At 40.7% G+C, this 60,948-nt stretch overlaps 1 protein-coding gene across 1 annotated transcript; it reads right to left on the bottom strand.

Annotated features, from left to right (window-relative positions):
• Positions 1–10,253: 10,253 nt before the first annotated feature.
• On the bottom strand, positions 10,254–41,263 carry LOC118678866 (potassium channel subfamily K member 16-like). Its single transcript, XM_036355018.1, has 6 exons — positions 41,215–41,263; positions 39,068–39,264; positions 29,370–29,484; positions 22,680–22,846; positions 13,979–14,147; positions 10,254–10,462 (listed from the first exon to the last, which is right to left on the bottom strand). Exons 1-6 carry the CDS (start codon positions 41,261–41,263, stop codon positions 10,254–10,256), a joined length of 906 nt encoding a protein of 301 aa, XP_036210911.1.
• Between the last annotated feature and the right edge of the window lie 19,685 nt (positions 41,264–60,948).

Below are 60,948 nucleotides of genomic sequence, written 5' to 3'. Positions count from 1 at the left end.
AAGTATAAGAACCACACTGGCCAAAATGCTCTGATTAGAGTTCATTACTTAACCAGCCACCTTCCAAAAGCAAAGTACCTTCTTCTAACTTCTTACATATTTTTTCAACCCTGCCTTTAGCTTTTGAGGTATTTTGACTTATTGGGAAAGGCTTGCTGATACCTTAGAGAAACTACCAGAAGGAAAGGCTGAGTTTGGGAAGAGGGTCCTTAAAGAAAGATGAGCACTTTCTTGGCCAAATATTTTAAGTGTAATTGTGGGCTTGGGACCTAGAGCGTTGAAAAGGGCCATGAAGATATGGGTTCCTTCTATCTCGGGAAGATATTAGGTTAAAGAAAAGTTAGTGACAAAATAGAGTTAGACTTCTTGAAGTATAGCATGTCTACCCTTCATAAAGGAATACCGTTAATGCAGAAAATAGTGCAACATCTGCTATTTAGAAAATAATTACAATATTGACAACAGTGATGCATTCATAATACATGACGGGGTTGGAAATTCGTTTAATGAGACACACAAAACTGCAAGATGAAAGTCATCATCCATCAGTGTGTCCAGTATGTCCTATTTGGAGGTCCACATCTGAGGCCCTGCACAACTGTGGCCTCAAACCATTGGTATCTCAGCTCCCCATTAGGACAGGGCTGGGCCTGACTCACTTTACCCAAGAAGCCAATAAGCCTCAAACTTACGTTTGCAAATGATGACACTGCTTTTGAGACCTTCCTGCCTCCTCCCACCAATTCTCCTTCTTAGACATAAATTTTGATGGCATGTTTTGATCGTTTATGACTCAGGAAGTTATGTAACTCAGCTCCCGTGGGAATGACCCAGAGCACTTTATTCTTCAGTTTCTCTTGATCCCAGGACATGATCCTTGCTGCAAAAACGACAACAGTACCAGCGACGTTCTGAAAGCACGCCAGTGTGGTGGGTTCAAGTTTTGCTCTGCCATGACTAGTGAGGTGACCTTGAAAAATTACCAGCCACTCTGAGCCTGCATCTCAACTGAGAAATGGGGGTGATAACCGTCCCTGCTTTATAGGGGGGTCTGATGAGTAGAATGAGTTACTGCGCCCTGGCTGGTGGCTCAGTGGTTAGAGCGTCGGCCTGCACACGGAAGGATCATGGGTTCGATTCCTAGTCAAAGGCACGTACCTGTATCTAGGTTGTGGGTTCGCTCTCCGACCCCGTCAGGGCGCGTGGGGGAGGCAACCAATCCATGTATATCTGTCATCTCTCTCTCTCTCTCTCTCTCTCTCTCTCTCTCTCTCTCGGAAAGCAATGGAAAAAAATATCCTCGGGTGAAGATTAAGGGGAAAAAAGAAAAATTACTGCAAGTAAAGCACTTGTATGTTGCCTGACGTCTGGCTCTACTCAAGAAATGTTAGCGACAGTTGCTGTTATTCTTTCCCCAGAGTTATACACTCAATTTCCCAAGAAACAGAGTCTTATGTAAAAGATGCAAAATCACTCAAAACAAATTTTTACTACTTTTTGATATTTTTAATATTTTCTTAATTTGATTGAAGGCACTAAGTGCTCTAATGAAATGTGTAATAGACCTGATGTAGTACCAAACTGAGCCTCCAGGTGTCAGTATGAACTCAATTGATGGAAGCAGTTACTATTTCTTATGCAATAAATAGCATTGCAAATGTGCAATAACCACTCTTTGATTTTAGAAAGGTAATAAACAGACTCGCTTCTTTGACTTCAGAAGACATTGCACCATAAAACCGGTAATTAAAAATATGCAACAAGTATATGAATCTGGAAATACCAATACAGAAAAGTTGAACACCGTTAGCCACAAATAAAAATATGGAAGGAGGCTTATATCTACCACATTCTCTTGGGAAACACATTGTTATTTACATGATTGTGATATGTAGCCTAGTGGGCCTTAAGAAATTATTCAGGAGGATCAGTGGCCACATCTAACATTTTCTGCATCCTACAGCTGTGCAGTACACATTGCGGACCATTTTCGCTAGAAAGGTAAATTGGATAAAACAATTGTTCCATATCTATGAAAACCATGTACAGTCACTCTATACAGTGGCCCAGGTTTATTACGGCTTTTGCTACAGAAACCCCAAGAAGAAGCTTGCTCTTCGAAGGCACTGCTACCCATTTTATTAATTCAACCAATATTTATTGGGCACCTACTATGCTTCAAGCAAGTTTTACATGTTGGGCATTCAGCTGTGAACAGAGCAAACAAAATCTCTTCCCTAACTGGGTTTGCAGTTTAGGAAAGAAAGACAATAAGTACAATAAATAAAACAAATTAAAATCGCCTATTAGAAAATAATTTCTACATATACGAAAAAAGAGAAGAGAAACATTTAAAATATAGGGATCAATATGGGCCACCAAAGAAGTGACACATAAGCAAGAACTTGAAGGGAGTGAGGGAGCTGGCCAGCAGTGTGTCTGGAGGAAGAACACCCCAGGCAGAGCCACCAGAAAGGCGCCAGGGGCAGCAAGAAGTTAGTATGGTGGGAACAGAGTGGGATGGGACTCCTGAGGATTCTGGTAGAATCGTGATGTGATCTGACTTACGTTTTAACTAGAGGCCTGATGCATGAAATTCGTGCAAGAGCACGCCTTCCTTCCCCTGGCTGCCAGAACCAGCTTCTCTCTGGCACCCAGGACCTGAGCTTTCCTCCAGCCGCTGGCAGGCACCAGGGATCTGGGCTTCCCTCGCAGAGGGAGGCCCCACGCACCCGCTGCAGCCCACCGGGTTGGTGGCCTGGGCCTCCCTCTTTGGGCGATCATGGAGCCCCCCCAGATGATTGCTCCACCAGCCAGTAGCCTGGGCTCCCCTCTGCAGGTCAACCATGGGGTGATGGCCAGGCCCCTGACCAATCACATTGCACTGGCCTTGGCTGGCCTGGTGCCAGTGGGTGTCATAGTGTGGTCGCCCAGAAGGTTGTCCAGTCTAATTAGCATATTACGCTTTTATTATTATAGATAGAACCTCTCTGGTTGCCCTGCTAAGAATAGACCGAAAGTGTGGAAAGGGCCGAGAGCAGTTAGGGCGCTTCTGTATCGCTCTAAGCGAGAGACCGTGGCGGTTTGGGGGAAGGCTTCGGGTGCAGAGTCTAACGGTTGATGTTCAGCAGATATCTCTGGTGCCTGGAAAGGTCTAGGAGGATGAACCTGTTTTAAAATAAAGCCCACTCTAAAACATCAACTAACCAACCAATAAACGAGCCCCGTAACACTCTTATGCTAATGGATTTCTCCTTGGGAACAAATTATAGTTGACGTTCATAGACAATAAACCTTATTTCATAATAGTACAAAAAGTAGGGCCAGAAAAAAAAATGTCAGCATGAAATATACATAGAGCACAGTGATTTAAAAAAATGGTTTTTATTAATTTCAGAGAGATAGGGAGAGAGAGAGAGAATCAGTAATGAGAGAGAATCTTTGGCTCTACTGAGGATCGAGCCCACAACCCAGGCATGTGCCCTTGACTGGAATTGAACCGTGATCTTCTGGTTCATAGGTTGATGCTTAACCACCGAGATCCACCAGCCGGGTAAGCACAGTGAGTTTTTTAAAAATACTTTTTTTATTGATTTCAGAGAGAGGAAGGGAGAGGGAGAGAAAGTGATGGAAACATCAATGATGAGAGAGAATCTTTGATTGGCTGCCTCCTGTCCACCCACTACTGGGGATCGAGCCCGCAACCCAGGGATGTGCCCTTGACTGGAATTGAACCTGGGACTCTTCCGTTCGCAGGCCAACACTCTATCTACTGAGCCAAACCAGCTAGGGCCACAGTGATTTTTTATGGCAGACAAAATGCAAGGTTTCTTTGGACCCTGGCAAAAATATTGGGATCAGATTTCACGTAATTTTCTGTTTTTCTCTAAAAATCCTAGTTTTTAAAAAAATGCCATATTTATCTCAGAAATACCAATTCAGTGGTTCCTTTTTAAATTAATAGACTTTTAAAAAATTAAATTATTGGGGTGACATTGATCAACAAAATCATACAGGTCTCAAGTGCACAATTCTATGACACACCATCTGTATATTGCATTGTGTGTTACCACCTGAAGTCAAATCTCCTTCTGCCAACATGTATTTGACCCTTTTACCCTTTACAACCCCACACCTCCTCTTTCCCTCTGGTAGCCAACATACTGTTGTCTGTGTCTATGAGTTTTTGTTTATTTGTCTTACTTGATCATTTGCTGCTTTCAGTTCTACATCCCACATATGAATGGTTCTTAACTTTTTCTGTCTCATTTCACTTAGCTTATTCTCAAGATCCATCCACGTTGTTGCAAGTGGCAGTATTTCCTCTTTTCTTATAACTGAGAAGTATTCCATTATATATATGTACCACATCTTTATCCAATCATCTATCGAGGGACACCTAAAGAGCAGTTTTAGGTTTGCAGAAAAATGGAGCAGAAAATACAGAGCTATCCCATAGACCTCCTCCTTCCATCCTCCCCAAAGCAGCTGCCTCTCCTATTAACATCTTGCATTATCATGGTACATTTGTTACAATTGATTAATTATTGATACATTATTATTAACCAGAGTCCAGAGTTTACATTAAGATTCACTCTTCGGGTTGTACAGTTTTATGAGTTTTGACAATGTATAATATAATGTATCCACCATCATTGCATCATAGAAAAGTTTCACCCTCTAAAAATGCCCTGTGCTCTAACCACTCACCCCTCCTCTCCTTCCCCTGAACCCTCCTTATCACTGATCTTTTCTGTTTCTATAGTTTTGCCTTTCCCAAAATGTCATATATTTGGAATCATACAATACGTGTAATTGTTTCATACTGGCTTCTTTCACTTACTAATATGCATTTAAGTTTTCCCTCTATTTTTTTTTTCATGGCTTGATAGCTCATTTAATTTTATTGCTGAATAACATTCCATGTGTGGATATATAGTTACTTTATCCATTCATCTATTTTGGCAGTTATGAAAAAGCTGATAACATTCGTGTGCAGGTTTTTGGGTGAAACATACATTTTTAACTCATTTGGGTAAATGCCAAATAGCACTAATGCTGGACTGTATGGTAGGACTGTGTTTACCTTTGAAAGAAACTGCCAGACTGTCTTCCAAAGTGACTGTATCACTTTGCTTTCCCACTATCAATGAGTGAGGTTTCTTTTGTTGCTCCACATCCTCACCAGCATTTGATGATGTCAGTGTTTTGAATTTAAGCCACCCTAATAGGTGTGTTATTTTATTTAATTATTAGAGGCCCGATGCACGAAATTCATGCAAGGGGCTTAGCGCCCCCGCTGCCGCTGTGGCTGCGGGCCTCTGCCTGGGTCCTCGCCTGTCACGGCTTCGTACAGAAGGAAGGACGTCCGGAAGGATGTCCGGTCTAATTAACATATTACACTTTTATTATTATAGATTGTTTTAACTTGTAATTCTCTGATGACATTTAATTTTGAGCATCTTTTCCCATACTTATTAGCCATCTGTATATCTTCTTTGATGAAGTGTGTGTTCAGATCTTTTGCCTTTTTTTAAATGTTGATTTTAAGAGGGTTTTTTTTAAAATATATATTTTACATCTAATTCTTTATTGAATGTGTGTTTTGCAAATATTTTTTTCCCAGAATGTGGCTTGTCTTTTCATTCTCTTAACATTGTCTTTGCCAGAGCAAAAGTTTTAGATTTAATGACAGTCCAACTTATCAAATATTTTCTTTCATGGGTTGTGCTTCTGGTGTTGTGTATGTAAAAATTCATCCCCAAGCCCAAGGTCACTTAGATTTTCTCCTATGTTATTGCCTGGACATTTTCTTCCAGAAATCTGTTGAAATCTCTTGTCTGCTCATGGTCTCCCCCCTTTCCTTTATCAGTATGTTTTACCTGAATAGAGTATTGAAAAAGACAGGAGATGAACATTTATGTCTGCCATCATATTGTAAAATAATTTTTAGTATGTAAGGAATGTATTCGGTTTTGAATGTTTATTTTTATCCCAGCACAGCACTCTTATGGTTGACTCCCATTTGATTTAATTTTCTAGTTATTCTTGGTTGATATAGTTTCTTAGTTGTTTTCTTAAATATTCTAGGGAAACCATAATGTTTGACATCCTTTCTAGAATTTATTACTCCTTTATCTTTATTGCATCAAATGCCTTCAAAATAATGTTTAAGTTGTCATTAAAGATAACTTAATTTTTTTTCTGGTATATCTCTGGTTATTTCTGAAAGATGCCCTCTGTCAAGAAAAGGGATTTTTCCATCTCTTTCTAGCTTAGCTTGTAAAATGTTTTCTCAAAAATAGATGCTGAGTTGTAGCAGATGGCATTTGCTAGAAGATAACTTTTCAAAATGATGTAGAGGTTTTTAATTCTTTCATGTATCTTTTGTGAAATCTGCATCTGCCTTTTTAATTCTGTATTTCCCCGTTTGTCTGAGGATGCTTCTATGAAGACATTCAGTGCCCCAGAAGTAAGGACTTCTACAGCCTGGCAATGATCCCCTTCCGGTCATCTAAATCATTACAGCTTTGTCCACGTGCATTCTCAGATATTAATGAACATCTTAAGGCCACAGCATTACTGAGACTAGTCTCTAAAACAGCCGTGGGCAAACTACGGCCCACGGGCCGAATCCGGCCCGTTTGAAATGAATAAAACTAAAAAAAAAAAAAAGACCGTACCCTTTTATGTAATGATGTTTACTTTGAATTTATATTAGTTCACACAAACACTCCATCCATGCTTTTGTTCCGGCCCTCCGGTCCAGTTTAAGAACCCATTGTGGCCCTCGAGTCAAAAAGTTTGCCCACCCCTGTTCTAAAATGAGAGACCAAACTAAACAATCAGAAGCAAATGGGTCTGAAGGAAATACAGATGGTTCACGGAAAAAGGGAGAACCCAATTAGTCTCCCGAGAATCTTCATGAAAACATTTTGTCTTAAAAACAAGAACTGGATGACAGGAAAAACAAATAATCAGCACATTTTTTAAATAGCCCTTGGACATAAAAACTATTATCTCCAGCCTGGCTGGTGTAGCTCAGTGGTTGAGCAACAACACATGAACCAGGAGGTCAACAGTTCGATTCCTGGTCAGGGCACATGCCCAGGTTGTAGGCTTGATCCCCAGTAGGGGGCGTGCAGAAGGCAGTCGATCGATATTTCTCTCTCATTGATGTTTCTATCTATAACTCTCCCTTCCTCTCTCTGAAATCGATAAAAAAACATATTTAAAAAAACTATTATCTCCAAACAAAAAATTAATAGGCTAGAAGATAAAGCCAAGAAAATATTCCATGAAGTAGAGCAAACAAAACAAAAAACCTACCAAGACTCCCATTTAAAAATATGTATTTATTTTTATTGACTTTGAGAGGATGACCAACAAACAGTGTCAAATCCATAATTCGAAGGTGGGTGAGTTTGCAGGGCACTATTCCTTTCTACATTAAAAGGGGGGGTGGGGCGCCAAGGGAAAGACACTTGACAGCAACATTAGCAACCATTTTATAAGTGTTTCTTCTTAAGGCCAGTCCTCTAGAGACACTTCTTTGTTTTTAGATGTTATGTCTACATATAAGTAGCTGTTGGTAGAAAAATGGTGCTAGTCTAAGTGTTGGCTTTGGGAACTAATCAGCTAGGGTTTCACCAGGCATGGGAAAAGGAAAACCCTGATTTACACATGATCAAGTTAATTGGAAATTGTTTAATAAAATGAAGTAACAGAATTTAAAAAACTAAAATAGCAAGCACAGCCCTTATGTCTACCCTGCTTGAGAAGGAACTGGGCATTGGTTTTCTATACCTGCTGGGGCCGGAAAGGAAAGGTGGCTAGGACAGTGTCTGGAGGTACACTTTCTGTCTGAAGGTTTATAATATGCCGAGAGCAGTGGTTCTCAACCTTCCTAATGCCATGACCCTTTAATACAGTTCCTCATGTTGTGGTGACCCCCAACCATAAAATGATTTTCGTTGCTACTTCATAACTGTAATTTTGCTACTGTTATGAATCATAATGTAAATATCTGATATGCAGGATGTATTTTCATTATTACAAATTGAACATAATTAAAGCATAGTGGTTAATCACAAACACAATAGTAATTATATATGTGTTTTCCGATGGTCTTAGGCAACCCCTGTGAAAGGGTCGTTCGACCCCCAAGAGGGTCGGAACCCACAGGTTGAGAACCGCTGGCCTAGAGGCCCCACCCTCGTCACGGGCCCTGCCCTTGCAATGAAACCTGCCTTGAGCAAACGATGAAACAGTGCGTTTGTGAAGCCTTGGTAATGGGCACACTCTAGGAAGTGGCTGTGGTGTGGGTGGTGGTGAGGTGGGGAAGGGTGGGTAAGGCTAAGTCTCAACATTGGTACTTGGGCTTTTATTATTATTATTATTGCTTACTAACATAGCCTTGACCTCTTATGACCTTTATCCTTTCTATTTCTCTTCTGGTTTGTATTCTTTTATGGCTCCTATCCTACATACTTATTCTTTTGTAATGAATTAAAAATTTAATTCTGAACCCTTGTTATAATTGCATTTTCTCTTGAAACATTGCATCACAGCAGGTTATAGCAACTCTGGGATAAAAAGCAACCAGTAAACTATCCAAAACAAGGTTCCAAATAAGACCTCTTAATGATTTACCCTAGCCATACATATCCCAAATAAAATTTTTGATCAAAAACGTGAAATAGATCCACTTGCTTATTTTAAGCATATTGAAAAGGAAACTAATTGGACCATTTCTATTTGTTCATTTTATACAAAAAGTCTACACTCACTCATAATCACGCTGATACTCTGGTTTCTCTTCAGATCGCATAAATCTTTCGCCTTTTCATAATCACTCTGATTGTAATATAAATAGTATAACATGTTTGCCCTGGCTGGTGTTGCTCAGTGGTTAGAGTGCCCACATACCAAAACCTTGCAGGTTCCATTCCCAGTCAAGGGCAAATACCTGGGTTGCAGGTTTCATCTCTGGCCCCGTTGGGGTACATGCAGGAGGAAACCAATCGATGTGTCTCTCTCACATCGATGTTTCTCTCTCTCTCTCTCTCTCTCTCTCTCTCTCTCTCTCTCTCTCTCTCTTTCTCTCTCTTACCCTTCTCCCCTCCTTCCTCCCCTCCCTCCCTCCCTCCCTTCCACTCTCTAAAAATAAACCAATGGAAAAATATCCTCTGGTGAGGATTAACAACAAGAAAAAAAAGTGTCATATGTTTATTTATTCTTAATTTTATTATACACTTTATATGACTTATATTACATTTACCTGAACAAAGATTTTAAGTTGAAGCATGTTCTCTTAGCTATTTTCGTCTGCAGCGTATAACCTGTAAGTCCCATTTACCCCTTGAAAGTACAAAGTAACTTCTCTTCGGCCAAATGTTCTGACCAAACTGCTGGAGGCCTGTGTCAGTCGTGGTTAAAAAGCCTTCCTTTCCTCTCTGGGCCGCCCTTCTGGAGTTAATCCCTTGAAGTCTTTGAGAAGCATTTCCTGTCCAAAGGACTAATCCTGGTTCTTCCTGCTTCGTCCCTGTAACTGAACTAGACGCGTCCTCCAGGGCTGCGGGGTGACCTAGGGTAAGTCTGGCCGGGGCCCTCAGGTTGCAGCGTTTCACGTTCACGGACCCAGATTATTGCTCTCAGGAGGACGGCATCTGGACAAGACCCTCTGCTGTGCGTCGCAGCCACAGAGAAAGGGGGGAGCAGTGTGGGTGATCTTCGGGCATGCTCGCCATGAACCGCTTTGCAAATACACAGGAAAGAGCCCTGGACTTGAATGAAAATTAGAATGGCTTCGCTTATTTAACTGGGAGAAAAAGAATGCATATTTAGAGAAACCTTGATTGATAAATTAGAAATAATGTGTACAAGAAACAGGACCCAATGAAAATAGCTCCTTTGTTTTGTATATGCATATTTCTATCTTTATTGAAATACATGGTAGAAAAACATGGGAACACAGTTTTCAGAATAAGCTTCTATTTACACAAATGCCAGTGTGGACCCAACAAGGAGTAAGCCTGATGTGGGGAAAGTGGACAAGGAAAGGGGGAGATATGCATTATATTTTAAAACTATTTTCCTTAATGACAATCGAAGCTAAATTTTGACGTGGAAAGGCGACTCACATGAGGAGTTTATGGAGAAATAGGAGGTTGTTTGCTTGGCCCTCCTTCCTGGTCTGACCCCAGTCGGAAGGGCTCTGTGGCAACCTCTGCAGCCTGCATGGAGGAAACCTACTAAATAAATTGATTTTCAGCATCTGTCTTCTTTTCTTCTCTTTCAAGTTCTACTTCAGATGAGTCCTCAGTCAGCTTCAATTCCATTACGTGAAAGAATTTGGTTATCAAATTAAATACAATAGCAAGCCAGACCAGACCATGGCCATTCCAAATTAATAATAAGATTGAGTAGGTGACGCTCTCATTCTCTTTCATCGGATTTGAAGCTAAAGACAGGAAGCAAATAACATGAAATTCATCAGATGGTGACTTTCCCCCATAACATTTCTTGCCACTTATTTCTACCTAGAAAAATGCCTCCTTTAATCCAATACACAAATTAGAAAATAAAGTATATCTACAAAATGTCACTGCTTTCACGGAAAAAAAATAGAATTCAAATTGCAAATATTATGATTCTTTTCTTAGAGCACATCTGGAGGTTGAAAAATTCTTTTCCCCTTTGAAAATCATCCTTTTAAATACTGCAATGAGTATAATATTTTGCTATGAGGTAATTTATTTGTCATTGCTACTGCCGGGAAACTATTAAAACAAGATAAGAAAAAGATAAACACATAACACAAAATTATTTAAAATGGAATTCAGATCTTGTTGAAAAAACAACAACAACAGTACATTTCACTGGGCCACTTACTTATATTTCTATAAATTCATTGCTTTTATCATTAAATTCATTGCTTTTATCATTAAAACTCTTGGGATAACACTTAAAGAAGGAAAAAAATCACTTATAATTCAACCATCTTAATACCACAAATACTACAACTTTTATAATCTGTTCATGTGGTGTCATTTATTTTTTATGATGAGCCATTTATATGTATGAGGAGGGGGAGCTGAGAGAGCATGAACTGTGAAGTCAAAGAGAAGTGACCAGAAACAAATAACACATAGTGCTTTATCACAAAAATACAATTTGACTGTGCTTATTAGAGCATAAAGAACAAGAAATAGTTTAAATTATCAGACATTAAATTACTCAATATTTCTTTATAATTTTATAAGTTAACCAGAAAAGATTTATGGAGCATAATGATCAGAGAATAAATATAATTGAAAGGCTACACTCACTTTCAGTTTCAAATAATATTTGGTTAACTGTCTCTGATCCAGCTTCTTCAAAACACTGACTCCCAAAACACACACACGTGCACACGTGTGCATGTGCGCACACACACACACACACACTAATAAAAGAAAAATATACCTAAGATTGGAGTCCAATCTATTGCCATCATCTGAGTATATATTTTACTAATTAAAAAGAAATGTAAGGAACTTCTGATTTAATATGTAGAAAGACACAGGATATTGTCATCCCACACTAACAAAACGATAAAAATGAGATAAGCTACAATATTATAGTTTTATTTTTTTTTAAATTCTGAGAGCTGAGGACATGAAAAAGAACCCGAAATAAACTAAATTTTAGAATATGACAATCCCTCCCTAGGAGAGAAGATGTTCATGGCTGCTTTCTTTTCTATAGAATGATACCCACTATGGGCAAGAAAGATTGTCTACTGAGGCCTAGAGGAGAACTAAGGGAATATGCCTGAAGCACATCAGGCTTTCACAGAATAAAGGCAGCAGTTGACAAAGGGGGGAAACTGGGGCCCGAAGAGCAAAGAGAACACCCCAGAAACCCAAATAGCTATAGGTAGAGCATAACTAGCCGAAGAGTTTGTTTTGAATCAGCCTCAAAATACCCAACCCAGTGATGAACTGAATCTAAGTAAAGCTGCAACAAAGCCCAGAACCAGATCATCTGAAGATTCACTAGTTTTGCCTCACCCCCACACCGCCATCTCATACTAGTGATTGAGAAGGACTGCGTCTTTTTCTGAAGGGGCACATTATTCCTGCAGTCTCCATGGCGCTTTTACACACAGGCTGGCATAAAATGAAAACTTAGAAAAAGAAGAAAAACATGTGACACATTATCAAAAGAAAATACAGTTAGTAGTCTTCAAGATGGACAACATATTAGAATTATCAGGAAGATTTAAAATAACCATGACCAACGTGATAAAGGATAGAGTAGAAACAGTAGGTAACGTAGAAAAATTTAGGGGGAAATTTCAGCAGAAAGATGGAAACTAATGGCAAGGAAATGAGAATGCTAGAAATGAAAATACAGAATTTGAAGTAAGAAAATTGTTTTATAATTATGTTTTTTTAAAAAGAATAATTTATTGATTTTTAGAGAGAGAGGAAGGGAAAAGGAGAGAGAAACAATGATGTGAGATTGACTGCCTCCTGCATGCCCTCCACTGGAGATCCAGCCCCCACCTCGGGCATGTGCCTTTGACTGGGAATTGAACCAGCAACCTTTTGCTTCATGGGATGATGCCCAATCAACTGAGCCACACCAGCCAGGGTATTATTGTGGTTTTTCAAAAATATAAAATAATATGGAAAACTGGATGAAAAGGTGGAGGATTTCACCAAAGAACAGGAACCTACCAAAAGGGAGTGATTAATGGATACTTTATAACTAACAAAAACATTATATTAAGAACTCACTATATAAATTTAAAAGCACATTACATATAGCAGAAGATAGAATTAGTAAACTAAAAGTTGGTAAATAGAAGATGTCCTAACTGAACTCATAGAGGAATATGGACAATACAGGAAGCTTATTAGAACACATGAAATGCAGTGAGGAGGTCTCACATTCATGTGGAGTCCCAGAAGTAGAAGAGAGAATAAGGAATCATCAGCATTCAAATACATGGTAGTTGAAATTTTTCAAAACAGATAAAAGATTTCAATTCCTCTATTCAATAATCTCTGTCATCCCCAAGTAGAATCAATACAATGCAAACTACACCAAAATAAATTATAGTTAAACTGATGAAAGCCGAAGACAAAAGTAAAAGATTAAAAGTGAGGGATGAGGAAGGGAAAGGCTCCTTATTTCAAAGGACCAACAATAAGACATAGCTGACTTACCATCAGAAATGATGAAAGCCACAGACAATGGAATGGCAGCTTTAAAATATCTCAAGAAAATAACTACCAATTTAGAATTCTATACCCCAAATAATTGATGAGCTATTTTAATTGTGAGTCACAGATATTTATGGACACACTTAATGTCTGTATGGCTCTACTCCTTTCCTTTTTCTCATCTTTATTTTAGGGAGAAATTTGAAATAAAGTTTGGAAAAGCTATGTAAGGTACATGATCTAGGATTAATCTCTTAAGCCTAGTGTTTTTATTACATGTGTGATTAACAGAAATACTTAGTTTAAAAGTAATTAAATGGTTTGGCTCAATGGATAGAGCATTGGCCTACAGACTGAGGGGTCCCAGGTTCAATTCCTGTCTAGGGCATGTACCTTGGTTGCAGGCACATCCCCAGTGGGTGGTGTGCAGGAGGCAGCTGATTGATGCTTCTCTCTCATCAATGTTTCTAACTCTCTATCCCTCTCTTTTCCTCTCTGTAAAAACTCAATAAAATATATTAAAAAAATAAAAATAAAAGGAATTATTTTGTATCGTATTCTGATAGTGATAATTGTGTGTGAAGAGAGAGGAAGGAGAATGGGCAGGTTTATTCATACACTGGAGATTTATTTTGAAAGGCTTGACCTTTATCTACCATTCAAAGAAATCTGTTAACATTTTTAGTTGAGCCTTTTTTTTTTAAATTTCTGTTTCAATCTGTTGCTATGATAGTGAGTCTTATTTCAAGATTATTAAGACTCACCTATTGCATAGTCTCCTAAACCAATAGTGCTTATGGTGGTGAATGAATAATAAACTCCTTCAATATAAGTCCAATTCTCTAATGACGTAAAAACAAATGGTGGTAATGCCAGAAACAAAAGAGTTCCAGTTATAATAAAAAGTGCCATCTTCCAAAGAGTAACATAGCTCTAAAATATATTAGAAAAAGAGATACAGTGTTAGCAGTTATATCATAAACCAGCAGCATTCAAAAACTATTGTTTGCTCTCTTAGTTTAGTGTTCTTATCTACTCCTTCATTGCTAAAAGGCTTAGAGCCTGAGGGATTCTTCCTTTGAATAATCTTGCCCCTAGGAATATGTCCAGGCCCTATTGCTCTACCTCCTCTATAGCCTCCTTTGTTTTTCCATCTCTTTTCTTCTCTTCTGTTCTTTCTTTACGATTCTCTGTATCTAGACTTTGATTTAAGGTTAATTTTCATGTACACTTTAACACCCCCACTTCCTTCTAAGATTGTCCTTGCCTAGATATCAGGGTACAGCTCCTCACTTCTCTGGGCTCTGCCCACATCCCCACAGCCTATCTGGACAGGACATCCAATCTGGACAGAGCACTACACCTTCCTACTTGTTTGCATAATAAGGTAAATTAGACAACTGTCAGCTGAAAGATCAGGGTACTATTTGGCATCAATAAATATATTATTTATTGTTTAGAGAGTCCCACAGAACAAATACACTTATATTTTCAAACAAAATCAAGACACAAATCTTAAAATTTTTATCAATTTATTTTTATCATATGAATCAAGTCTCTAGTCCTTTATTATAGTCATCAGTTATCATTCCTTCAGTATATTTTGCCCTTATTGCTGGCCAGTACTATATGAGATACAAGGCAAACAAAAGAAATAAAATCCCATATTTTATGCCTTCACTAAGCTCTGATAAGTAAATAAACATTTAGAAAATTTGTTTATCATTTATATATGTACATATCATTTACTTAAATTTAAATATAATTTCAATATAACTATAACGTTCTAAGTACCACAAATAACAGTGCTAGGTTTTTAAAATACAGTTGCATAGGAGATTTGTTTTGATATTAATTTGTTATAGTGATCACATTAGGCCCCAAGGTGTACTGGTTTTTTTTTTTTTGTGGCAATGCCAATCTATTAACAAAGCAAATCCTACAGTAACCATAGACCTCCAAAAAGGACACAAAGAAAGAACAAAGAAAGTGCTGCTTCCATTGTGAAGTGCTCTGACCAAGAGTAAGGACTTGATCACATCAATGATTAAGGGGAATCTCGCCTGCTTCCTTGGGCTCTCTGAAGGGGACAACCTCTCTATATTCCTTTATAGAAAACAAAATACCTTAAAGAATGTCAACAACTTGATTTAATAATAAATTCTCAATTATTTTAATAAATAATTGCATTGTAACTATTTTAATAAATAATTGCATTGTAATTATTTTAAAAAGGGTAAAACCTGTGTTAATTATTGAGTTGACCACACATGATTTAACATGATATGTATGTAGTCAAAGCCTTCATCCAAACATCTCTGGGGTTAGTGCCGGCACTGCTGCTGGTTCTTCCATGGTTGGCAAACTGCGGCTCGTGAGCCACATGCGGCTCTTTGGACCCTTGAGTGTGGCTCTTCCTAAGCCTTAGGAGTACCCTAATTAAGTTAATAACAATGTACCTACCTATATAGTTTAAGTTTAAAAAATTTGGCTCTCAAAAGAAATTTCAATCGTTGTACTGTTGATACTTGGCTCTGTTGACTAATGAGCTTGCCGATCACTGCCCTAGGTGATCTTGAACAAGCCACCTAGCCTTTATGAAATGTTTTCCTGTTCTGTAAAAGGAAGGAGTTGACTAAATGACTTCTGAGATCACTTAATTCATACACAATTCACCACTACTCATCTTATTGTAAGTTCAGTGATTAGAGGTTAATTACCTAAGAGGAAATAGATGGTCTCTTGAACACTGGATTTTCTCACATCTGTTTTATAACACAGAATGACTTGCTCATTCTACTTCTACAAATTGCATTCAACATGAGTTCAGTAAGAATTTATACATGTCGCAAAAATGGTGACCAGCAGGAAGGTAGGGAGGGAGAGAGTGTGAGAGCGCAAGGAAGTGATAGAGGAGTGTGTGGACGCGTGTGGTGTGTGTGTAAGAGCTAGGGACAGTTAGATTCTGCAGGTCTTCTAAGGGGCTGCTAAACCAGGCAGTCTTAGGCAGCGGAGTCCCGCTCCCTGCGCGGACACTCCTGGGCGGCCAGCACAGGCACGGCGACCATGCCATCTTGGGAAACAGAGCTGCTTGAGACTACGATCCTGGCCTCAGCACCGCCCAGTCTGATCTCAGACGCAGGACCCTGCAGCCACTGGGGACAGAGACCTGTGACCACAGCTACAGACCTGCGGACACCAAAAGTTCAGAAATCCCCGCAGCAGATCCGTGAGTAACAGAGCCCATCCCCCCTTCCCACAGGCTTTCGGGCAGCACCAGAGTAACTAACTGATAGACCCACCCCTTGCCGGGGCCTCAGCGCTCCAGGAACTTTAGCCTGGAAGTGCGCAAGTACCTTGGAACTGATCCTACATGCACTGCCAGCTTCTGAGCCCTGGGCTGGGAGCAATCGTGCGAACACCAGGAATTGGTCCCACGCATCACAGGCCCAGGGACCCCGATTCTCTGGGCAGGTGGCAGCACCAAGCACCAGTGACTTGACTGTGTTTGTTTTCACCTGCGCCTGAGATCCTGATTTCCTGTGCATTCATACTAAGAGCCAGTGACTCCAATTCCTGGTGCAAGGGCACACAGGAACCCTGATTCTCAAGGCAAGGTTGCGCGAAGCAATAGAGACTCTGATACTGGATTCTGGGGAACTCTGACTCCTGGCTCACGCTAGGGGGCTCTGGTTTTCAACACGCTTCAGGGGGGTCTCTGTTTCAGCACGGTGCAGGCAGGGTACCTGATTCTAAGGGCGCGAACGAGGCCACATTGAGCGCTGACAACACTGACTCTGAGTGAGCCTGGTTCCCACCAACTCACAACAACCACACATCTTAGTGTCAGAGCTCTTCAGTGACACTAGAGTGGTGGGAGGCGCCCACTGTACACGGCCCAGGCCCACGCAACTCGACGTTTGAACCATCGGGAGATAATCAGAATGAAGAGACAAAACAACACCCAGGGGAAAGACAATGAGGAGTCACCAAGAAAGGACATTAATGAAGTTGAAGCATGCAACATGACAGAAAAAGAATTCAGAATAATGGTTGTACAATTCATTCACCGGATGGATGAGAAAATCAACAACCTATGCAAGAATCAGGAAGAAATGAAAAGTGATATAGCTACAATCAAAAACACCATGGAAAGTTTCAACAGCAGACTAGAAGAAGCAGAGGACCGAATTAGTGAATTAGAAGATAAGGCAGAGAAACAAGCTCAATCTGAACAGCAACTGGAGAAAAGAATTAAAAAGCAGGAGGAGAGCCTAAGGGAGCTTCGGGACAACATGAAATGAAGTAACATACGCATAATAGGGCTGCAAGAAGGACAAGAAGATTAGCAAGGATTAGAAAATCTATTTGAAGAAATAATGTCAGAAAACTTCCCAGATATGGGGAAGAAAAAAGTTACACAAGTACAGAGAGTCCCAGGCAAGATGAACCCCAAAAGACCCACACCAAGACATGTCATAATAACGATGGCAAATGTACAAGACAAAGACAGAATCTTAAAGGCTGCAAGAGAGAAACAGAGAGTTACCTACAAAGGATCCCCCATCAGATTATCAAATGATTTCTCAACAGAAACACATCAGGCCAGAAAAGAATGGATGGAAATTTACAAAGTGATGCAAAGCAAAGGACTGAATCCAAGAATACTCTATCCAGCAAGGCTATCACTCAAAATTGAAGGGGAAATAAGAAGCTTCACAGACAAAAAAAAAGGCTAAGGGAGTTTATCACCACCAAGCCAGCAATGCAAGAAATGCTAAAGGGACTGGTGTAAAAAGAAGATATAAAAAGCTCAGAAAGAAAAAAGCCACACAAAAAAAGAAATGGCTACAAACAAGTACCTTTTAATAATAACTTTAAACGTAAACGGACTAAATGCTCCAACCAAAAGACATCGAGTGGCTGAATGGATAAAAAAACATGACCCATACATCTGCTGTCTACAAGAGACCCACCTCATTAGAAGGGACTCACACAGATTGAAAGTGAAGGGATGGAAAAATATCTTTCAGGCAAATGGAAAGGAAAAGAAAGCTGGGGTAGCAATACTTATATCAGACAAAATAGACCTCAAAGTGAAGGCCATAACAAGAGATAAGGAAGGCCACTTCATAATACTAAAGGGATCAATACAACAAGAAGATATAACTCTGGTAAACATATATGCACCCAATGCAGGAGCACCCAAGTTCATAAAAAAACTCCTGGAAGATATCAAAGGAGAGATCAACAACAATACAATCATAGTAGGGGACTTTAATACACCACTGACAGCACTGGATAAGTCCTCTAGAAAAACAATCAGCAAAGAAACAGCAATCCTAAATGACTCACTAGATCAGATGGACTTAATAAACATCTTCAGAACACTTCACCCCAAAGCCACGGAATATACATTCCACTCTGATGCTCATGGGACATATTCAAAAATAGACCACATATTGGGTCACAAGCAAAATCTCCCCAAATTCAAGAAGATTGAAATCATAAAAAGCATCTTCTCAGATCATGATGGCATAATATTAGAAATAAACTACATTAAAAACAACCCCAAATACTCAAACACTTGGAAGCTGAATAGCATGTTATTAAATATTGATTGGGTTAACAATGAGATCAAAGAAGAAATCAAAAACATCCTGGAAACTAATGACAATGAAAACACAACAATCCAAAACCTATGGGACACAATGAAAGCAGTCCTGAGAGGGAAGTTTATAGCTCTACAGGCCTATCTCAAAAACCAAGAAAAAATGGTGGTAAATCATCTAACTCTACAACTCAAAGAATTAGAAAGAGAGCAACAAGAAAAGCCCAGAGTGAGCAGAAGGAAGGAGATAATAAAGATTAGAGCAGAAATAAATGACATAGAGACCAAAAAAAACAATACAGAAAATCAATGAAACCAAGAGCTGGTTCATTGAAAGGATAAACAAAATTGACAAACCTCTAGCCAGACTCACCAAGAAGCAAAAAGAGAGGACCCAAATAAACAAAATCAGAAATGATAGAGGCGAAATAACAACAGACCCCTCAGAAATACAAATGATTGTTAAAAAATACTATGGACAACTCTACTCCAACAAACTAGACAACCTGGAGGAAATGGACATATTCCTGGAAAAATACAACATTCCAAAACTCAATCAGGAAGAATCTAAAAATCTCAACAGGCCAATAACTATGGAAGAAATTGAAGCAGTCATCAAAAAGCTTCCAGCAAACAAAAGCCCAGGACCAGACGGCTTCACAGGGGAGTTTTACCAAACATTCAAGGAAGAACTAAAACCTATCCTCCTCAGACTACTACAAAAAATTCAAGAGGGCCAAAACCGGATTAGCTCAGTGGGTAGAGCGTTGGCCTGCAGACTGAAAGGCCCCAGGTTCGATTCCGGTCAAGGGCATGTACCTGGGTTGCGGGCACATCCCCAGTGGGGGATGTGCAGGAGGCGGCTGATCAATGTTTCACTCTCATCAATGTTTCTGACTATCTCTCTCCCTTCCTCTCTGTAAAAAATCAATAAAATATATTAAAAAAAAAATTCAAGAGGAAGGAACACTTCCAAGCTCATTCTACAAAGCCAGCATCACCCTAATACCAAAACCAGATAAAGACAACACAATGAAAGAGAATTACAGGCCAATATCCCTCATGAACATAGATGCCAAAATCCTCAACAAAATCTTAGCAAATCGGATCCAGCAGTACATCAGAAAGATCATACACCATGACCAAGTAGGATTTATCCGAGGGATGAAAGGATGGTACAATATCCGCAAATCAATAAACGTGATACATCACATAAACAAATTGAAAGAAAAAAACCACATGGTCATATCAATTGATGCAGAAAAAGCATTTGACAAAATTCAACACCCATTTTTGATAAAAGCTCTCAGCAAGGTGGGAGTAGAAGGATCATACCTCAACATAATAAAAGCCATATATGACAGGCCCACAGCCAACATCATACTCAATGGACAAAAACTAACACCATTTCCCCTAAGAACAGGAACAAGACAGGGATGCCCACTCTCACCACTCCTGTTCAACATAGTCCTGGAAGTATTAGCCATCGCAATTAGGCAAGAAGGAGAAATAAAAGGCATCCAAATTGGAAAAGAGGAAGTAAAACTGTCTTTATTTGCAGGTGACATGATATTATACATACAAAACCCTAGAGACTCCATCAAAAAGCTACTAGACTTAATAAATGAATTTGGCAATGTAGCAAAATTAACCCCAGGAAATCTGAGGCATTTCTATACACCAATAGTGAGCTTTCAGAAAGAGAGATTATAAAAACAATCCCATTCACCATCGCACCAAAAAAATTAAGCTACCTAGGAATAAACTTAACTAAAGAGGTAAAAGACCTCTACTCAGAAAACTACAGGACGTTGAAAAAAGATATGGAGGAAGACATAAACAGATGGAAGAACATACCGTGTTCATGGATTGGTAGAATCAACATCATTAAAATGTCCATACTACCCAAAGCAATCTATAAATTCAACGCACTTCCCATTAAAATACCAATGGCATACTTCAGAGATCTAGAACGAACTCTCCAAAAATTCATCTGGAATAAAAAAAAGACCCCGAATAGCTGCAGCAATCCTGAGAAAGAAGAATAAAGTAGGTGGGATCTCAATACCAGATATCAAGCTGTATTACAAAGCCACTGTTCTCAAAACTGCCTGGTACTGGCACAAGAACAGACATATAGATCAATGGAATAGAATAGAGAGCCCAGAAATCGGCCTGAACCAATATGCTCAATTAATATTTGACAAAGGAGGCAAGAACATACAATGGAGCCAAGATAGTCTCTTCAATAAATATGTTGGGAAAATTGGACAGATATATGCAAGAAAATGAAACTAGATCACCAACTTACACCATACACAAAAATAAACTCAAAATGGAAAAAGGACTTAAATATACGACAGGAAACCATAAAAATTCTAGAAGAATCCAAAGGCAACAAAATCTCAGACATATGCCAAAGCAATTTCTTCACTGATACAGCTCCTAGGGCACTTGAAACTAAAGAGAAAATGAACAAATGGGACTACATCAAAATAAAAAGCTTCTGTACAGCAAAAGAAACCATCAACAAAACAACGAGAAAACCCACTGCGTGGGAAAACATATTTGCCAATGTCATATCTGATAAGGGCCTAATCTCCAAAATTTATAGGGAACTCATACAACTTAACAAAAGGAAAATAAACAATCCAATCAAAAAATGGGCAAAGGACTTAAATAGACACCTTTCAAAAGAGGACATTCAGAAAGCCAACAGACATATGAAAACATGCTCAAAGTCACTAATCATCTGAGAGATGCAAATCAAAACAACAATGAGGTACCATCTCACACCTGTCAGACTGGCTATCATCAACAAATCAACAAAAGACAAGTGCTGGAGAGGATGTGGAGAAAAAGGAACACTCGTGCACTGCTGGTGGGAATGCAGACTGGTGCAGCCACTATGGAAGACAGTATGGAGTTTCCTCAAAAAACTAAAAATGGAACTCCCATTTGACCCTGTGATCCCACTTCTAGGAATATATCCCAAGAAACCAGAAACACCAATCTGAAAGGGTATATGCACCCCTATGCTCATAGCAGCACAATTCACCATAGCTAGAATCTGGAAACAGCCTAAGTGCCCATCAGTAGATGAATGGATTAGAAAACTGTGGTACATCTACATGATGGAATACTATGCTGCTCTAAAAAGGAAGGAACTCTTACCATTTGCAATGGCATGGATGGAACTGGAGAGCATTATGCTAAGTGAAATAAGCCAGTCAATGAAGGAGAAATACCACATGATCTCACTCATTCATGGATAATAGAGACCATTATAAACTTTTGAACAATAATAGATACAGAGGCAGAGCTGCCTCAAACAGATTGTTAAACTGCAGTGGGAAGGCCGGGGAGGGATGGGGGGCAGGAGGGAGGGGGGTAAGAGATCAACCAAAGGATTTGTATGCATGCATATAAGCATAACCAATGGACATAAGACACTGGGGGGTAGGGGAGGCCAGGGGATTGTCAAGGGCGGGGGAAAAAAAGGGACACATATGTAATACCCTTTGTAATATTGTAAGCAATAAAAAATTAAAAAAAAACAAAAACAAAATACTTGAGGAAAAAAATGATGCAACTGCAAGAAGAAATAGGTGAATCCACTCTTAGAGTTGGCAACTTTATCATCACTCTATCAGAAATGGACATATCAAGCAGGCAGAAAAAAAAAAAAAGAATTTATACATGTCATGTGCTTAGTTAATCTAAGGTTGTGAATCCATATATATGTTTAAAGAAACAAAACTTCTCTACCAGGTGTGTATGTGTGTGTGTAAAGAGAGAGAAAGAAAGAGAGAGAGAGAGAGAGAGAGAGAGAGAGAGAGAGAGAGAGGCCTTACCTCATTTACACCCTTATGTTGAAGGTAGTTTCCAAGTTTTTCAAATGGCAGAAAAATAAATTTACTAATACAATTTAAGACTATGATAGTTAGAGGGATTCCAATTGCAGCAAAGACAATACAGAACAGTTGTCCACCAGTAGTCCTAGGAAAAACTGTCCCATAACCTGATAAGAGAAAAAAAGATAAATTCAATGCCCCACAAATGGAAACTGGTATAATATGCACATTTATCATTGGGCTTTGAGAGCAAATTTTTAGTCATTGGTATTCTAAGAGCCCCAGTGCACACTGCTCACCTGCAGTATGTACTGCACATTTTTAACAAAAACAAACAAAAAACCACAATGACTTAGCTAGAACTTATCCTAAGCAAATAATTAAGAAATGTGGGCTAAAATTAAGAAAAGTTTTTCAAGCTATTGCTTTCCAAAAACTGAATCAACATAAATGTTCAATAATAGAGGCTGATTATGTACATTATAATATATTGATATAATTAAATAGTGTGATTAGAATTATAATACGTCTATATGACATAGAAAGATACTAATGACATTGCTTGGAGACAGCAGTCTAAAACTACATACTGTCATTATATGAAAAACTTTCTATGGCAAAGAACTTTCTATTGCTTGTGGAGCAGTGAGATTATGGACAGTTATTTAAAAACTAGAGGCCCAGTGCATGAAATTCATGCATTTGGGGGGGAGTGTGTCCCCTCAGCCTAGCCTGCATCTTCTCCAATCTGGGACCCCTCAGGGGATGTCTGACTGCCGGTTTAGGCCCGATCCCCAGGAATCAGACATCCCTCTCACAATCCTGGACCGCTGGCTCCTAATTGCTCATCTGCCTGCCTGCCTGGTTGCCCCTAACTGCCCCCCATGCTGGCCTGGTCACTCCTAACTGCCCCTGTTGCCAGCCAAGTTGCCCCCAACTACCCCCTCCCTGCCAACCTGGTTGCTCTTAACTGCCCCTTCCCCCACCAGCCTGGTCACCCCTTACTGCCTCCCCCCCGCCAGTGAGTCACTCCCAACTGACCCCTCCCTGCTGGCCTGGTCACCCTTAACTGCCCCTCCCTGCCAGCCTAATCACCCCCAACTGCCTCTCCCCTGCTGGCCTGGTCGCCTTTTACTGCCCCCCTCTGCTGGCCTGGTCACCCCCAAATGCCCCCCCCCCCACTGGCCTGGTTGCCCCCAACTGCCCCCTGATGCCAGCCTGGTTGCCCCTTATGGCCCCCTGCCGGCCTGGTTGCCCCACACAGCCTGCTTGTTCAGTCATTTGGTCATCCTCACTAACTCTCTTGCTGGCCTGGTCACAGGCAGCCATCTTTGTGAGGGTGTGAGGGTCAATTTGCATATTATCTCTTTATTATATAGCATTGTATCGTTCTGTGTTTTCCAAGTTTTCTACATTTAGCACATTTTACTGCAATTAAATAAGAAAGTTAGTAGCATCAACATAAGATTCAACTAATTTTAGAATGCATGCTGGATTTTATGTTCTTGAGCCTCACTCAGATTCTTTTGACCCTTCTGGTACACCTACCCCCAACTGCCTTTAGTATATTTCTTGCTAAGGCAGTTGTCTCCTCTTTTTAAATTATTTTTTTTAAAGATTTTTTATTTGTTTTTAGAGAAAGAGAAAGGGAGAGGGAGAGAGAGAGAAACATCAATGTAAGAGCAAAACATTGATCGGCTGCCTACTGCACACCCCTACTGGGGATTGAACCCACAACCCAGACATGTGCCCTGATTGGGATTCGAACCAGCAACCTTTTGGTGCCCAACCAACTGAGCCACATTGGCCAGAGATATTTTTTAAAAATATTTTTTTTTTATTGATTTCTGAGAGGAAGGGAGAGGGAGAGAGAGATAGAAACATCAATGATGAGAGAGAATCATTAATTGGCTGCCTCCTGCATGGCCCCTACTGGGGATTGAGCCTGAAACCCAGGCATGTGCCCTTGACAGGAATCGAACCTGGACCCTTTAGTCCACAGGCCAATACTCTATCCTGTGAGCCAAACCAGCTGAGGGCTATTTTTTTTAAAAAATTCTTTATTGTTTCAAATATTACATGTTTCCTTTTCCCCCCATTGACTTCTCCCAAGCCACTCCCATCCCCAGCACCTGCCCTCACCCACCTACTGCCTGTATCCATTGGTTATGATTATATGCATGCATAAAGGTCCTTTAGTTGATCTCTTACCCCACCCTTAATTTTATTTTTTAATTACAGTTTACACTCAATATTACTTTGTATTAGTTTTTGTGTATAGCATAGCAGTTAGATAATCATATACTTTACAAAGTGTATCCCCAGATATTTCCAGTACCCACTAACACCATATATAGTTATCACAACACTAGAGACCCAGTGCATGAAAATCGTGCATTGATAGTGTCCCCAGTGGCTGCCGGTTGCTGACCAGGGCTTCCCTTCCCTGGCTGCTGGCCGCCAGCCAGGGCCTCCCTTCATTCCGCACCATCTCCTAGTGGTCAGTACACATCATAGCGAGTGGTCAAACTCCTGCCTGAGTGGACAATTTGCATATTAGGCTTTTATATAGAGACTAGAGGCCTGGTGCACAAATATTTGTGCACTTGGGGGGTTCCTCAGCCCGGCCTGTGCCTTCTTGCAGTCTGGGGCCCCTCGGAGGCAGTCAGATATCCCTCTGGCAGCCCAGGAGCCCTTGGGGGATGTCCACTTGCCAGCGGGGAGCAGGTCTAAGCTGAAGTTGGACATCCTTAGCGCTGCTGAGGAGGTGGGAGAGGCTCCCGCCACCACTGCTGTGCTGGCAGCCTTCAGCCGGGCTTGTGGTTGAGCAGAGCTCCCCATATGGGAGAGCACTGACCACCAGGGGCAGCTCCTGCATTGAGCGTCTGTCCCCTGGTGGTCAGTGTGTGTCATAGTGACCAGTCATTCCCAGTCGTTTTGCTGTTAGGGTCAATTTGCATATTACCCTTTTATTATATAGGATAGAGGCTTGGTGCACAGGTGGGGAATGGCTGGTTTGCCCTGAATGGTGTCCTGGATCAGGGTCAGGGTCCTGCTATGGTGCCTGGCCAGCCTGGGTGAGGGGCTGATGGATGTTTGCAGGCTGGCCATAGCCCCTTCAGGATGGGGTTCCCTACTTGGGTGCCTGGTCAGCCTGGGTGAGGGGCTGATGGCTGTTTGCAGTCTGGTCACACCCCCTTCAGGTTTGGGGTCCCTATTGTGATGCCTGGCCAGCCTGGGTGAGGGGCTGATGGCTATTTACAGGCTGTCCACGGCCATGGGCTGGAAGCAGGTATCTGGGATTTATTTAACTTCTCTAATTAAAACTTTGTAGCCTTGGTCCTGCTCAAAGCCTGGGTTGCCTCTGGTAACCCATGTTCCCAGCCCCTCCTTGAGCAGAGGCCATGGTGGCTGGAAACAGATATCTGGGATTTATTATCTTCTATAATTGAAATTTTGTAGCCTTGAGCGGAACTCAGGGCCGGCCAGGGCAGGCAGGAAGCTTGGCTTCCTCCATCGCCAGGGCAACCTAAGCCTCCTGCTCACTCCAGCTCCGTGGCCGCCGCCATCTTTGTGATGGAATGATGGAGTGAGGGAGTGAGGGTGTGACGGTTAATTTGCATATTACTCTTTTATTAGATAGGATTATTGACTATATTATCTATGCTGTTCTCTACATCCCTGTGACTATTTTGTAACGATCAATTTGTACTTCTTAATCCCTTTACCTTCTTCACCTGATCTACTAACCCACTCCCCTCTGGCAACCATCAATTTTGTTCTCTGTGTCTATGAGTCTGTTCCAATTTTATTTTCCTCCTTCTTTTGAAAATTGCCTTTATCCCAGTGGAACAGACTCACCTGTGAGGTTTGCCCACACCTATACCAATAGCGGTCTGACATCTATAATAATAAGAGTGTAATATGCAAATCAACCAAATGACTGAACAGAAGAACAACCATCTGATCTTCCGGACAACCATGCTATGACATGCACTGGCACCAGGCCAGCCAAGGCAGGTGCAATGCAGTTGGTTGGGGGGCCCCACCATTGCCCCATGACTGCCCTGCAGATGGAGACCCAGTTCACCAGCCAACCGGGCAATTGATTGGGGAGGAAGCGGGGGGGCTCCACGATTGCAGAGCCCTGTGATCTGATTGCCCCAAAAAGGGAGGCTCAAGCTACCTGGCTGGCAGTGCTGCAGCCGGTGGGCAGGGCCTCTCTCTGTGCAGTGATTGATTGTAGAGCCCTGGATGGGTGGGCAGGGCCACCAGCCAGTGACACTGTGGTGGGTGTGCGGGGCCAGCCAGCAATTGCATCCCACACCTGTAGCTCACAGAGGGAGTAGACCAGTGGCAGGGGAGGAGGGGCACCACTGCACAGATGGCAAGCAGTGGCATGGGTGGGGGTGGGGCCAGCTGCTGGCAGCCGGGGGGGAGTTGGGGGGGTAGAGAAGGAAAGCCCTAATAGACCCCGATCACTGGCCAGGTCTAGGGACCCTACCCAAGGGGTCCTGGATTGCAAGAGGGCATAGGCCGGGCTGAGGGACACACACACATAAACACACACACACACACACACACACACACACACACATACATACCTTGTGCACTAATTTCATGCACTGGGCCTCTAGTAGAAATATAAAAGGACAGACCCTATCTGCAGGGTGAGACCAATTTTGTGGTGCAAGTTTTGCTTAAAAACTATCCTGTTGAATTAGACTTATGTATATGGTTATATATCCATGTGCTGATTTATCAATTTTAAATTTTAGATAATATTTTTATTGATATTTTTATATAAAATATAGGGATTCAATTCTTATTGAATTGAATCCACCTTCTTAATGCTCCTCTCCAGGTTTGATATTTATATTGCTATTTTTCATTCTTTTGTATTTGCCTTTGTACTTTTATTTTATTATTTATTTATTTATTTATTTTTAAATATATTTTACTAGTGGCCTGGTGCACAAAATTCATGCACATTAAAGGGGAATTAATTAGAGGAAATACTTTAATATTGCTATTTTCCCTTTCTTTATAATAGAAGTATCAGAAATGAAAGAAAATTAGTAAAATGTATATGAAAATCTCCCTCCTGTCAGGGTCTGGGGTGCGCCGCAGGACCTAGAGTCAAGTCCCCACCCACCCACGTGCACCTCAAAATTATATGAGACCCAGACACAGCTGGCCCCACCCTCATTGGGTGAGACCCAGATCGGGCTGGTTCCACCCTTGTCAAGCCCCTCTGGGTGGGAGGCACAGCCTCAGGACCCCTGGTCCGGCGCCAAGGCAGAGGGTGTGGCCTGAGGTCCCGTTAAACCCCATTGGGCAGGGGGCACGGCCAGAGGTCTCCTGGCTCGGCACTAGGGTGGGGGGGCATGGCCTGAGGTCCCCCGTCAAGTCCTGTGGGGCAGGAGGCACAGCCTGATGTCTCCAGGCCTGTTGTTGGGGTGGGGGGCATGGCCTGATGTCCCTTGCAGGGCCAGGTGCTGTGCAGCCTCAGGTCCCTGCTGTTCAGTCGTGACGTTACGATGTCCCAGCTAATTTGCATATTCCTCTATTATATAGATAGATTGATTTTTTTACAGAGAGGAAGGGAGAGAAATAGTTAGAAACATTGATGAGAGAGAAACATCCATCAGTTGCCTCCTGCACACTCCCTACTGGGGATGTGCCCGCAACCAAGGTACATGCCCTTGACTGGAATCAAATCTGGGGCCCCTCAGTCCGCAGGCCAATGCTCCATCCACTGAGCCAAACTGGTTAGGGCTACCTTTGTACTTTTAAACAATATTCTTAAACCTCTATTTAAATTTTCTTTATAAATTCCTGATTCCTGGTATTGTACATTGAAAGTACTTAACCCCCTCTCCCCCTATTATTTTCTCCCTCTTTCCTCCCTTCTCCATCATTCCACATTCTGGTTTCTTTTTTTATATCATCCTACGTGATCACATTTACACTCTGCTCTGCAACTATAACCTACCCCTTTTAGGAGCACCTTATAATAATAGTTTTTTTTTTGCCTCTCTCATAGCCCCCTTTTTTTGCCAAAGACTTGGTGATGTTGCTTTTGGGGGAGTGGGAGATGAGAATTAAGTCCCATTTTACTTATTTAGGAACATTTTTTTTTAGATTTGAAACATTTTTTTGTTGAAGTGTGTGGACGGAAACCTTTCTTATTCCAGATAATTCCTGGTTCAGAGACCACAGTCTCAGCCAAGATTTTAAGGGACCCAAATGTACGGGAAAAGAAAAATGGCCTTTTTAGTAAAAATATTGCTAGCTGTCCTCTTTTATCTTAGTAGACTCAGTGCCCCTTAAACCAGTGGTTCTCAACCTTCCTAATGCCACAACCCTTTAATACAGTTCCTCATGTTGTGGTGACCCCCAATTTCATTGTTACAAATTGAACATAATTAAAGCATAGTGATTAATCACAAAAACAATATGTAATTATACATGTGTTTTCCGATGGTCTTAGGCAACCCCTGTGAAAGGGTCATTTGACCCCCAAAGGGGTCGCGACCCACAGGTTGAGAACCGCTGCCTTAAACGCACTACTCTATTTCATTAAATCTAAGATACTGGGTACGGGAAATATGTAGACGTAGTGCTTCATGCAAAACAATTATAAAATATTTAACATCCTAAGTGGAAAAAGAAAAGTACAATACCTACCTATTGTAGTTACGATAATTACGGAAGTTACAAATGAGTTGAAAAAAGTCCAAGAGACAACAGCAGTTCTATTTCCTGTGGCAGGTATTCCCAATAATACAAAATAACCCATCGTCTACAAATTAAAATAAGAGAAAAAACAAAAATAAAATTTGGGGTTGTGTAATTTATATTTCTTTAAGTAGAACACTAAAGAAAGTTAGTTCCATTTAGTTGGATTCAAATCAAAATCCATATTTAATTGGGTCAAATAGGACATTTTCTCTAGGATCAAGCAAAACAGAAATGTTTGTGATGATGACTGTTTATGATGATAAATGTTTATGATGATAGCAATTTTTTTTGAGGAAATTTGTGAGAGTATGTATATACATATATATATGTATATAGACTTAGGACAATTATTTAAAATGTTAATAAAGTTCAATTATTTTTAGATAATTAGCAAAGCTGAGTCAAAGATAGCTGCAGAGAGACTTCCAGTGTAAGCAAACCAATCATGAGATGGGAACAAAAGAAATAAGGACATAGTAATTGTATCACAGCATTGGAAAATAAGGAATTCATGAGAGGGCTAGCAATTTTTGGAAAGTCTAAACACATAGGATTCTGTTCATGAAGGAACCTCAGCCAAATAACTTTACAATATAAACAGTTAGAGATGTTGATATCTTTATTCTCTAAATACCCCCAAGAAGGAGAACCAAGATGGCGGCATAGGTTAACGCCGGGGTTTGCTGCTTTGAACAACTACTTCAAAAGTGAAACCAAAAAACGGAAGGGACATCACCCAGAACCACAGGAACGCTGGCTGAGTGGAAGTCCTACAACTAGGAGGAAAGAGAAACGCATACGGACACTCAGAGGAGGCGCAGTGCTGAAGTCAAGTTCTGAGGTGCGGAGTGCGCGCAGCGGGCTGGCGGCGGAGGGCGCGGTTGGCGTTTTCAATCGGGAGGGAGTCGCAGACTCTGAGCTCCAGATCCGGGCGAGTCTTTAGGGACCCAGACTCAAACGGGAGAAGCGGGACTGTCTGGCTTCGGTCGGAGGGAGTGCAGCTTTCTCTCTGAGCTTTGCAGCGGGTGCTGGGACTCAGAGAGGCAGAGCCCCTGGGGACAGGACTGAGAGCCGCCATAACTGCTCTGTCCAGCCCACCCTGTTGATCCTGTGCGACCCGCCCCGCCCAAGCCCTGCACAGAGGCTTTTGCCGGATAGCCTCAGGCAAAGGCTAGATTAGCACCTCCCTAGAGGACAGAAGTTCTCTCACTGCTGACACAGCTGATTCTCATAGCCACTTGGCCTGGAGGTCAAACCCTCCCTGGAATTAGCTACAACAATCAAGATTTAACTATAAGACTGCGAACAAAGACCACTAGGGGGTGTACCAAGGAAGCATAACAAAATGCGGAGACAAAGAAACAGGACAAAATTGTCAATGGAAGATATAGAGTTCAGAACCACACTTTTTTTTTTTTTTTAAATATATTTTATTGATTTTTAACAGAGAGGAAGGGAGAGAGATAGAGAGAGTTAGAAACATCGATCAGCCGCCTCCTGCACATCTCCTACTGGGGGTGTGCCCGCAACCCAGGTACATGCCCTTGACCGGAATCGAACCTGGGACCTTTCAGTCCGCAGGCCGACGCTCTATCCACTAAGCCAAACCGGTTTTGGCCAGAACCACACTTTTAAGGTCTCTCAAGAACTGTTTAGAAGCCGCCGATAAACTTAATGAGATCTACAAGAAAACTAATAAGACCCTCGATCTTATATTGGGGAACCAACTAGAAATTAAGCATACACGGACTGAAATAACGAATATTATACAGACTCCCGACAGCAGACCAGAGGAGCACAAGAATCAAGTCAATGATTTGAAATGCGAGGAAGCAAAAAACACCCAACCGGAAAAGCAAAATGAAAAAAGAATCCAAAAATGCGAGCATAGTGTAAGGAGCCTCTGGGACAGCTTCAAGCGTACCAACATCAGAATTATAGGGGTGCCAGAAGATGAGAGAGAGCAAGATATTGAAAACCTATTTGAAGAAATAATGACAGAAAACTTCCCCCACCTGGTGAAAGAAATGGACTTACAGGTCCAAGAAGCGCAGAGAACCCCAAACAAAAGGAATCCAAAGAGGACCACACCAAGACACATCATAATTAAAATGCCAAGAGCAAAAGATAAAGAGAGAATCTTAAAAACAGCAAGAGAAAGAAACTCAGTTACCTACAAGGGAATACCCATACGACTGTCAGCTGATTTCTCAACAGAAACTTTGCAGGCCAGAAGAAAGTGGCAAGAAATATTCAAAGTGATGAATACCAAGAACCTACAACCAAGATTACTTTATCCAGCAAAGCTATCATTCAGAATTGAAGGTCAGATAAAGAGCTTCACAGATAAGGAAAAGCTAAAGGAGTTCATCACCACCAAACCTGGATTATATGAAATGCTGAAAGGTATCCTTTAAGAAGAGGAAGAGGAAGAAAAAGGTAAAGATACAAATTATGAACAACAAATATGCATCTATCAACAAGTGAATCTAAGAATCAAGTGAATAAATAATCTGATGAACAGAATGAACTGTTGATTATAATAGAATCAGGGACATAGAAAGGGAATGGACTGACTATTCCTGGGGGGGATAGGGGTGTGGGAGATGCGGGAAGAGACTGGACAAAAATCGTGTACCTATGGATGAGGACAGTGGGTGGGGAGTGAGGGTGGAGGGTGGGGCGGGAACTGGGAGGAGGGGAGTTATGGGGGGAAAAAAAAGAGGAACAAATGTAATAATCTGAACAATAAAGATTTAATTTAAAAAATAAATAAATAAATAAATAAATACCCCCAAGAAACCTCAAATACAGAGAAGAAAAGAAAGATGGGAGTGGAAAGTGGTACAACGAACAGGATAATTGAAAGATATTTTCATACGCTTCTTTATTCTTTATAGAATGCTAGAATGAATTTAACACTAATCAAGATCAGACATGAGCTCTATGCAGTTTGGCTTAGTGGATAGAGCGTAGGCCTGCGGACTCAAGGTTCTGGGTTCAATTCTGGTGAAAGGCTAGCCGATCAATGATTCTCTTTCATCACTGATGTTTCTATCTCTCTCTATCCTTCTCCCTTCCTCTCTAAAATCAATAATATGTAAGACCAGATATGAATAGTACAGGGAAGGAAAGAAGGAATAACAGACATGAATAGCACAGGGAAGGAAGGAAGGAAGGAAGGAAGGAAGGAAGGAAGGAAGGAAGGAAGGAAGGAAGGAAGGAAGGAAGGAAGGGAAGGAGGAATTATAGAGTATCTAGAAGTATAGAATCCCAAGTTCTAGATAAAATATTATTAAATCAAATCTAGTAGTGTTATAAAGGATACATTATGATTAAGGGAATGTAATAAATGTTAAACTCTAGGAATCACTAAACATATAATAAAGATGATAACCATATATTAATCACTTCAATAAATACAAATGTAGATGAAATAAAATAATACTTATTTGCAAGTTGTAAATAGGAACAAAGTTTTAATTTGACACAGAGAAACTGTAACAAACTCCAGTGGCTTCATGCTTAACAAGGAAACATTAGAGGTATTCTAATTAAAGTCAAAAGTAAGATAAAAATGCCATGCCACTATGAGAGTCATTAGAAAATCTAATAGCAGAATTACAATTCTAAAGACTTTAAATGTTGAGTAATTGAACAAAGAACATAAAATATGTTTAAAATGTTTAACAAAATCATAAGAATTTGAGACATATAAGAATAAAATATTAATAAGAAAGGCCACACAGATTTAAAGAGGATAAAGCAGAGCTTTTAGAAAAGAAAAACATAATCAATGAAATTAAAAATTCAACATATCCAATAAGATGGAACCAATGAGAAAATAAGTAAATGAAAGATATAGCATGATGAATTTCTCAAAACAAACCAACAAAGGCAAAATAGTGGAGAATATAAAAGATAGGTTAAGAGTATATAGAAGATAGAAATAGATCAACCATATCAATCATTTAAAAAAAAATTAATGGCTCAGCATTTCCAAGAGCTGATAAGAGAAATAAATATAACAATTCATGAAGCAAACCCCTAGCAAAATAAAAAACCAAAGTTATATCTAGACCAGTGATGGCAAACCTTTTGAGCTTGGCATGTCAGCATTTTGAAAAACCCTAACTTAACTCTGGTGCCATGTCACATATAGAAATTTTTTGATATTTGCAACCATAATAAAACAAAGATTTATTTTTTTGTTATTTACTTTATATATTTAAATGCCATTTAACAAAGAAAAATCAACCAAAAAAATGAGTTTGTGTGTCACCTCTGACAAGCATGTCATAGGTTCGCCATCACTGATCTAGACTTAAATTAAACCAGTAAAACAACAGAGATCAAGAGAAGTTCATAAAAATCAGAGAAGGTCTCTGATGTCAGAGAGAAAAGATAAATAATCTACAAATGATGGGAAATCAGAATAACAGAAAACTTGAAAGCAACAGAAGAAAGCAACAAAGCAGTGGGATAATGTCTCCCAAGTTCCAAAAGAAAACAATTGTCAACCTAGTATTGCACAGTCTGCTGAAATATCTTTCAAGAAATAAGTTGAGATGAATATATTTTTAGACCAAAACAAAACACACACACAAAAAAGAGTTAATTATCACTAACAGACTCTCATGAGTAAAATTAACCAAAGACATTTCACAGGAAGGAAAATTATCTCTGAAACTAAGAATGAATAAAGAAATAAATAAAATGTGGATAAATAAAAACAAAAATTAAGCATATATTATATAATAACATAATAAAAATTAGGTTGAACAAAAACACTATTGGATGACATGTGAAATGGGCACTAGGGAGATGGTAATCAGTGGAAAAATACTCCAAGATAGGATGCTGCACACACATAGGAAACAACTATTTTTAAATATTGGACAAGAGGAAATGCAGAACTGTAGTCACTAAGAGAAGGAAAACAAGGTGAGTAGTACCATTGCCCAGGCTGTTTGGAGATAATTTCTAGACTTTGGTATGGGGGGAGGGGCACCCCAAAAATAGCATGGTGATTTTGCTGAGCTGAGAGGACAGAGATTGGAGTTCAGTAAAGCTGAGGTGGCTACAACTTGTGGGCAGAGTTGCATAGAGGAGGAAGCTACACAGAGAATGAATCACAGAAATCTGCAGAGAATTCTCTTTGAACTAGAGGCCCAGTGCACGAAATTTATGCACAGGAGAGGGTGTGTGTGTGTGTCCCTCAGCCCAGCCTGCACCCTCTCCAATCTGGGACATCCCTCTCACAATCCAGGACTGCTGGCTCCCAACCGCTCGCCTGCCTGCCTGCCTGATTGCCCCTAACTGCTTCTGCCTGCCAGCCTGATCACCCCCTAACTACTCCCCTGCCAGCCTGATTGATGCCTAACTACTTCCCTGCCAGCCTGATTGCCCCTAAGTGCCATCCCCTGCTGGCCTGGTCACCCCTAACTGCACTCCCTGCAGGTCTGTCCCCCCCCAAGTACCCTCCCCTGCAGGCCTTTGATTGTCCACAACTGCCCCCCCCCCCTCTGGTCATCTTGTGTCCACATGGGGGCGGCCATCTTGTGTGTTGGAGTGTTGGTCAATTACCTCTTTATTATATAGGATCGTTCTTTGACTGAATGACATTCCACACATGAAAAGGGTGAAACATTGTGAGGCTGGTCAGAAACAATTTCTTGAGACAGACTCTCAAACTGGCCCCCAGGGTCTGGTGTTCATGCCCTTGTGTGACCCCCTCTCTTTGAGGATGGGTGGGACCTTTGATTGATTTCTAGCGACACGGAATGTATCAAAGGTGACAGGATGCACATGATTCCATGTAAGTGAAAAGATTATATGAGACTGTAGTGCTGATCTTGCTAGAGACTCTCTCTGCCTTGCTGGCTTTGAAGAAGGAAGCTGCCATGCTGTGAAGTGCTGACTAGAATGATATAACCAATGTAAATGTCCTTCTAAAAAAGGCAAAACAAACCCTTTTCAGACAAACAAAGCCTGAGAGGCTTCGTCACCAGATTTTTGTGGTTCTTCATATGCTGAGCACTTTAGAGTGTATTTTGAATGCTATGTTATGAGACTCTGAGTCTTATTGAAATCCTATGGAGACGGTTGGCATTTTCACTTCAGCAGGTCATTTAGTTTAGATTCAGACTGCAAGTTCCAACTCATATTCCGTGGGATGTGCTCCCAGTGTCAGTTCAGCTCTCACAGCCTCTGCAGTATCATCTGGACCAGTCCCACATGCCCATCACCCAGAGGTCAGTCTGGGACCTAGATTCAGGTGTACCCACTCATTCAGTTCTCAGAGTCTTTGGTGTGAAAACTAAACCCATGTACGTGCAGGTCAGACCTAAGCAATTGTATAGGGTCACTTCTGCAACAGCCCCCTCTCTGCTATCTCCCTGCCACTGTCTTGTTCCTGATGATTCCCTGTTGAGGTCTGCCAGCCAGAAACCAACTTTTTCCTTGATTGTGCCATGTCTGGGGCCAAGTGGTAGGAGGACAGAGAAAGAAGGGAAAAAAGGGAAAAGGTTTGGCCCTAGCTTTGAAAGGACAGCTTCAGGGAGCAGAATTTTGTGAGTTCCCACTGCTTCCACTGTTGCTGCTGTCATGACTGTGGGAACGACAGCATTACTGGGGAACTGGGGTATAAGTCAATGAAGAAAAGAAGTAAAAGGGAGGATGTGCACTCTCTCTGAGCGTTAGGAGTTCCCTTTCCTGCTCCATGAGTCAGAACTAGAGGCTGTCTCCTAGAACTCTCGGTTCACTTCAGAGTTTGCAACTGTATTAAGATCAGACTCAGGAGATAAACCCAGATGGCAGCATAGGTAAACACTGGAGATTACTGCCTCGCACAACTACTTCAAAAATACAACTAAAAGTTGGAACGGACATCACCCAGAACCACAGGAAGGCTGGCTGAGGTGAAATTCTACAACTAGAAGGAAAGAGAAAAGCATACCGAGACTCAGAGGAGGCGCAGTGCGTAAAATACAAAGGTGCGGAGGTGCGTGCGGAGCGGGCTGGCGGCTGAGGGCGCGGTTGTCTGTTTCAATCTGGAGGGAGTCTCAGGTTCTGAGCTCCAGTTCCGGGCGAGTCTCTGAGGACCCAGACTCAAACGGGAGAAGTGGGACTGTCTGGCATCAGTCGGAACTCGAGGGCAGCTTTCTCTCCGAGGTTTGCAGCGGTTGCTGGGACTCTGGGAGGCAGTGCCTCTGGGGACGGGACTGAGAGTAGCCATAACTGCTCACTCGGCCCACCCTGTTGATCCCCTGGGACCCGTCCTGCCCAAGCCTTGCACAGAGGCATTTGCGGGATAGCCTTAGGCAAAGGCTAGATTAGCACCTCCCTAGAGGACAGAAGTTCTCTCACTGCAGACACAGCTGATTCTCACAGCCAGTTGGCCTGGAGGTCAAATCCCCCCCAGTATTACCTACAACAATCAAGGCTTAACTACAACAAGACTGCGCACAAAGACCACAAGGGTGTGCACCAAGAAAGCATAAAAAATGCGGAGACAAAGAAACAGGACAAAAATGACAGAAATGGAGGATATAGAGTTCAAAACCACACTTTTAAGGTCTCTCAAGAACTGTCTAGAAGCTGCCGATAAACTTAGTAAGGCCTTCGAAAAGACTAGTGAGACTGCCGATAAATATAGTGAGATCCTTAAGAAATCTAATGAGACCCTCGATGTTATGATAAAGAACCAACTAGAAATTAAGCATACACTGACTGAAATAAAGAATATTATACAGACTCCCAACAGCAGACCAGAGGAGCGCAAGAATCAAGCCAAAGATTTGAAATGCAAAGAAGCAAAAACCACCCAACCGGAAAAGCAAAATGAAAAAAGAATCCGAAAATATGAAGATAGTGTAAGGAGCCTCTGGGACAGCTTCAAGCGTACCAACATCAGAATTATAGGGGTGCCAGAAGAAGAGAGAGAGCAAGATACTGAAAACCTCTTTGAAGAAATAATGACAGAAAACTTCCCCTACCTGCTGAAAGAAATAGACTTACAAGTCCAGGAAGCACAGAGAACCCCAAACCAAAGGAATCCAAAGAGGACCACACCAAGACACATCATAATTAAAATGCCAAGAGCAAAAGACAAAGAGAGACACTTAAGAGCAGCAAGAGAAAGAAACTCAGTTACCTACAAGGGAGTACCCATATGACTGTCAGCTGATTTCTCAACAGAAACTTTGCAAGCCAGAAGGGAGTGGCAAGAAATATTCAAAATGATGAATACCAAGAACCTACAACCAAGATTACTTTATCCAGCAAAGCTATCATTCAGAATTGAAGATCAGATAAAGAGCTTCACAGATAAGGAAAAGCTAAAGGAGTTCATCACCACCAAACCAGTATTATGTGAAATGCTGAAAGGTATCCTTTAAGAAGAGGAAGAAGAAGAAAAAGGTAAAGATACAAATTATGAACAACAAATATGCATCTATCAACAAGTGAATCTAAGAATCAAGTGAATAAATAATCTGATGAACAGAATGAACTGGTGATTATAATAGAATCAGGGACATAGAAAGGGAATGGACTGACTATTCTTGGTGGGGAAGGGGGTATGGGAGATGCGGGAAGAGACTGGACAAAAATCGTGCACCTATGGATGAGGACAGTGGGTGGGGAGTGAGGGCGGAGGGTGGGGTGGGAACTGGGAGGAGGGGAGTTATGGGGGGAAAAAAGATGAACAACTGTAATAATCTGAACAATAAAGATTTAATTAAAAAAAAAGATCAGACTCGGGGTGCAGGGCTGGGTTGGGGTGCTTAACTCACTCAGTACTTCAAATTCTATTGCTGCTACTATTTTCTATCCAGATGCCTCAATACCTGATTTATATATTCTTCCCAGTGTTACAAGTACATTCAGTGGGGGAGAAAGAGTGGAGTGTACTCTCTCCACCTTTCCCATAACTACAGCCTGATCAATTGACTTTGGACAAACTTGGCATAGTAATTTCATGGAAAAAAAAAAAAAGGTAGTCTTTTCAGCAAATGATTCTGCAACAACAGAATATGTGTATTAAAACTAACAAACCTTGATGCTTACTTCAAATAACTGACCAAAATTAACTAGAAATATATTATATGAACAAACAAATAGAAAAGCTAAACTATATCACATCTCACAATCTTTCTGACTTTGATTTAGCTGAAGATTTCTTAGAACACAAAAAGCACAAACCATAAAAGAAAAGAATTATGAACTGGGGTTTCTAAAAAACAAAATTCTCTTCAAAAGAAATCAGGAGCACCCAGCTGTCATGGCTCAGTGATTGAGTCACGGTTCGATTCCTGGTCAAGGCACATGCCCATGTTGTGGGCTGGATCCCTAGTAGGGGGTATGCAGGAGGCAGCCAATTAATGATTCTCTCTCATCACTGATGTGTCTATCTCTCTCTCGCTCTCCCTTAGTCTCTGAAATCAATAAAAATTTATTTAAAAAAAAAAACCCATGAGCAAAATTAAGATCAAGCCACAGTCTAGGAGAAAATATAAGCACTACATATGCCTGACAAAGTACTCAGTGAAGGAAGTTATTTCCTAGCATGCTCACATTAAATGGCTTCTCTGCACAGACAGAAGTCTTCTGACTATGAAATGAACTGGATCTTCATCTCTTACCTGCACAAACATTTCGACCTCATGAAGAGTATAATTAGCATGATGTTTCAGAAAATCACTTTTCAGGTTAACTGCCAACTTTCGCTGCTCCACCTCAAAGTCTTCCTCCAAAGCTTGAAATATAATTGCCCCAAGCACGAGGAATGATAAATAGGAAAACAAGAGGATGCTTATATGGAGTTTGGTGCTTGGTGTCTCTTTATATAGTGGAATGAGGGTCAGAGAATTCAAATCACATTAATGTCCTCTCAAAAGAAACCCAATACAACAAAGCAAGACAAAATTCCCAGATACACAACATGAACTTGTTCTTAATTATTAACCTGCTATTACACAACTATACAAAATAGACAAATCTTAAATAGTCATGGAATCAGAAAATGACCCCCCTGTGTCCCTGACTATGTTCCCTTATTTAAAAAAAGAAAAAAAAAAAAGAATTGTGCTGTTTTGGGAGATCTGTAAATACTACAGGGTCAAAGTTAGCCAAGTGACTAACTCTGTTATTCACTCCGTTTCCTTAGAGGAAATTTTATTATGGAGTTATACTTTGGAGTATGCCCAGTGAATATTTTTTTAAGAATGCACAGTTAATGCTTTAAGTGTCTGGTAAAATGTATTAAGCTAGACGTTTTAACTACTAGATACTAGTGCTGTGAACTTATGCCAGTTACATAACTGCTGTGTTTCAGATTCCTCATCTGTAAAGTAGAGATAATAATAGTTACTTGATGTGTTGTTATAAAGATTAAATTGGTTGTATATTTAAATATATTTAAATCCATAAAACAAGGTCTAGCAAATAGGAAATGCCCAAATCTTAGCTAGTAGTCAAGAAGTGGTGGTGGTGGTAGTAGCAGAAGTAATAACAGTAGGAGTATTAGGAAGAAGGGGAGGAGTATTAACTCTGCTTCCCACTTCCTCTACCTTCTGTCCTGCAAACGCTAGGCGTTATTGCTGGCAGAACGAAGAAGACTCTTATCTTGATGGGGCCAGATTCCAATACTTAGAAAGCTGAAGCCCTGTGCGTTTCTCAAGGCTCTGGGACAGAGCTCTGAGGCAGGCATGTGACTTGGAAGTAGCAGTGCCCTCCATTTGAATCTGCCTCCTCATGCTTCTTGCATTAGAGCATAGGGCAAGTCTCAGTAGCCCTGACCTTCATCACCTCGGTGAGCCTTCCCAGTGGGACTTCAAAAACGAAAGCATATGGTTATGTTTTCTAGGTGATATCAAAACTCTAAGAAATAGGCTATTGTATGCCAATGATATATCAGTAAAAAAAAAAAATCCTAGTTCAGTAAAGGCAGGAAAAAAATAGGTATGAGAGCAAGCACACTTTAAAGCCAGTATTCTTAAAATATCCAAAATGCAACCTGATTAAATATTATGCAATTAAATCTATCATAGCCACAGTTATTAATATACATTTCCAGTGTCAAATAATGAATTCTATCATACTATATGTAAATAATTCAGAACAATAATAAAAACAAAATAGTCTTGCCTAAGCAGCTGTTCTACTTTTCATTTCCACCGGAATAATAATGGGCTCTTATTGTCTCCTATTTCCATGTTTAAACTAACAATAAACAATGTGACTAAAAGACATCTGAGTTCTACCTCCACAGAGTCTTTCTGAGGACTCCCTGCCTTCGGTAAAATACTGGGAATAGGGAGCAATCGAGCAATTACGTAACCTAAGTTAGTACCATGTTATATGTTCATTAGGTCTCAAAAACTGCTTTCAGGAACTATTAGTAGAGCATTAAAAACAAGCGCATATGATCTGGCCACATTTCGCTAGAAGGCCTTCACTTTTCCCTGTTGGGGAAAGATGCTATACTGGGAAGACTAAATTTCTCATTAACACTCCACCATTCGGAAGCGTCTTCTCCAGTAGTCCTACCACCAAGCCAACACTGCTTCTCAATATCCCTGTCACCAAAGACCAGGCCCCCACTCTAGTGAAGCTGTTTCAAGTAATCCTACCTCTAGTTTGAATGAATTGCCCTTTAAAACTATACGTTAATTCACTGGTAAAGGACATTTTGAGCCGGTCTAGATGCTTTTTGTCACCATTCCAGCGTTCCGTCTGGAACCTTGGGGGTGGCTAGTTCTACATAGTCACCTCCCCATTATTACCACACCCTCCAGTCCGCTGTGGCCCAGCTCCTTTACCTGGTGATTCACATTCATTCTGCACTCAAGCCCCTGCCCCCTGTGACATTTTGGCTGTGATCTCCTTCAGCGCAACTTTCCTGTCCTATCAGTCCCCTGCTGACCCCTTTCCTGGTAATGGTGTGACTCCTGTGGTCAGAGAACCTCTCTATATTTGCCCCATCAGACTTACTGCTTCAGGTCTAGTCCCTTCAGACTCATAGTCAATGCTGTCAGGCCTCTGGGCCTTCCCTGTGTTCTTCCCACCCTTCTCCACTGGCTAAAATGCTCCTCAGCCCCCCAGACGTGGACATCTGACATCATCCATGATCCCCTCTCTCTTCCTCTCTAATTAGACATAAGGTTCTCTGCTGTTAACTCAGTTATGCATTTTTTTGTACTATATTCATGCACAATCCCCTGGAGAAGGTATAGACTTTACCTTATTCGAGTTGTTATACCTCCTTTGAACATCTATCAAGGCTCTACATCCTCAATAAATGCTTCTTGGATGCAATTGAAAAATTTCCATATAACTTATATGATTGACAAGCTTTATATTTCCCCCTCCTAATGACACTATCCAAAGACAAAATTCACTGTTGCAAAAATCCTGGGCTTCAGAGTTTTGTGACACTGGCTTTGAGTCCTGGCCCAGTCACTATCGAGTTTGTGATTTTGATAGGTAACTTCTCTGAATCTCTGTTTTCTTATTGTTAGTATAGATTTCATCGTATCCTCACACATTATTTTGAATTTGAGTTTCTGTGTAGACTGCCTGACACAACAGAAATTCTCAATAAGTAACTTTTCTGACTAGTTGTAACGTCTTTAGGCAGAAAGACTCCTCATGGCACATTTTTATGGTGACTTCCCTCTAGTGTTTGTTTTCCTTGTAATTCCTCTCTCTCACAGATAAAGTAAAAGTTTGTTGAGTGAATGAAAAATGTGGTAATGAAATGAACTTGGAGCCAGACGGAGACTTGGCCAGAAGTTCCTGGGAATTAGTCTGTGAGAAACGAGAAGGGGTTATTTCCTCTTCTCTTGAATCCCAAGGAACCACGTGGGATTCTTCCTCTGCTAATTTATCTATGGCTGCTGCTATGAACTAGGAATGAGGTGGCGATTTTGAGTGCATGAACCAAGAGGACACTCAGACACTCAGGGAAACATTGGCACTATCCCAGGTTTCAGGTGCTTGTGATCACGAGTGACTCTGACCTTGGCCCTACCCCTAAGCTGGGCCATGCGGTGTGGAAGGAGACTACAGCGTCCCTGTGTTCAAACAACTGCCCCAGTAGTGCCAGAGCAGGCTGGAGCAGCAAAGCAGCAGAGCGCTTCTGGACCTGGCAGTGTTGCCCACATTGGATGGGAGGACACCCTGAAGGGCAAGAGAGTCAGCCTCAAGCTCCCAGGTGCGTTGTGTGCTAAGCAACAATTGGAACTCGAGGGACAAAGAATAACAAGGGTATGCTGTTTACTTCATCAGAGTAACAAGAAGAAGAAAAAGAAGAGTAAGAGGAGCAGGGAAGGGGGCAAGACGAAGAGGAAGAAGGAGAAAAGGAAGATTTGTTGATGCTTGTTATGTGCCAGGTACTGTTTAAAAACATCATAACAGGATTTTTCTGAATCATCATAGCACCCTATAAAGTAAATTGAATTCCTCTCTTTCATGAAACTAAAGCTCACACAAACTACAAAAGTTGTCCAAGATCACACAGCTATTGTGACCTTAATAAGCTGAGATTCAAACTAATGTCTAGCCAGCCCCAAACGTATGTGTTCCCTTCACTGCCATTCATTCATTTATCAAATATCGAGTGCCTACTTATTGGATGTTAATAACCGTTTTAGCACTGAGCCTGTAACAGTGGACAAAACAGACAAAACCCCCGGCCCTTCTGGAGCTTACATCTAGTGGGGGATTCAAATACTAAACAGGTTTATAGAACGTCAGGTGATGGAGAGTGCCCCAGAGGAGAGAGCCAGGAAGGCCGATGGAGGGGCGGGGCTGGGACTGCCATTTTAAACGGAGCAATGAGGGAATACCTCACTGACAAGATAGAAGATGGACAGAGACCTAAAGGATGAAGGAGGGACCTATGGGAATCTGGGGATAAGCTTCCCAGGCTGTAGCACTGCAGGTGCCAAGGCCCTGAAGCTGGAATGTTTTTAATTCGTTTTGAGGGACAAGGAAGCCGGAGCAGCAGGAGCAGGTGTGGTAGAGAAAGAGTGGATGCTTCTAAAAATCAGGATATGGTTGCAAAAGAGAGAGAGCACGGATGCTGCGTGGTCAAACACATCATGTAGTGCATACAGCATGTAGGGAGGAAATTCATAAGAGAAATACATGTCTGTGGTTTACCTCCAAGGAGTCGACCTGGGGGTAGGGAGAAAGGACAGGATTAAATGCTTTCATTTAATGTAGTTCTCTACTTATCATTTTCATACCAGACACGTATTTCAATTTTGAAATCTAATTAAATAAAGGAATGACTAATCATATAATTGTGCCTGAGTACATGCACAAGAATGTAATTGCTTCACTGTTTAGAATAACAATTTGTAGGGAAATGCTTTTAAATACTGGGCTATCCTACGAGAAAATATATAAATAATGATAAAGCAGACCTACATATCAACTGGGAAAAAGGTCTAGGATCTAGGACTCAAAACACTGGACAATGAGGTTCATTTTATGGATGTAATTGAATAAATGTGCCAATGTACAAAATTCCTCCAAAATGTTGTTTATACAGTGATAGCAAAAAACAAACAAACAAACAAAAACATCAAAAAACAAAACACAATGGAAACTATTTTTAATTATGAAATTGGGTAAAATAATTAGGGAGCATTCAAATGCTAGACTATTACTCATTTAAAATTACTGCATAGATCTATATTTAGCATGCAAGTACATGCAATGTATATTTTAAATTCATAGAAAGCAAGTTTTAAGATTTTAAGTATGGAATGATTCCAGTTTTTATAAAAGATATTCAGATGTAAGCTCCATGAAAGGAGGGATTTTTTTTAAAAAAAATGCTATATTCCCTACACCTGATTCCCAGGGCACAGCCCCCACACAAAAGTGTACATCTACACACACACACAAAACACAAAACCCAAAGGACCTATTACAATATGTCAACGAATTTATCTTTAGGTAATAAGATTAAATGGTTTTTCTTCATACTCATGTGTATTTCCTAACTTTTAAAATGAACATATAGCCTATATAATAAAAGGCTAATATGCAAATCAACCAAACGATGGAACAACCAGTTGCTATGACATGCACTGACCACCAGGGGCCAGGACGCTCAATGCAGGAGCTACCGTTGTCCCCTGATGGTCAGTGCACTCCCAGAGGGGGAGTGTTGCCCAGCCAGAAGCTGGGCTTATGGCTGGTGAGCACAGCGGCAGTGGTGGGAGCCTCTCCTGCCTCCTTGGCAGTTGGACATCCCCCAAGGGCTCCCAGACTGCGAGAGGGTACAGGCGGGCTGAGGGAAGCCCCCCCCTCCACTGCCCCCCAGTGCAGGAATTTCATGCACTGGGCCTCTAGTTACTTAATATTTATATGAAGATTGCTTTCACTTAACATTTATATGAAGGTTTATAAGTTTTAATATATGTCAAGGCTAAGAGTTTAGAAAATGTACATAATTCATCACCACCAGCTCAGGTCTCAAACTGAGGGTCAGAGTGCACTTAGCAGGACCATGGGCTTTGACCAGGTAGGAATGGCAGTTCTTGCAAGTGGCTGATAAGGGGAGACTGAACAAACGGAGGTTAAAAACAAAGCAGAGTTTCTACGCCTAAAGAGTCTACAGGGTGCTGTTGGATCCTCGAAGGCCCACAGGGAGCAGGTAGTCCAAATCACCTGGGAATTTGACTTGTATCTCCTCTAGATTACTTTAATTTATTTTTAATGAAATATTCTTTTTAAAAATTGATTTTGGAGAGGAAGGAAAAGAGAAAAAGAGATAGAAATATTGATGATGAGAATCATTGGTCAGCTGCCTCTTGCACACCCCCTACTGGGATAGAGCCCAAAACATGTGCCCTGACTGGGAATCGAACTGTGACCTCCTGGTTCATGGGTCAACATTCAACCAATGAGCCATGCTGGCTGGGCTCCTCTGGATTATTTTTAGATGCTGCAACAGAAAACTGGGTAGCTCCCTTTGTGGGCTACCCAGTGAGAATTCCCGAGACATGAGTGTGATTTAAACACGATTCAGTCAAATTATGCATTTCCTCTTGAAAAATGATGCCTTCACTAACATAGCAAGAGCAAAATGTGGACTTGGTGTCTCCCTGGGCAGGAATAAAGCACAGGCTTTGCATTTCCACTGGGGCTGAAAAGGAAGAACAGTGAAGTTGGGCCAAGTTGTTGGCAATTCATTTCATAGAAAGTTAAAAAAAAAATACCTGGAAATACCTGCCTTCAGCATGAGGCTACAGAGACATTCTTGCATTTCAAAATCATGTAAAAAATTTAAGAAGAGTTTGCTGGCCTTCTGTAATCACTACAACCAAGAGCTGTAAACTAAAGTCACATATAACAAAAAACACACACTAAGCTCTCTGGAGCTGTTGGTTTTATTTTTCCCATCTTGTTTTAAGAATATGCATTTAATTGGATTTGTTATATTACTATATTTGATCTTTTTGTTCTATTACTTCCTTTATTCATTACTCATGTACCTATTGGTATTATTTTACCTTGTTTATTTTTTTCCTCTGTCTTCTAGCTTTTATTGGCCTATTTACTTACTAGAGGCCCAGTGCACAAAATTCATGCACTGGGAGGGGGGGGGTCCCTCAGCCTGGCCTGTGCCCTCTCACAGTCCGGGAGCACTTGGGGGATGTCCGATTGAAAGCTTAAGCTGGCATTCAGACATCCTTAGTGCTGCTGTGGAGGTGGGAGAGGCTCCCTCCACTGCCACTGTGCTCGCCAGCCATAAGCCCGACTTTTGGCTAATTGGCACGCCCCCCTGTGGGAGCACACTGACCTCCAGGGGGCAGCTCCTGCATTGAGCATCTGCCCCATGGTGGTCAGTGAGCATCATAGCAAATGGTTGTTCTGCCGTTTGGTTTATTTGCATATTAGCCTTTTATTATATAGGAAAATGTTTATTCTTTAGTTTATGTTACCTTACTTTTAAAAATATTTTATCTTACCAGGTGTTGATCTTAATATATCCTCTTAGATAATTTTATCCCTCTGCTTTATAATAATGTAATCACCACATCCCATTTACCAGCATGATAAATGGTCACATTTCTTTTAAATATTTCCATTGAACGACTTGAATCCTACCTGGGCCTTCTCTCCTATGTTACCCAATAGTGTTGGGAATGCTTTATCTCACCCAGAAGGTCAGTCTCTCACCTTCACCCTGACTCCAGGGTGCTCCATGCCAAATGTGGCTGGGACTCCCAATGTACAATGTTACAGTTCTTTAAAAGCACAACTGTGTCACGTGAAGGACCAGGTCAACTTCTAGTATTTACTACATCACCCAGAAGAACCTGTGCAGACAATACTTTTTGCTTACTCAACGGCCACTCCCTTTTCCCTCTTCCCTTCCTGATATGCATTCCTGACCAATGGGGATGAATGGGAAGTAGACCTACAGTAAGAAGAAATGCCTGGAGGAAAAACAACTTTTCATATATGTTGAATGTGGTTTTGTCTACATGTGGAGCCTGCAACTACTTTACTGTCATGAGACAACGAGGGGAGATATTGTCAACACACTGAGGATGGTGAGGGGAAAGCTCCTGGGTTCATCACTGCATTTTGGGTTGCTGAACCACACCTGGACCCACTTTGCCTCTGGGCATCTTGTGGGAGGTAATAAATGTCCTTATTTTTTTTTAGATGAACTTAAAAAAATCAATTTATTTTCCAATTACAACTGACATGCAATATTATATTAGTCCCAGGTGTGCAATGTAGTGATTAGACATGTATATACCCTGTGAAGAGACCACCCTGAAAATATAAATATCCTTCCTACATAAGCCAGTTTCAGGTGGATATTGTGCCACTTACAGTCCACAGCATCCCAGCTGGGACACGCTATCCTATGGGAAGGCCCAGAACTGGAGGAGTGACCCCACTGACCTCGTCTCTTTCCTACCCTCAGGGAGATTTTCTCTTCCAGACCTCAGCTGTATTTCACTGCTGCTTAATTAAAGCCATGATAATTCTCCCTGACAAGTTTCAGTAACTCTGAACCATTCATAGATAAAGTCAGATTCTTGTTCCTCACCTCCCACCAAATGTTTGGGCTGTGTATGCAAATGTGCCTAAAAATTTCTAAGCAACTTTCAAGTTCATCGTACCCAATTTTCTTACAGAATAAAAACGTAAAGTTCCTTCCCACTACACACTTGTTACAGAATAACTTTCTTTGTAATTAGAGAAGCAAAGTATATTCCTACCATAAACTGGAAAATGCCAGAAGACAAAAGGAAGAAAATGTCACACTACCATTCGAAAATACGTTCAGTTAACCTCTCAGGGTATTTCTTTTGAACCTTATACAAATGAAATCATACTGCATGTATACTTTTGTAGTCTGGCTTATTCACTTAGCATGTTGTTTTTACTCTTGTATTGATATTCTTCAAAAGCATGATGTTTAAAGTTGAAAAATATCCTATTATGAAGATGTACCAAAACATATTGAATCATTACATTTATAGAAAGCTATCTAATATAATGTTAAAACTCTGTTCTGAAGTAAAAATCTCAACTCTATCTTTGATTAGATGTGTGAGTTTAGACAGGTATATAAGCTCTTGGAGCCTTGGTTTCCTCATAAAATGGGTACAACAATAACACTTACCTTCTAGGCTTGTGAGAAACAAATAATAGGAGGCCTTAAAACAGGATCTGGCACAAAATTAGTACTCAAATTATTATAAAATTTTAGGGTTATTCTTTATCTTCTCAAAAACATTCATGTCTTAAAACATTGGATATAAGTCACATTGGATATAAGTCACATATAAGTCACAATAGCTTACATTGGATTTTGCATCCCTGGTTATTTTTTTTGGAATCATTTTTTAGGAAGGGAATTCCTGGTTAATGTCTTTTGTTTTTGATACTTAATAAGAGTTTTATAAAAACAAAAATAGCAGGAAATTCAGGCCCCAAGAGGCAATAGTGAGAAGAATACATTCCTTGAACAAAATAAGTACTTTCCATTTTAGTCTTCCAGTTCCCCTCCCAACATTATAGAGTAGATTCACCCATTTCCTCCAAAGTTTGGCTTCCTGGCTGAAATCCAAGTAATCCAGTCCATCTACAGATCAAAATAAACTCCTAATACAACCACCGGGCTCTTCTGGGGCCACTCAGATGACCTACTAGAAAAGTATTTTCTTTTACAGTTATGTGTTCTCACTTTACTTTTTGAAGAAAAATTGACTTAAGCAAAACTTTAGAATCTTTCCTCCACACAATTTTTTGAAAATTCATGGAGCACAAGAAGTGGGAAAAGGAGTCCTTTCTGAAGGAAGCCTCATTGTAGCCCCCAGGTATAATTTTAATTAAGTAGTTTAATAAACTACTTAATTAACCAATTAAGCATTTTCATCAAACAATTGTCAATTTCCTCACATACACTTTCATTTATCCTGTTCTGATTAAAGACATTAATATATCTTTAGCAGCCTGCTTGCCACTACTTCAAAGAAAGGCTACAACATCTGTCCCTAATTCTTAATTACTAGTCCTAGACTTCTCTATTCATCATGGCAAAGAGAAAATAATAAAAGGAATAATTCATCTTGTGTTTTTAACCCAGTCAGAAAATCCTTTCACCCAATCCACTTCTCTGACTTGGTTTTTTGAATATTTAAATTGAATATAAAAGTCATTTCGGAATAACTTACATAAGAGCCATTAAGAAAGACTGACTCCCAGCAGGTTTTTACATTTGAATCCTGTGACAGATTTATATCTTTAAGAACTTATGCTTCATTCAAGGATGCTGGAGAATTTACATCCGTGGTGCGTTTGCTGCCCTCCTGTGGCTATCCTGGATCCTAACAGCTTATACAGCCTTTGTCCAGCTGCCTGGTCTCTCCCTTTGTTATGGGCTTTCTCTTCCTTACTCTCATCTGTGTTATCTGAAGGACTTCAGCCCGTCAATGACGCATCCACAGCCCTGGCTCTATATTGACCCCCAGACGGCAATGTTATCCTCTGTGAGTCTCTATCTCTCTTCCGGCCTTGGTTCTCCCATGTGTGACCATAGTCTCTCTTCCTCTTTGATGGAGAGTGTACATTTGTAGGAATGAATGGTGCACTTGGTAAAGTGATTGTTTGTTTAAAAAGGATATTCTCAATCCTTTCTTATAATATGACCCTTCATCCGACAAATGATCAGGCTGGACACAGCTGTTAGCAGAGTGTTGCTTGCTCATTGAGGGGGGAGGCGGGGAAGGGGGCGGGGTACTTTTCCTAGGAGCCTTTTTCCTATGCATTGTCCCTCTTCACCACCCAGTCAAATGTGCGTTTTCCTGGTTCAGAGACCTCACAAATATCTTATCTCCAATCTAAGGAAGATTTCTAACTCAGAATGAAATGCCTGCTGAACTTTATGAAAAATCAATTATTTAACTTTTCCTGGCACTTTCTCAAGTTTTGGGGAATGATTTCCTCTCTTCTCCTGCTGGAAACAGACTTTTATAATTAAATTTTAAAACTATTTACAAGTGAATAGAACATAAAACCAACATTAAAGATGGGCTTGTAAATGGGGACACTAAGATATCAGGTTAAGAACAGTTACCCACTCATTGTCTCTTCACTAAGCACATCAGGTCTAAAAATGCAGGTCAACAGTGTCAGGTATGGGTATGACCCTATACTAGTGACTGAGGAATTAAGCTGAGTCCCGAACTCTATTTCTCTACCTCTTGAGCAGAGTACCTAACCTCTCAGTGCCTCAGCTCACTCGTCTGTAAAATGGACATAAGAAAACATACTTTTCAGGCTGTTGTAATAAACAGATGTGATATTTTTATGAACTGTACTCCAAGATACAAGTATAAAGTGTTTTGTCTTGTTTTTGTCTTTTTTCTTTTTGGAGATAAAATTGAAAGGAAAACAGGATCAAAACAGCCAACCAGCAAAATGTTTCTCTAACAGGTCCTCTATAAAAATTAAGCAATTAGGAGCTAATAATTCATAAAAATAAATTTTATTCTAAATGTAGTTTTCCCTACCATAAATACAAGAACGTTTATAGTGTATACAATTCATGATTTCTTTCATTAAAGCAAAACCTCCTAGGGTGGACAGATGTTAGATTGAAATTCATAAAGCAATGAAGTTGTATTTTAGGGAGAAAATAGGACAATGCCTAAGTAGTATTGTCACAAGTGACTCTGACCTGTCTCTGAGTCCAGTTGGTTTTAAGGCACAAGATTGGTCTGAAACAGTCAAAACATTCACCTTATAGAGAAAACACGGCCTACAATGCAAGAACGTCACCTGAGAAGGAGCGAGGTCCTCTGTCTGACCTGGGAAGCACACCCACTGGGCTGCTCCCCCGAGCTCTGCTGCTGTCAGACTCAGGTGGGCCACCTCCTTTGGTCCGTCTTCATTCTGCACAACTGCTGACTTTTGCTCACTCCCTTGGGTCTTAGGAAGTCTTAACTGTCATTTCAAGAGTTAGATTCTATAGTGGTTTAATTTGAATCCTGCAGTTATTTTTGGCACAATAGCTTAGGCGGGATAATTTTTTACAAGAAGCAGAGCCCCTTTTAAAACCAGTCCCCACAAGGAATTCCAGTTTTATAAGAGAGTTCAAAGGGAAGCTGCCCCGGTTGCAATAGGAGCTGGGGAAGTGTCCAGATCTCTCGGAGATCCTCCTCCATCCCTCCCACCAATCTTCTGGCAGTGGCTCCCAAGCCACCTCCAAGGATCTTCAAGATTCTCGGAAACACAGGGTGAAAACATTGGTTTATGCCAATCTGACAATAGGTTTTCTAAATAAGAAACTAGGATAAACTCTAAAATAACTGAAGGCATCATGAGAGAAACCAAATCAGTCTCCAGAGAGGAGAATGCCTGAGAAGCGGAACAAGGGAACTCTAGAGCAGCAGTTCTCAAGCCTCTGGCCCTTTAAATACAGTTTCTCATGTTGTGACCCAAATCATAAAATTATTTTCGTTGCTACTTCATAACTGTAATGTTGCTACTGTTATGAATCATACTGTAAATATCTGATATGCAGGATGGTCTTAGGCGACCCCTGTGAAAGGGTCATTCGGCCGCCAAAGGGGTTGCGACCCACAGTTGAGAACCGCTGCTCTAGAGGGAAGTAGTTTCCTGTATCTTGACAGTCGTGTGGATTATACAGGGGTAAGCATTTGTCAAGACTGAACTGTACACTTAGGACCCACCATATATATGTCGATGTCACCATATACACCTGAGTAAAATAACTGAAGGTTAGAGCAAGGCAGAATCTGGTTAGTCCCCATACTAACATGAACTCACACTTAACTAAAAGTAAACTCTGGAACTTCAATGGGTTCCATCGATAAAGATCAAGCTTGTGTTTATGGAGCACCAACTATTTTGGACTAGTTAATACTATAACTCCAAATAAAATAACATAGTTCAATGATTGCCATCGTTTAATCTCTAGTCTTAATGTATCCTTGATCAAGATAAAGAAGGATGTAACTGCCCTTATGAAATTGATTAATACTTTGCATCATAATTATGGCAAGGACTACTACTGTAGCCCTGTAGAGACTATTCCCAGGGAAAAAAAAAAGATTTCATTTTTAGTGTTAATTATCAAGTGATACTAAGAGTTAAAAGTCTCATTCCAAAACAGTGGTTCATATATATTTTAGTTTTTATACACCTGTGTGAATTGGATGAAATATAAACCTTTCCTCTCAGATATGTGCTCATATGCACGCGCACGCGCACACACACACATACACCGCAAATATTGGATATATTTTATAAACTTACATTCCCTGAAGCCTATCGCTAAATTCTAGGTAAGGAATTCTTTCTCTGAATTCCTTTCTCTGAATATTTTCTCAGCTTCAGAAAGTTTCTTTGAGAATAACCACTATAGTATGATAGAATAACAATAATAATAATAATAATAATAATAATAATCCTATCTAATAATAGACAAACATGGTAATTAACCGTACCTCCGACATGCTTCCCATTGGCTAATCAGGGCAATATTCAAATCAACTGCCAACCAAGATGGCGGCCGGCAGCCAGGCAGCTGAAGTGAACAGGAGGCTTGCTTGCTCCTGTGATGGAGGAAGCCAAGGTTCCCCGCCTGCTGCTGCCTGGCTCTGAGCTGCACTCTAAGAAACGTTTCAATTATAGAAGCTAAACAAACCCAGATACCTGCTTTCAGCTGGCAACGGCCTCAGAGCTAGAGCCGGCTCTCAGCTCCAGTGACAGCTATAGAAGGTAAATAAGTCCCAGAAACAAACAAACAAACAAACAAACAAACAAAAACACAGGAAAAAAGGAAAGGCTGGGAGCTTCAGTTGCCCGCCAGCCTAAAAACGGCCCTCAGTCCCTCACCCAGACTGGCCAGGCACAACAGTGGGGACCCCCACCCTGAAGGGGGTGTGACCAGCTGCAAACAGCCATCAGCCCATCATCCAGGCTGGCCAGGCACCATAGCAGGACCCCCACCCTGATCTGGGACACCATTCAGAGCAAACCAGCTGGCCCCCACCCGTGCACCAGGCCTCTATCCTATATAGTAAAAGGGTAATATGCAAACTGACCCTAACAGCAAAATGACTGGGAATGACTGGTCACTATGACACACACTGACCACCAGGGGGCAGACACTCAATGCAGGAGCTGTCCCCTGGTGGTCAGTGCTCTCCCACAGGGGGAGCTCTGCTCAGCCACAAGCCAGGCTGATGGCTGCCAGTACAGCAGTGGTGGTGGGAGCCTCTCCTGCCTCCTCAGCAGCGCTAAGGATGTCCGACTGCAGCTTAGGCCTGCTCCCCGCTGGCAAGTGGACATCCCCCGAGGGCTGCCGGGCTGCCAGAGGGATGTCTGATTGCCATCCTGGCCCAATCCCCCGGGGAGCAGGCCTAAGCCAGCAAGTGGTCACCCCCGAGGGGTCCCAGACTGCGAAAGGGCACAGGCTGGGCTGAGGGGCCCCCTACCCCCGAGTGCACAAATTTTTGTGCATCGGGCCTCTAGTAATAATAATAATAATAATAATAATAATAATAATAATCATAATAATAAACTTGCCCAGGGGCAATGGTATGATTCTCTGTTCCTGAGTGAGGTTTTTATTGTTGAGAAATTTATTTTCTCTAAATCAGCTTATGTCTATTAAAAGACTATCTAACATGTGTGTAGCACAGTATGATATATAATGCCATATGACTTACCTTGGGGCTTTTGCATAATACACATCAATTAAATTAAATTTTAAGCTCATATGATCGTCCTAAGAAGTGTAGAGGGTTTCACCTTCATTCGTGGGTAGAAAACCTCAAATACAGAGATATCCAAGATGAGTTGGTTAGTCAAGATAAGACTGAAAGAGAGACTTAGTATCCTTGCTCAGGTACCAGCCCTTTGTGGCTGTGTTATCAACCAAATGTTTTAAATAAATAAACACCAACAACAATAATAGAATAGTTGTCATTTGTTGAGCATTTCCAACCATTAAGCTAAGAATTGCTCAAGAAAATATATTCTGAGCCATGAATTTGAAATCAGAATTGAAATGCGATAGATACCAAATGATGATTTTTTAAAAATAATGTGGATATATTCATCATCATCTGGTAATTATCTTAACACTGACTATTGCTCCTTCATTTTAGAGCTCAAGTTTGTATTTATGCCTGCCATTGTGTTCACACTATAGGAAAGCCAAATAATTCCACAGCATCCCACACAAAGAGAGGTTTCTGGCAGATCATATGGGGAAATGTAATGAGAGATTTGTGTTCACAGTGAACACTGTAGTTTGAGAAATGTGCTCAATAAATGCTTTTTGATTGAATACTTCGTTTTAAAAATAATATTTAATTTTTCTTCTAGAATGCCAATTTAGCAGGAAATTATATAATCAGGATAAAAAATTCTGTTTCCATTTCCAGAAATAAATGGATTAAGTTCCCATTTAATGTAGAATTCAATTGCCTAAAAATACTAACCTTAATGCCAATCTTTAGTAATTAATGAAAATTGGCATGTAAGAATTTCTTGTTGGCAGAATGTTCATAAATCATAAGGTCTGACTAACCAGAAATATCAAACAAGCCCTCAGAGTTTTACATTTCATTTTGTGCAGCATATTTATCTGAGTGAGCCTTTCCTGCCTCAGAAACAGCAGACAAAATGCTGGAAGCTATACAACCAGACATGAAGACTCATCACTTTAATATTAAATTTAACACCAGTGATTTAATGTCAGCAAACAGCATTACCTGTCGTGTTCAATACATACTATTAACTTTTACTGTGTTTTTATTTGATTCATGTGTTTGCTTTGATTTTAAAATATTTACTGTTGAATAAGGCTTGCAAGTATAAAAATGATATCTAGCTTTAGGTTTATGTGTTTAAATAACATAATAAAAATTTTAAATCAATATGAGTGTATATTTCCTTTAAAGGGTATGTACATATTACTCAAGTCTGAGAAACATTGGTTCACATTAGCATTGATTAATTTCTCAGTGTTCTTGAGACACACTTTTGCCACTTAATGAACCGATTTTTCAAGCTTACCCACAAGGATGCCATGACAAAATCTGGCAAGTACCTAGATGGAATAAATACATTATTGGTGTCCTTTGGGCATTTTTGGTACATTTTTTCCCCATTCCCATGGGCTATCCATTTAGTGATGCTGTAAAAAATAATTAACTTTAGAATGAAGTTGGAGATCACTTCAGCCACCTGAGACTCAGTCAGTGAAATCCCTATATGTTCCATCTGATCCACTCTGAAGCCCATTTCTCACTGCAGAGAAGACAGAGCCAAAATGAGACTTAGGTAGCTTTGGTATCACATGGCAAACTTTGGGACTGTAAGAGTGCTTCACTACATTTTGGTCAAGAGAGGGCTCTAAGAAACAGGGAAGACCCCAGCACTGGGGTGCAGGTTCCGTCTCTCTCTTTCTCTTCTTCTTCTTTTATTAAAAATCTTCACCCAAGGATATATTTTCCATTGATTTTTTTTTAGAGAGACTGGAAAGGAGGAAGGAATGGGGGCAGGGGGTGGGGAGGGACACGGATGTGAGAGAGATACATCAATTGATTGCCTCCCACAGATGCCCCAACCGGACCAGGGATTGAGCCTGCAACCGAGTGACATGCCCTTAAGTAGGAATCGAACCCATGACCCTTCAGTCTGTGGACTAACACTCTAACCACCTTGCACACCTGCCAGGGCTCTCCTTCTCTTCTTGATAGAAGGTGGGATGTTGCCCAAGATCTGCTTGTATCTCAATCACCAACCCCAAGTAGCTGTGGCATCTTGCCTCATTCTGGAAAGTTCTCATACCTATCCATTCAAGGTCCTGAGACAGGGATTCTATTGCAGGTTCACACACCGACCCCTGCCAGTCTCTGGACACATCCCACATGGACATGGAATTTCTCCTGTTTTCTGGTCTCTTTTGAGGCTATAGGTCCCCTTCTAAGCAGTCACCTGTGGCTGCATATTCTAGCTGACCCATTGACACTAATTCTGTCCAGCTCCAATTCCAGCTGTGCATCCCTGTGGCTATTGAAAAACCTTAGAACCAACAGAATTCTCATACAATTTTATCTTTATAATTTCTAAGGGATGTGAGGGCAAGGCCCTTGCTTCTTTTGTTCATCTTCTTCTTTTGAATATCTAGCTTTACCCAGCATATAGCTAGTTTTCAATAAATATTTGGTGATTGATAGAATGAGCAAATAAACAAGCTTTGAAACATGCCCTAACTTACCAATTAAACCGAGACTCAAAGCATTTTCTCTGGCTTCAGAAACACTGATGATTTTTTAAAAATAGCCCAGGTTATTTCATTTGTGTGGTCTCCAAATCCATCAGCTCTTTCCTTTTGGTCATCTAGGTTTTAAATGACTAAAAGGCTATCCTCACAACTTCCTCAATCACAGCACAGGAGGAAATGCAGCATTCCTGGGACAGAAGTCAACATCCTTCCTCTTCCATGAAGTGAAGGAGAGAGAGTCCCAGCTTCCAAATGGCAGAGGCAGAGGCCTCTCCTTTACCTCAAGAACTGGAGGGAAATTTTCTTTCTTCTGCCCAGAAGTTCAGTGGTCCAATGTGAACACAAAATAGGATTTTAAAAAAATCAGTTTCCAGCCTCGCTGATGCAGCCCAGTGGTTGAGTGTCGACCCATGAACCAGGAGGCCATGGTTTGATTCCCAGTCAGGGCACATGCCCGGGTTGCTGGCTCCATCCCTGGTGGGGGCATACAGTAGGCAGCCAATTGATGCTGATGTTTCTCTCCATCGATGTTTCTAGCTCTCTTTCCCTCTCCCTTCCTCTCTAAAATCAATAATAACTTAAAACAAAGAAATAAAAAATCAGTTTCCAGAAAAACTTTTGTGGTTACACTAACCATATCTTACTGTCAACAGAAATACCCTGGGTCACATCTGAGCAAAATGTTTCCATCTATTCAACTAATATTAATTTTGCCTTTGTTTTCAAAGTTTACAAATAATATCAATCATTTAAATTATCAGTTAAAATACATTTTCCAAAAATGTTGTGATTATGATCTAACTCTCAAATTCCTGCTAGAAATTCAGATTACTCTCCAGGAATTTGGGACCTTCTCACACCAGAAAGAACTTATTTCTTTCTACAAAATGCCACACTATCATGAACTAATGGCTTATTTGAGGAGAGGCAGCCGTACTATAAATAGAATGAATAATAACACCTAGTCAACATTTTATCTTAAGATAAAAAATTATGTCAAATTTTCAGTAACCCATTAGGTGCCAGTATGGCTGATTGTATTTTCAAAAAAGGCCACAGCAATATATTCCTGGTCCTGTGTGCCACTCCTCATGCAGTGGAATCGATTTCCCCTCCCATGGAAATTGAGTTGACCTTGGGACTATCTGCCTAAATGAACAGAATGCGGTGGAAACAACACTGCTCACTTCCAAGGAGAGGTCATAAGAGTTCCATCTGGGTGTCTCTCTTGGTATGTTCACACCTGGAAGCCAAGGATGATGTTGTGAAGCTTCCCCGGTGACACGGAGAGGCCACGTGTAGGTGTTCTGGCTAACGGCCCACCTACATTCTCAACTGGCCACAGCATCACCACTAGACCTCTGAGTGAGCGAGCCATTAGATAATTAATTCCAGGCCCCATTTTAGCTGAATCTTAGGAGACCAGGAATGTGCTAGTCCCACTGTCCCCTGCCCCGCAGCTCTGTGAACAAAATAATTAGTGGGGTTGTGTTAGGCCACTAGGTTTTGGGGTTTATATAGCAATAGACAACCAGAATAACCAAATACTGTCATCTCATTCAATCCTCATGACCACTGAGAGGTAGGCATGATTAACGCCGTATTGCCAGTGAATAAACAGGCAGTGTTCTGAGCCCTGGAAATACATTAGTGAACATGACAGACGTGGTTCCTGCCTTCCCCAAGCTTACAGGGCAGACTGACCACTTCCTTTCCTTTAAAACCATAAACTGTAAGCCATTGGAAGAGCTGGTGGCCCTTCATTATACACATGAGAGCAAAGATCATGCCTTTCCCTAGATATTGTCTTCCTCATAATATTCTACAGCAAGAATAAACCAAATCATGTGTTTCTCTTGGCTTAAGATGCAGTGTGTGTGTGTGTGTGTGTGTGTGTGTGTGTGTGTGTGTCACAAGTGGTCATGTTCTTGCATTAGAAGTCTATAGACTGAGTTTTAAACTATGTTGCTTGGCTTTCTGTTATATTTCATTTGATCCTTTTAAATATTTTTCTAAATTTTCCCATTATTCGGGCAATATATGTATATTGAAGGGAAATTAGAAAATATAATTAAATTAAAAAGTAAAATTATCCAAAAATGCCAGTATAGACAGATAACTTCTATTAAATATTGCAATAAGCAGCCTCCCAAGAACTTGCCATGCCCGTGCCTGTCTATCTCCTTTTGTCCCTCCCCTTGCTGCCCACCCCTCAATTTGGATTGCTGCCCGTCTCCGATTGAGCACGCTTCCTTTAAGCAGTCACACACACAGCACTCCACACTTCACATCTAAGGAAGGCCCACTGCATACTTGATTAACACCTAGCTGCTAAACCAGCTATCTCTGCTAAACACTCTGCATTTTCCAGGGATGGGTATTTCCTGAATAATCATGCTGTTAATTTCTCCATCTCACCTCTCAGGTTTAATGTGTGTCCTTCAATTTTCTAGTATTAACCTTGGCTCTTACCTATCCTTGCAATGCATGGAAAACCAACTTGGCTAATAACCCTACCAGCTTGCTCTGATCCTGAGGTCCATCCCACCCAGACAGTGCACCAACTTAACACATCCCAGTCCTGTAGGGACAATCCAAGCGCCAAGTTCATTCAAGGAAGAATATAAATGAACACATATTAGTCAAATGGCAGAATATTGCTTAGGGCACACTAGACTGAAGTTTAATTTCTTGTATTTCAAACCTATTCACATTGCTACAAGAAGTAAAATGATGGAGGCTTGAAATCATTGCAAGTAAAATTGACTTGGCTTTGAAAAGCACGATGAGTCTAGAGAGGAGAGAACTCCCTTTGAATATATTTTTATATTCTTTCACTTTAGAAAAGTAGAATAATTCGACTCAATAGAGAGTATCTTAAATGTTTTAGGATTCCACAACGTTTTGGGCTCACATATGTTTCTGTATACTTACAATTATCTTAGATATCAGGGCCATTAACACTTTGGCTGTGACTTTGAATCCTTGGCTATGGAAGTTGTACTTCACCCATTAACAACATGCCACATTCTTGAATGGCAACCTCTGAACCCTGGTTTTAGCTGATTGTGGCAATCTGGGTTTTATTACTTAAGAGCGATAAGATGACAGATTGGGCTGGTTCCCACTATCTCAGAATAGCAGCCTTAAGTATTTGGAAAATGTGAACATGAAAATCTTTAGGGATTTTAAGAGTGTAGGTCATTTGCTGTCTGGACGAGAAAGAGCAGAAGATTATCACCCAAACAGTTTTGATACTGGGTTTTATCCTCCTGCAGCAAGCAGACTGTAGTTGGGTCTGTTGCCACTTACCACGAGACTGGGGATTCACTCATATCTCTAGCATATCTCATTTCTTCTTAGCTCCATGTTTAGTTAGTAACAGTGGAATCTGGGTGCCAACATGCTTTTAGCAAATACTGTCCAGATCTGCCAGAGATTTCAGTTGCTCAGGGCCATGTAGAGATACAAAACAAGAAGAGTAATGAGGAGGAAAGGTGCTTTCAGTGAGAGAATGCTTAGAACAGTTTCAAGGTTAGAGTTCAACTTCTACTCTGCATTTCAAATTATTGTACCGTTTTAAGAAGTCGCATACACTATTCACGGCTAAAGAAATAATCCTGGAAAAGAAGTCACATTATGTTTCTCATCGCATGGAGGGATATTTTTAATTGCCAATGACCCATATCTTGCAATCTTTATTTCTAAAAAACAAAATTTATTTTCAGCTAACATATTAACACTGAGCTGTTCTTCAGAGACAGTCTTCACTCTGCAGTGCATGGAGGCCATGCACACCAGATCTCAGCAGATGCTTCAGCAAAGATCAGTCCTCAGGAAGCCTGGATAAGTTGTGTTTCCCACACTAGAATTTCCTGAGCAATTAAATCTTCATTACTGAATGCGGAAGCTTCCACGTGAGGCAGCCGTTCTGGCCATCCCTCCTACAGTATTCTGCACTTAAATCAGACCACCCAAATGGATTAGAAATGTGACCAGCAGCCAGCAGCCTGGTTAAAAATATAAGGCCAAAAATTGAATGGCCCAAGAGATATTCCCTGTTTATACAATCTGCTTCTTCAGGGTGTTACATGTGCACAAATAAAATTACTGAAGAGAGGAACAGAAAGCCAGACTGAAAAGCTGGAAAAATGTCTGACAAGCCTATAGTCCATTCACCTTCTAATTCCATTCCATGTCTTTGCACCCCCAACTCCAGTTCCATAGCACTACACAGGCTTCTGGCAGACAGTCCTGATCTTGCACTGCCACACTAATTTGTGTTGGGGGAACTAGGCAGTGAGATTGCAGCAGGTTACAACAGTTAAACAAAGGGAAGCCGAACCAATATATATATTTTTTATCTGAATGGGCATTTTAATGTCATTGAGAAAAAAAGCATTTTCCTCCTTCCTCTCTCCTTTTCCTACCTCTGACCGTAAAAAACAAACAAACACACACACAAAAAAACTTAGAAATGCTATTGTAATTATAGCTTACATGTCATCATTTCTTGCTACTCTGAAGTATATAGAAAATGAAAAGGTAATGTTTTACCTTGAAAGACTAAAATGGAAAAACCTTCTGTTCCTGGAATCTCTCTGGAATGTAGTGATTTGTGTGATTGCAATCACAGAGCCGGCTAAAATAGCCTATGAATTCTCCAATGTCTTCCTTCTGTCAAAAGGAACGTTTCCATTAAACTACCTTTAC

Source organism: Myotis myotis, unplaced genomic scaffold (genome assembly GCF_014108235.1).
Source record: "Myotis myotis isolate mMyoMyo1 unplaced genomic scaffold, mMyoMyo1.p scaffold_m19_p_1, whole genome shotgun sequence".
NCBI classification, from domain to species: domain Eukaryota; kingdom Metazoa; phylum Chordata; class Mammalia; order Chiroptera; family Vespertilionidae; genus Myotis; species Myotis myotis.
Note: the sequence above shows the minus strand (reverse complement) of the source record. Positions and strands in the feature narration are given on the sequence as shown.

What these genes read in the sequence shown, in the direction of transcription:
- LOC118678866 (XM_036355018.1), bottom strand. Translation starts at nt 41,263, where the DNA reads ATGAATGTGAATCACCAGGTAAAGGAGCTGGGCCACAGCGGACTGGAG. An exon ending in GGGCCACAGCGGACTGGAGG is followed by an intron (nt 39,265 to 41,214) that starts GTGTGGTAATAA and finishes CACTATATAAAG; the next exon opens with AGACACCAAGCACCAAACTC. An exon ending in AATTATCGTAACTACAATAG is followed by an intron (nt 22,847 to 29,369) that starts GTAGGTATTGTA and finishes TTCTCTTATCAG; the next exon opens with GTTATGGGACAGTTTTTCCT.